Source organism: Zingiber officinale, chromosome 4A (genome assembly GCF_018446385.1).
Source record: "Zingiber officinale cultivar Zhangliang chromosome 4A, Zo_v1.1, whole genome shotgun sequence".
Classification (NCBI taxonomy): Eukaryota; Viridiplantae; Streptophyta; class Magnoliopsida; order Zingiberales; family Zingiberaceae; genus Zingiber; species Zingiber officinale.
Window position 1 is genome coordinate 144,581,325 of NC_055992.1, and position 72,089 is coordinate 144,653,413.

General features: G+C 36.8%; 3 protein-coding genes across 3 annotated transcripts; 2 read left to right on the forward strand and 1 right to left on the reverse strand.

Moving 5' to 3' along the window:
• Nucleotides 1-212: 212 nt before the first annotated feature.
• On the forward strand, nt 213-39,445 carry LOC121971563 (nuclear pore complex protein NUP160-like). Its single transcript, XM_042522886.1, has 27 exons — nt 213-530; nt 1,620-1,752; nt 1,828-2,089; nt 2,265-2,325; nt 7,926-8,083; nt 9,117-9,202; nt 10,503-10,607; nt 17,623-17,720; nt 18,690-18,810; nt 23,494-23,676; nt 23,762-23,954; nt 24,054-24,613; nt 25,146-25,308; nt 34,065-34,330; nt 34,441-34,625; nt 34,839-34,909; nt 34,988-35,316; nt 36,159-36,227; nt 36,318-36,636; nt 36,734-36,859; nt 37,021-37,126; nt 37,212-37,283; nt 37,416-37,551; nt 38,220-38,327; nt 38,512-38,649; nt 38,746-38,919; nt 39,000-39,445. The coding sequence occupies exons 1-27, from the start codon at nt 316-318 to the stop codon at nt 39,057-39,059; spliced, it is 4,497 nt and encodes a 1,498-aa protein (XP_042378820.1). The 5' UTR covers nt 213-315; the 3' UTR covers nt 39,060-39,445.
• A 2,821-nt stretch (nt 39,446-42,266) lies between these two features.
• Nucleotides 42,267-46,203, forward strand: LOC121971564. The gene is made up of 3 exons (XM_042522888.1): nt 42,267-42,556; nt 45,658-45,786; nt 45,905-46,203. The coding sequence occupies exons 1-3, from the start codon at nt 42,338-42,340 to the stop codon at nt 45,980-45,982; spliced, it is 426 nt and encodes a 141-aa protein (XP_042378822.1). The 5' UTR covers nt 42,267-42,337; the 3' UTR covers nt 45,983-46,203.
• Nucleotides 46,204-48,503: 2,300 nt separating this feature from the next.
• On the reverse strand, nt 48,504-48,947 carry LOC121972893 (auxin-responsive protein SAUR23-like). Its single transcript, XM_042524511.1, has one exon. It carries the CDS (start codon nt 48,945-48,947, stop codon nt 48,504-48,506), a length of 444 nt encoding a protein of 147 aa, XP_042380445.1.
• Between the last annotated feature and the right edge of the window lie 23,142 nt (nt 48,948-72,089).

Here is a 72,089-nt window from a genome sequence, read left to right on the forward strand (position 1 = left end):
CTTAACGGTAGGATTCGAGCAAAGCCGGTATGTTATGCTATTTGATGTGCGGTTTGGTTCGATTACGGTTCAGTCACAACACGGGGCTTGGTTTGCTCGGCGAGATTAGAAAAGAGCGGTCTCGGCCCGGAATTTTCGTACTGTTTGTTGGGCATTTATCGAAGCAGACCCGGTTCAATTAATCCGATCGTCAATACGAGTCGCGTTAATGAGTTGCCAGGACAGAATCAAGCCGCGTCTCCTTTTCCGCTACATTCGCGTTCTCCGAACTCCCTTTTTCAAAACCCTCTCTACTCCTGCTCCTTGGCGCCGGCCATGGCGGCTGCTGCCCGATCTCTTGCCGGTGTCGAAGTCCCGGTGCTCGGTAGTGACAAAGTGCAGTGGATCGAACTCGCGGTCCCTTCTTCTGCCTCTTCTGCGTTGGCCCCTCAAGTTCCATCTCAATCGGTCAGTGGCGCCGCCTTAACTCCCAGGGACGCCGCAGGATGCCACGCGGTAGAAGAGGGCGAAACCAAGACCTATCTTATCTGGTTACTTCATTTCCTTCCCATCACTCAACTGTGTCCGCCCTGTTATCTTTCGTGATTTAATATATTTTTTCCTCCCTAATTGATATAACTCTTATTTTGTTCCTACTAGTTATACCCTTTACCTGCCACTCCGTCAAGGGACTCGCTAGAAAATGGTAGTTTAGATTTACAAGTATAAAACCAGTTGTTATTTGCTTTTGCTTTACTCTTTAAACTGGTGTAGGTATTTTGTACATCATCAAGATTTGCTTATTTTGGTTTAAGTGTGCTCAGTGCCTATCAAAAAGAAAAATGTTATCTTGCTGACATTAGATTTTCAGGTGTTAACTAGAAAGTTGGACGTTCCATAACCTTTTTTTTAGCTGCACCATCTAGATTTTCCTATCTGCGAGTAGGTTGAGTAAAGAATTATTCTTCATAGACAGCTTGTAGTCATCACACTCACGTGTTAGATATAGCCATTCTCTTGTCACAGACATACTAGAGTCACACAGGTAACTATACAGATTGTTGTAAGCGGTTCAAGAAAACCAACAGTCAGAATAAAGGAAGGAACCTAGGTTTCAAAACACTGCCTAGTGTAACCATTTTGGACAATAATAAAATTGCAATGGTCATCATATTTCACTAGCTTTTCCTGTTAGTAATAGTATGATGATAACATGATGCAATGTTTACATGTATTTTATTTATTTATATATATAAATTTTACTTTTTTACAATTGTTTACATGAAACCAATCAGTTTGCAAATAAGAAAACATTGTGTTATGTTAATATGATTGTCTGATTTCTGCTGGATTTCACCCATTTTGTCTTTTTCCCTTTCAATGATGTTGTTACAATGATTGTTGACCTGCCTAACATAGATGGTTTTGCATACTAATTCTAGTTGACCATGGTGATTGGTTTAGTCTGTGACAGGGTGATCGAATAATTGATCACCACGTTGAAAAATGGGTTCATGGTAAATCATGGCATAACTGATGATGTCTGGCACAATGATTGTTGACCTGACTAACATAGATGGTTTTGCATACGAATATTCATTTATTTGGGGTTTGAAATATATTTTTGTATATTAATCCAGGAGGTTTCACAAGGATTCTCCCAATACCCTTGAGGTTATTGAAGTCATTTCATGCAATGGTTTTCCTCAAACTGGATTGCGTCTTGTATTTCAGGATGCACTCTGTCCATCTACTTACCTGTGCAAGAATGTGGTTAGTTCAATTTTTATCCAAATGGAACATGTCAATTGTATTTTTTATTTTATGATGCCATCTACTATGACTCAGATAAGAAGTGGCTCTGGCTCAGAGAATTCATACTCACTCTATGGACTGACAGTATCTGGTGTTGCTTATCTTCTCAATTTGAGAAAGTCATTTCCTTATATTTCTGGTTCAAACTTCCCTCAGAGTGACTATAGGGAGTTCAATGTTGTGAGTCCTGCACAAGTCACAGCAATGGCAGTAACATCAGCATGCTTAGCAACTGGGTATCAAGATGGTGTTGTTCGATGTTTCCAATTCGGGATACTGGATCCTGATGCACCAGGTTCTCTTATTTGTTCAATTTAAGTAGCTTTTGTAGACAAGTTTGATTACTTCACCAAATGTTTCAATTTATTTTTGCTTTCTTTACTGCTCTTTGGCATGTGATTTTGAAGAGTACGGTGTTGCATATTGGATCTTTTATTACTTGAAAACTGTCATTCTACTTGTGATAACAGGTTTTGTGTTTGAGCTTCGTGATGATGTGGGAATTGGTCGATTGTGGAATTTCGTGTCAAGGTACTAATCTATGTTATGTAATGAACCAATGGAAGATATAGTTGTTCATTGTGTCTTTTATGATCTATATGGTTTGCCAGTTTGGTATATTGTGCGTTGATTTTACTTGTTTCCAAGGTTTAAAATGTCTAGTTGTGCTAGTCTTTTAACCTTTGAGCAGAAGGATATTTATAACTATATATAAAAAATATAATTGTGGACACCACCTAGTGAGATAAGGCTTGGTTGTTGTTGTATATAAAAAATATAATTATATACACACACTCATACATACTGTCATAATATATATATATGTATATATATATACTCTATTTAAATAAATACTGATATATACTTATATACTGATAACCAACAATCTTCTCCTCTCCTTGTGACCTCCACAACTGATTCTGGCACAGACGACAAGTGAAAACCTTGTCCCATGTCTCAGTCTTCCACCGAATGAATATATTGGTTGTTCCAGGGACGCAACTTGATACTTTAAACCTTGCTTGTTTCTTTGGCTCCTGAACATATTGTTTTTTTTGAGTAGTTTTGTAAAGGAGTCTATTCTGGTGCTAAGTGAATTCCTTTTGGCCCTTTTCCCCAGAATACAGGACATCTTGTAAATCATGTGAACTGGCAACTTTATAACATATTCTAGCTTGCCCCAGATTATCAACAATTTTATGTGACAGATTCCTATCACTTTGATTAGGGCCATCAAATACCTGAGGTGAACAGTTAAATTTTGAAAACTAATTTTCCACTGTGTTGTGGGTGACTTTATGATGGCGAACCATCTCATGCCAGTGATTTCTACAGTGCTGATACCAGGAAGAACATCGTGCTGTGATTATCCAACTCAGCGAAATTATGGATGAGATCCATTACTGAGAAAACCATCGGAAAAAAACAGGGGTTTCAGGCAAGTGCCTGATCTTCTCACTCTCTCTAGGAGCATCATTGGTATCTCACTGATCATGCCATAGTAATTCTTGGGATAATTCAATCCTCAGTTGAAAACCACTCACTGTATACAGTGCTGTAGATCTGATTAGAAAGAATATACATATACATTTCATTGGTCTTGGGGCTGAGTCTTGTGTTGTGGTAGTGAAGGGGATGCATTTATATGATTTTCTCCAAAACTCCGAGAGACACGTTTAAGATGATACGGACATGCACTTAGACGACCAATAAATGTTCCAGTTAGGCGATGTGAAATTATGATAAACATGCATATCAAACGAGGAAGAGGAAGACCAAAAAAGACTTGGTTAGCAACAATAAAACAAGATAAAATTTATTTAAATATAGATGATGATATAATAGGAGATAGAGCTCAATGGCGTAAAATGATTCATACAGCCGACCCCACCTAGTGGGAAAAAGCTTGGTTGTTGTTGTTGTTGTGATTGTTGCCAAATTTGCCTTGTGCTAACTGGTACCTCTGTGGTAGGCCATGCCCCTATTAGCTAAATGCGAAATCACATGAGGGGATCTAGTCATTTCTTCATTCCAAGCCTAAGCATTCCTGTTGCTTTGGTGTCTCTTTTATGCTTATATTCTGTATCACATACTATCCTGTTTAAGGTTCTAAAATTTGCTATACGTCAGACCAGGGCCTAGCGCCTAGGCGGGGACTAGGCACCGCTAGGAGGATTTCACGGTATCAACATAAATTACATAATAAATCACATACTCCAACACAATAATATCAAATTTCAAATAAGTTTAAAATTACACAACCAAATATCATATATTTATTCTACTTCTTCTCCATAACTTTCAACAACTTGTTCTTCATCGGACACAAACTCAATATCATTATTATGATCATTCTCTTCTTCGGATGCAAAATCATCCTCGTGAAGTTCTCTCACTCTAGAGCTTCTTCGGGTTGTAGATTTTCATCTGCTCCACTCGCTTCATCAACCATTTGCCATGTGAGCCCGGAACCTAGTTCAACTTTCATTATCTTCCCCACCATCCATAATCCAACCTTTGCATTTGAAGCATCTTTTGTAAGAAGCACATCGACATTCCTTTCTTATTCAACAATATAGCATTAAATTGGATAAATACTAAATTATTCAATCGGTTGACATCCAACCTATTTCTCTTCTTTATATGAATCTTGACAGGAACATGAAATTAATATTTTACTTTAATTAAAGACTCAAATTTAAAGCTTATTCCTTTGAATGCACTCCAATTTCTTTCACACTCAGATGAATTTGTAGTTAATGAAAGTGTCCTCAATGTCACTTTTAGTAAGTTGGGTGTGTGAGCACCATATGTACTCCACCATGCACATGGATCAAATGTATCATCATTTTTTTCACATGCTTTTGCGGCCAATGTTTTTACAAATAACCCAGTCTTGTCTACATATTTTGCAAATTCTTTGTTGACATACAAAATTGCCATGCATTCAAAAATCCCTATTGCGACCTCCTTCTAAAGAGCAATAAAACTATCTTTATAGAAAAAATAGGGATTCAACAAAAATGCAGTGGAATGCAATCATGTATCAAGTCTATCCTTTATTTTTATTCAATAATCACTATGATAGGCTAATAATTTGATTCCACATTGTTCAAGGCCACCTTGATATCTTCTTTAGCTTGAAGAAGCTTCCCATATAGAAACCCCATGGATGACTTTCTATCTCTATCTACCAATTGAAGAACTCTTATCAAAGAACAAATATTTTCAAACAAAGTATCACATCAATCCAAAAACTCATGCTCATCACAATAGAGTAAGCCAATTTCCCTTTGTTTGTTTTTGATCATTTACATTTCTCCCACGTATCACTTGTAAACATAACCTTTAAACTAGATTTTTTTTTAATTAAACTTTGTAAGGTGAGAAAATTTGATGCAAACCTGGTAACTCTTGGCCGGACGTCTTTCTTTTTGGAACTTCTTATCAATGATAGTTTTACGGTGAGCATAAATAAAAATGGTAAAAGATTTGACTTGCTCAATAACCTTTTTTATATTGTGGAAGCTTGCCAATACTTTCAAGCATGAGATTAACAGTGAGTTGCACATAAACTCCAAAAGATTCCAGGTCACTTTTCTCCCATCAATTTAGTTGCAGCCATATTGTTGGTGACATTGTCTGTCACAATTTGAACAATATTCTAAGCTCCTACTTGTTCAACACACTTATCAATATACTAAAAAATAAGTTCAGCTGTATGTGCCTCGTCTGAAGACTTCTTAGACTCTAAAAATGTAGTATCTGTTTGCAATTAACATACAGATTTAAGATGCTTCTTTTTCTATCACTCCATGCACCTATCATGATCGAGCACCCATTCTTTGCCCATTCTTCTTTATGTTTCTTTAGCAGTTACTTTGTTCTTTCAACTTCGGATTTCAATAGTGGTTTCCTAAGCTGATATTGAGTTGGAGGTTTGAATTCTGATCCAAATTGACCCACTGCTTCCATTAATTGCTCGAAGCTATCACTATCAACATTATTGAATAGGATTTCATTTTCATAAATCCATTTCCCAACATATTGTTGAACTTGTTGAGTTCTCTCTTTGAAAAGAGCTTCATTTATATTTTTTTGGTGAAACACTTTACTCCAAACCTACATTTTCTGGAGCAATTACCGATGCATATCTATCCATGGGGCTAAGTGGAAGAGGTTTTTAATTCCATCTATCCCTTCAATTTCATGACCTTCTTTGTTTAGAGAAATAGTTATCTCTATTCTACAACTTTGTTCTTGCATTATTTTGTTCTTCTTTCTATTCCTCCCTTCTAAAATAACTTGTTTGCACTTATTTTTATCTTCTTAAGATGCTTTTCGACAACTAGATATATTTCCAAGGATAAATGCTTTTGATAACTAGATGCATTTCCAGGTATATTTCCTATGTGCTCCTTGATTTTTACACTCCCCAGACATCGTTTATTCACACAGCTTGCATTTAATTTTGTCGAGGTTCTTAGGATCAATCAACATCTCATACTCCCATCCAATGTCATTTGATTTTCTCTTAAGAATTCCGGATTCAGGTTGAGTGACGGATGTTGTCGAAGATGGATTGTTTGCCATTGTAATTGTGATAACCTAAAAGGTGATTTAAGAATAAATTTAGGATATAAATCAGTAAACAAACATTAATATAAATCAGTAAAAAAATGTATTATCAGAATATAAATGTGATTTATATAAATTAATAAAATTTATTAGAGTTTTTTTTTAAATTTTAAATATAAAATTTTGAATATAAATATGATTTATATGGATTAATAAGATTTATTAGAATTTTTTAATTTTAAATATAAAATATCAAAATATAAATTAGTTAATAATATTTATTACAACAACAATCAAGCCTTATCCCACTAGGTGGGGTTGACTATTAATAATATTTATTAGAATTTTTAAATTTTAAATATAATATTATTGGAATATAAATAAAGTAATAAAATTTATAAAAAGATTTTAATTTTAAATATATTTTTATATAGTTTATTGGAATAATTTAATTAGGGTGTATAAAAACCTATTGAAATTACCCTATTTAAGTGAGGAGTTGTTTAATTAAATAAATAATAAATAAATTAAAAAAAACATCGTTAGCTCTGAACGCTCGCGGGATGCATCCGCTCTCGCCGGACGCATTCCCAGAAGCGTCCTCCGCTGCCGAAAGCATCGAAAGCTTTCGACGACGTGTCCAACGGCGGCGGACGCATCCCGTGACGCTTTTGGCATCGTAGAAGGAAAAAAAAGGTTATTGCATAAATTGAAAAATTTACTGATCGTTGAGTAGAGTCTTTCGGAGGTGGCTAGAGGTGGAGGAGGCGAGAGCCTGAATCAGATAGGATTTAGGGCTTTAAATGAAAAAAAATCCAAATTTCCGCTACCCCCAGGGCCGTCCAACGCCACCCAGCGCCACCTAGGCTGGCTGCCTAGCACCTTTCTGGTGCAGTTGTCGGCCGCTGAGCGCCTAGGCTAGTTTTAGAACACAGGCTGTTTTCCTAATAACTCTATTTTTGAGTGGGTATCAAGTTGTCTAAGAGTTTGTCTGTCAATGCTGTTATTTGAATGAGATGACTGCAATTGCAATTGTAGACAGCATTACTTTCCGAACTATGTGCTATCCTATTACTTGGTAGGCAGCTGTTCATATCTGAGTATCCATCTATTGGTGCAAAATGATCTAGGAACTTATTATGTGATGAGATATTGCCTGTTATAACAATTTGGTTGGCAATCATTTCTATGTTCTATGAAGATTGATATGTCTTTGTCTATCGCTGGAAGGCATACATTTGGTTTAAGTTGGTACATATTTTATTTTTCTTTTCTCCATATGAAAGTTATTTTTCTTGTGCGTGCAATGTGTGAAATTATGATTTTTTTTCCAGTTACAACATGCCATTTAATAAGTGGAATCTCATAGTTAATTGTATCAGTTGATTTGTTTTTCTTGTCTTTGCGATGGGTTATTTGTTTGAAAGTTTTGTTTTATTCTTTTCTTGGTTACATGAAGGATAGCTTTTGATGTTGTTATTATGATTGGGTTTGTTAAACACAGTATTTCTCATGTGTTTGTCATTACTAATGAAAATTTACTCCATTGGTAGAGGAAAGGCTGTTGCTGCTGTGCAAGATATGGCTATATGTGAAGTGTGTGAAAGAAAGCTGTCATTTGTGCTTCATGCTGATGGTTTCTTGCGCATGTGGGATCTTGCTAGTCACACCAAGCTTGCCGGTTACAACACATTCTCACATGAGCTTGAAGGTAACCAAATACGTTTTGTTGTCATCAGTAATTGATATGTTTAGGTACTTAAAAGTTGAAGAAAAATAATTCCACTTTATAAATCTTCGCCATTATACAATATTGGCATTGCAATTTTGTATTCATAGCATTTTAATATTGACATGATCAGTTTTTTGTGTTGCTGTGTTGCTTGTGCTGAATATGCCGATGAGTATCATGTTGTACCTACCACTCAGCATGCCTTGGCATCCATCAGCACTGACAAGATGAATTCAAGTAGTGGGTATTCTAAATTCATCTCATGCTAATCCATCAGCTGGTAATGTAGTATGATAAAGTTTAGATCATTTGACTCTATAATTGATGCAGTCTTATTTTTATTAGCAAATAAATTATGAGAAAGAATATTAAAAGAGTAAAACCATTTAAAATCTCTTGGCATCTAAATTTTTCTTGACATCATTTGAGCTATGCCAACTCACCTCGAGTGTCAACATAAAACAGTGCCGAAAACCTTCCATTCCAGTAGGATACTAAAACTCTAGCATAAAATGGAACTTTAAACATTACCAGCTTGTGTTCTCGTCTTTTGCTTTTCTTCTTCTGCAACTTTTTCATCCCACCACTTTCATCTACGGGCACCATTATTGGCACTCCGGCATGGTATCAAAACCATCTTATTTCTGTCAACCTTTGAAACAATCAAGTTTTAAACCTTGTTTATAGAAAGTTTATTTCTGTGTTGCTCCTTACCCATGTAGATTATAAAGAGATTGTAAACCTTGATTTCTAAGAGAATTCATTGCTGGGTTATCTCCTTACCTATGTAGTTTACTACTGTTAATGCAATGTAAGTTTGCTTTCACATCTTATATATGTCTTATTGGTCACTCTAGACATTTCACATTTTTGACTAGTCTATTTAAGCCTTTCATCTAGTTAAGTAGCAAGTTCAACTTGATTGCTCAAGCATTGTAGTATATGTTTTTAACAACTTTTTAGGTTACAATCAGGATCATTTCTCAACAGTTCCTTTTTTGGTAATAAGCAGGAAGTAAACCAACCAGGTTATGGGTCAGCGAAGTTGATTATGATGCAAACATTATTTCTTTGGCAGTTTTGCATGGGCAATTTTTGGTATGTTATTCAACAATTTATTCAAATTGCATGTTTTCTGTTGGTGCCACTGGTTTGGCTCATGAACACTTTTCTTGATTTTGAACAATCTTACATTGTGAAGTCATCCTTCTTAATTTGTGACTGATAAAGTTCATGCATAATTAGTTTCTATCAATGTGAGCTTCAAATACTAAATCTTGATGAGCTAGGAAGTTCAGTGGCACAGAAATGAGAAATTTACCTTCACAAAAAATTGCAACCTTTTTGGAACTCTCATAACAAATCCTGATTCTATGTTAATCTCTTAAGCTGCTCCTTTTAGAAACTGGACTACATTTTGCAAAAGCATTTGAAGCTTCTACAAGTGATTTTGTCATGCTGATAGATATGCTAATAGTTCTCAATATTTAATAATTGAAATATTTTGAATTATTGAAGGCCTGAAAGTAGCCATTTCTATTTTGTACGCTATTCACAATATTTGGACATGGATGGGCTTAATAATGTGATAGTTCTGTATAATTTAGTTAAGATATACCATAATTTTGTTGCTGGTTAATGGAAAAGTATGATTTATAAATTATGAGTCTTTTCCACTTTGAATCATATTAAAAACATTATCACATTGGTACACCTATGTAATTTATTTCTGACAATTAATACATTATTCATTCTTAAGTGGATAAGAATATAATAAAATTCAATTTTTATTCATTCAATTATCTTTTTGAAAAATTGATCTCTATCATGTGATTTTCTCTCGCGGAATGATCATAAATTGGTTTAGTTGCATTGCTTGATCTACTGTTTGTTGTCTTGGAAGGTTGAAGTTTTCCACTATATATTTTTATTTTCCTGTGTTGTTTAATTTTCATCTTTAAGATTTTATACCAATGCGACTCAATTTCATATATAGACAAATGCAAATTCATTCTTGGAGCAACTGAACCATTCATCTATCGACCAAGTATGTGAAAATTTATACCAATAGTGTGTGCCAGTCATATATGATTGATTGTGTTACTAAAATTGTTATTCCTTTGTAACTGTGTTCATTTCCACTTACTAACATATGTATCACTTCCTTGTTGTTATTATCTTGACAACCTTTTCTTATGCACTCTAGATACGTGAGTTTCTGCTGAGAGGTATAACTTGCACGACTTGTTAGTTTGCACAATGTTTATTCTATTGTTACTTATCTGCATATCTTGCTATCATGTCATAACATTCATCTGTATTTTCTTCTTAGTACAACTTATTAGTTTCTTTTCAAATTTAATTCTTATTGCTACTGACATACTGTAAAATTGCGAAGGTATCGGATATTGAGGTGATTGTTGTTTACCATTTTGGTTTTGATGCTGAAGATAATGTTCAAGTCTCATCCAAACCATCTATACAGAGCATTCGTTTAGAGGAGGTATATATGCAATATAATTCTAATTATGTTGGCTGGTGTTGCTTTTGATGTCGATTTAGTTTATTATAGTTTGCACTTCTGCATTTGATGTCAATTTGATGAATATGATCTATATGTTTACTGAGTCTCATTCTCATCTCAGGTCATTCATGCCATTGTGTAATAAGTTGTTCATTATTCTATGGTGACATGTAGACTTATTTTCATTTTGCAGTTCAAATTAATGAGAAATCTACCATGTTAACTAACAATGAGAGAATACATTAGGATTTAAATCACAATTAGAGCTAGGGTCTTCAACTCCAACGTAATTGGTTTTAATATATTTTGTGATTTTCTCTAACTTGTTTCTACTTGCAATATTGTATTGAGGAAAATATTCTGAACCTTTTCAAGGCTTATGATTGGTTAATTGTTAATTAGGAGGCCTCTTAGTAGTTGGTATTATCCCTTGGGTGTTTCCAAATATTATAGTTGCATTATAATACAATGGGTTGAGTATTTTGGTTGCAGAAGACTCTTTCCTCATACAAATTCAACTTATTGCATATCCAATCTACATAACATAACACATTCTTTTAGATTATCTACAGTGTTTATTTTGTCATTCCAATGTAAATTTTGTCCTTTATATGTTTGTATTATTAAGTTTAATTTTCAGAGATCACACCTAGCAAATGAGATATGAAGCACAAAAGATTAAAAGCTACAATTAATTTAACGAGAAAAGCATATTTTAAAGTTCACTGTTTTCTCTCTAATTTTAATTGGAATAGCTATTCCACCTAATTCATCTGGCTGAATTATATTGAATTCAAGTATTTATTTTTCCTATCCCGCCAAATTCCATTGAAATCAGTCATATTTTGGAAGAGAGGATTAAGTATTCAGGAGGCAATGAATTTGGCTTTTAGTAGTGGATGGAAGCCAATTAGAGCTCGATGCCTTTGTGGTAGCTTAGCTAGATTTATGCAGTGAGGATGTGGTATTTAATTAGTTTGAACATTGATGGATATGACCAATAGTGGCGGTTATAGGACTAGATGTGTGGAAAATGATGGTGGATTGAGAAGGAAAAGGGGGGGGGGTGACATTGTGACAAACTTGGAGATTGAGTTATTGGAGGGTGTTAATATTGTAATTGACTCTTCTCTAGTTGCTTTGTGGTTGCAATGCAAGGTGTATTGTGGGGATCATTTATTGATGCGACAAAATGGATGTTAGTGGACTGGCCTTGCCGGAGGAGACACATGGTATACCTAAAACCAAGGTATTAAAGATCATTCCTTGTGAATTGACACAGCGAAACATTTTGTTAGCACACAAAATACCATCAGAATAACAAAATCCCTCGATGATGTCGTGGGATGGTGAACAACACGAGCGATGACCCTTCTGCAACGACAACAATGCACACAAGTCTTACGCAAGTTTTGGTGATATGATAGAGGCTTCCATGTGAATAAGATGCATCAAAGGCTTTGATGAAACTTTTGCAACTCTTCTAGCAATGTGAGCGATGCTTCGTGATGACGATGACGCTCTAAAGGCTTATAAGAGGCTTTCATGAGGTAGAGAAGGCTTTGGCGCGAGATCTAGTGGCATTGACGTCTCAAAATCAGGCAAGGTTCAATGGCAAGGGATTCCACCACGAGGGATTCACAACAAGGGCTTTGTGGCATAATAACAACCACATGACTTTTATGGCAAGGGCATTCGGGTTTCCCCGGATTTTGTAGATGAAACTTAGGTAGCATCTAACTTCTTCCTCCAACATCTTTGATGCTGATACTTACACCTTTGATACATTTTGAGTTGTTTGAGCACTGAAAATCTAGTTCAACTTGAAATTTCGTTCCTTGCCTGAAATAGAGAGATGAGGGAACTTCTTGAGGAGGAAATTCACTAATGCGATCTATGGCGTCAGTGTAGGGTGCTAGCAGGGTGGTTGTTGTAGTGAGGTTGTCATGCCAATGGAAATAGTATAAAAACACGTCCTGATGAACCATGGATGAAAGGGAAGAGGTGGAGGTAATAATGAAAGTTTATTTAATGATCATGACCAATACTATCTCGAACAATAGATTCAACCCTTTATATAAGTTTCTACTAAGGTTGCATTGGATAACTTGTTGCTGGAATTTGCACTATCCTTTTTTGTACAAATAGGATAATTAATATTGGTTTTTTATCACTTACTCATCATGTGGATCTATTATTCTGTGTATACCTATCCTAAATCATGAATATGAATACTCACATTTGATAAAATGGTGTTGGCACCTGCGATATTGAAACTCAACTTGATCTTTATATGCATTAGAGAATAATGAGGAAAGATGTTTTGGATAATGCATGTTGCATCTTTGATGAATTAATTTTGTGTTTCAGTTTATGTCCCCATCTCTTATCATGGGCATCTACTTTTCTACTTGTACCTATTCTCATATCTTGGATATAACTATTTACATCTAATTAAATGAGTTAGGATATGTGATATTTATTAAAATTCAATCTGATTGTATATGCATTCAAGAATAACGAGGAAAGATGATTTTAGTAATGTATTTTGTATCTGTGATGAAGTAATTGAATGTTTCAATCATTATTTAAAGTGTCACCACAGAATATAGGACGACACACTAAATATGTTGGCAGAAGGGCCACCCGTGCCACGTGCTTATTCCCTTGGTTATCACGTGTGGTCTTGGCTGATACAAATGGACTCAGTTGACATGTGTGGTCTCAGCCAACACATGGTTGCTGTTGGCATGGATGCTCGACAGAAGAAATCAAATCTAATTCCTTTGATCAATGGGGGGTGGAGTGAAAGAGGAGGGGGAGATGGTCAAATGGTATCTAGTTGGAGCAACAAGCGGCGACTACTAGATATGGTGATCAGCGATGTGGAGGATTTGAGCATTGAAGGATTAGGAAAAATCGAAGGCAGATTGTGGATCGGGTAAGAAAGACATTGAAAGTGGAAGTGTTGGTTGGAGGTAGGAGAGGCGGGGTTTGAGGGTGGGAACGATGGTCATCGACTGTTGCAGTTGTGTGGTGGAGAACAAGAATCAGAACTGGAGAATTGTATAAACTGATATATGGTGATATGCTGAAGAGGTTAGCTTAGAATAATTCTGATTGTGATTTATAAAACTCTCAACATTCTTGTCATATGGTGAATCATATTAGAATTTGGGATATATGTGTATGCTTATTTTGTTCCTGCATTAGATTTGATTCTAGTGGTACCAATTTCGGTTCTAATGGTTCCAATTCAACGCTAACTCCCGATGGTGAATCTAGACATGCTGATGGGCATGGCATCAAAAAACTATGGGATTGATATGGATGGTACAAGAACTGATGCTTTCATCAAGTACATGACATTGTTTTGGTGTTAGGAAGATGACATGTCATGTGTTTTACTAAACTTATTCTAATTATTTGTGTAACTTTTAATCAGTGTTTTCAATTTATTTTTTGAAAAGGGAAATATGTTTATTTAAAATGGAAAAAAATACTGACACCATATTGGCTCGTCATAAAATGGTACCGAAGCTCTAACATGGATTAAAATTTTAAACTTGGTTTCATTACCTTCAAGTAAAAGTCTTTAAACCTAAACTTAATTCATACTAGTCGTGTCATTTGGATGCTTGGTCTGCTTCTCCTCACTTCCTATTTTTGCTAGCCTTGTCAATTGCATCCTTCCCTTGGTCTATGTCGTCGCCAACCCTGTTGGCAGGGTCACTGCCAAATCTGTTGGTCGTGTCCTCTACATCCTGACAACACATGTGGGAGCACGACTACTTTCTGAGCTAGATCCATATTTTGTTTGTTGGTTTTTTGTAGCATGAATGAGGAAAAAAGATGAGGACATAATTGGAAATAGCATCTGTTTTAACCTCTGTAGTACTGAGTTTGGAAAAAAAGGCTCCATGGTGAGGGATTTGGATTTCTCTCCTCGGTGTTATCCTTAGTGTAAATGTGGGAGAGCTCCTCTAAATCAAATCTCTCCCTTGTGCTCCTGTGGATGCCCTCCACATAAGAGGGCCTAAGCATTTTGAGAGTACTCAAGCGGAAGTTTTTCTTGACATATAATTTTAAGACCCAAACTGATCACAGTGAATATCTAGATCCCAATGAGACAATCCTTAGGAAGGGTAAATAAGCAATAATATCCTTCACCAAGGGTGGATAATTGATTCTCATCAGGGATAGAATACAACTACCTCATCAAGCAAAGCCTTGCTAATCACAAAGGTTTTCTGAAACTCCCTTTGCCAAACATAAGAGTTACAACTACAACTTGTAGCAGACGAAGCAACGATTGAGTAAAGAAATAGAGCACTACAAAGGCTAGGAACATTGGTTTTGTGTGTTTGCAAAAGCTGAAAAGCAAGCTGAAGACTTGGTGCCACCTTGAGAAAGAAATAATTAGGAAATTAAAGTTGAAAAGTCGAATTAGAAGCTGGTGTGGGAAATAGAGGCGAACAACACAAGTAGAAAGATAAAGAATTCCAAGTATTTGCTTGTATAGTGGTTCTTAAAACCTATCTTTAAGATGATGGCAAAAAACTGAGACAAAAATGGGATTAGTATAAAATACTCAATTAAGAGAGGGAAATATCATATTTTGTATTGATTTTTGAGTGTTTTTGAGAAACATAAGGTGAAGGACACAACTGAAACAAGCACAAAATATCACATTAATATCCATCAATATCAAGATACGACATAAATTTAGAAATGTTTCCAATAAGCATTAAACTAGGGTCATTAATGCTATTGTAAGTTGTTGAGTTGCAATACAATAGCTATTGTAGGACGTGGATAATTGACATTGAGCCTCTGGCAATAGATGAGATGTTGCCAAGTTATGCTGCCTTAAATTTATAAATACTTTCCCATGAGGACGAGAAAGGAGTTGAATCTTGGACGACTGAAACCTCCATGCTTTGCTTCAAAAGATTGCAATGATAGCTTGGCAAGTTCCAAGGACTTCGACAATAACTTCCAAAGTTTCTTGATCCTCTCAACTCTTTCTTCTTGCCTTTGTTGAGCTTCCTTCGGCCTAGATCTCTTGTAAAATGCATCTAGAATCTTTGCAAATGAGTTCATCAGAATGTACTTGTAATTTGGAAAATAAATTGAACAAAGTAGACCATTTATAATCTAAAAGATAAGAAAAAAAATAATTTGCTTAATTTTACTTGAATCTAATGAATAAACTGCTGAGCTATGTGGTCAACACGGGTGAAATTTACCTTTCTACCCACTGATCGACATAGGTTCGGAGCTGCGACGTTGCGAAGGCAGTTGTGAACTCGCTGCGACCTTGGCCGCAGTGGTAGCCTTGTAGCAACCTAGGTTGAGGAGGCCAAGTATGGTTGTGGCTGCGGATGTGAATGACTGTTTTTTTTTTCTTTCTTCTTCCCCTATTTCCATTTCTTTATTTATTTTTTAGAAATTTGATTTCAATTTCTTTCCCTTTAATTTTTTTCCTCTTGCATTAGTTATTTTTTTTCTCCTTCTTCATTATTTTTTCCCTCTTTCATCCACCTATTAGGATAAACAGTGAGAAAAAAAAAAATTCTTAACCTCTTTAAAGATGGATAATTTTTTCCCTGCATGTGTTAATTTTTTTCCCATCATCTATCTACAAAAATTCTTAACCTCTTTAAAGATGGATAAGTTTTTTCCCTGCATGTGTTAATTTTTTTCCCATCATCTATCTACAAGGTTAACGGATAAAAAAACATCTTTAGGATGGAGTAAATAGATTATTAGGAAAAAAATTAAATATGATATGATTTCTAACCTTATAAAATATGCTACTACTAATAAATTAAATTATTATATATATAAAAATTTGGTTTAATTTTAAACTGATCAAAATAAGTTCAAATTAAATTTTGTTTAAACGTACTTGATCATGTTTATTTGGTGTACTTTGGTTAACCCTAAATTAACTTTTACTCAATAAGTATTAAACATTTTACAAGATAATATCAAAACTTGAATTCAACATTCAACATCTCAAATATAACTAATAGTAAGCATCTTGTGTGCCTGACCTCCTCCATGCAAAGAGCCGCTGTGCTAGGGCAAAAAGTACGAGCTGTGCTAGGCAAAATGTCTCTCGTACTGGCCACTTGGGGTGAGCGTTATCACCTTTTGCTCTAATAGTAAGAATCTAATACAATCACATATCAATACAAATATTTTTAATTAATATATTTTATATTTAAAACATACTAAAGTTGTATCAATGCGGTATGATATGGTACTGATATTGTATTGTTCCCGTCATAAATTAAAAGTTTGATACAGTTCAAAATTTTGAACCTTGCTTGAACCCATTCATTTTATTTTCCATTATTTTTTTCATAACTTGTATAATGTATTTTGAATTAGTTATATTGATTAATGATGAATCCATTATTAATCTGATGTGGCTGTTTGCTAATTTTGTTATCAAGACTTGTTTCTTGATATCTTCTGTTTCTCTTTTTACTATTGTAAATTGTTTTTAGCGGATTAATTTATAAATGCTCATCAAGTACTGCGATATCACTAGCATGTCTCCATGTAAATGATTGATGCACTTCAACTGATGAATCATATAATGAGAAGGAATGTAGCTGATGGTAGTTCTCCCTTAGTTGCAGATGGATTTGAGTTTTAATTATGGCATCTTGTTATTCTTTGGTTTTCAGTACTATTCTTCTTTAGTTGATGTGAGCTTTTGTTAATCTTGTTATGACTGTTTTACTTTCTTTGCTTCCATTTGATTCAAGCATGTCACCTTTGAATTTATGCTGGATTGCATGTATTTGGTTATTGTTAGTTTTGTGGTATTCTATGATTTTATTTATTATACTAGATACTTTCTCTTATTGGCTACTTTTTTTGTCCTGGAGATGCCTTTTTATTTTTTGCCACTTGCTTTATTAATCTGATTGACAATTTAATTTATCTGTATCCATGGCAATTTCTGCATTCTTTCCAGGGGAAACTAATTGACTTGAAGTTTTGTGGTGGTAAGCTCTGGATATTGAAAGGAGATGGGTCAATGCTATATGATCTCTCTCAGTATGATTTTGAAACGTAAGAATAATTCTTCTCTTCTATTATTGACCTTGTGATTATTGTACATTAAATGAATCTTGTATATGGCAAATTTTCAAAGTTTCTATTTTTCGTTTCACAGTATTGTTTTTTGTGGAAGGGGAGCCTTGGCGCAACGGTAAAGTTGTTGCCATATGACCAAAAGGTCACGGGTTCGAATTCTGGAAACAACCTCTTGCAAAAAGCAGGATAAGACTGCGTACAATGGATCCTTCCCCGTGACCCCGCATGGCGGGAGCTTTGTGCACCGGGCTGCCTTTTTTTTTTTAAGTAATGTTTTATGTTCATGCCTACCATTTCACTTAAGCCTAGGTCTTGAATTGCCAGTTCCTAATGCCCATGTGAGTAGTAGTTACTGATTCAACCAGAGACAGGAAGACGGATTGTGTGAATTCAGGCGCTCCGCAGTAAACATTGTTTTCAATGTGGATATAGGCAGTATGGTGTATATCCCTAGATAAAAGTAAATTAAAAAGTCTAATGAGTGTTTAATTTGTTTTTGTATTCTGAATTGTTAGTATGGTCAAACTGGCATGCAGTGTTTAGTGTTATAACATATTACTTGTCACTTGATATATACATGCACACATAGTGTATAGCAAGTTGGACTGGCAAAAAGCAATTCTTTTAGTGCTTGCTATACGGATAAAGTTCTTGTATCTGCATTGCCACATACAGCGTATGGCTTTCTTACATGTGGAATTGTACATGCCTATTATAATAGACAAATTTAAATATCTTCTGTCTCCCAGACTTGTGGTGCTGTGTCATATTTGACTGCTTCAGGAATGAGTTCGTGATGAAATTGATAATTGTTTTCTTGATGTTGGTTGCTGTTGCTTTTATCATTGGTTCTTTACTTTGGGTCCTGATTTTGTAGCAAATAATACAATCATTTGTACTTGTTACACAATATTGTGTTCTCATCAGAACTATATTTGGTTTCAGGGAAGATACATCTGTGTATGGTTTGCAAGAAGACTTTGTTGCTGAGCAGCTATTTCAGAGTTCTGAACATGCTTTAGATGATTTGCTATGGACTGATCATTCTGTTCTTTCTTCAATGAAGGTACTCAATCCTTCTACATCAAGACCTGCGATCTCGGGATTAATATGCCTCTTTCATTTAGTACTAGGTTGCAAAAATCTTTCTGATACATGCATATTCTTTCACATAGATACCGTATTAGCTTTAGTTAATGATGTAAATTGATAATCCTATTTAAAATAAAAACAGGTCTGAAAATATAAGTCCATTTTGGCCTAAAATACAATGCTATTTTATTTAAGAGGGAGTAAAATACTTTATTATTATTATTATTATTATTTATTTTTATCAATTCTAGTATACCTAGTCTATTTATTCATTCGATGATTGATACAATTTTCACTCTCCAAATATTCATTAAGCGTTTTAATTTCAAGTATATTTAATATTTGTTGATTATAGAAGAAGCATTTGTCTCTGATGCATACTTGACCTAAATCTGAGGATATAACGTAGTTATTAGGGCTCTTCTAGTGCAATTGGTTATTGTGATTATGGGTTGATGTCTAACATCTAAATACTAATCCAACTTTTACAACTTGAGAATAAAATTACTTCTATTTTCTTAGACTTGATTACATGTATTTGACACAATAAAGGTATGGATCAGCACGTTAATTTTTTTTTTTTTTCAAAAAATGTGAAAACGAGGGGGGCTTCGTCATGAAAGGGTCCAAATTCAGAACAGTATGATGACACAACACGTGCATATTAGTAATATTTTTTATTATATACTCTGCTTGATTACAAAGAATATGAGTCTCACTCATCAAACTTGTTTTTTCCTATGTCATGCTGATATGGACATGAGAGGGTGGAATGATGAATCTGAGTGACCGTGACTTTAGGCAGTAGTTTGTATTACATGCTCATGTTGTTTAGGTAAATTGTATCCATTATGTTAAATTACTCTTACGGTCCTATTCCATTAGCATCCTTGTGATTATGACATGTGCCACCACCAGTGTTACAACTTAGTTGCTATATGTACATAGTTCTCATATTTTATTGCAATTCATGCGGTGAGTCATAAACGGGTTGTGTCTCATTGGACTGCAATCCATTTAATCCAAACTCAATTCATTTAGTATATATAGTCAAAATCTATAACTCACACAACCTATTAATCTCAAATAAATTTTACATGAAAAACCATACTAATTATTTTTAATTATATAAAACCCTAATATAATGCATATGATTATATGTTATAATGTATATATTATATTATATATTTATAACATATTTATTTGATAATATTGTTTTAACTTATATAGATTACTACTAATATAAATAATCAAATATCAATGTATTTATAAAAGGGTCATAGATAGATTGACTTGTTTATGATCTGACTTGACTCAACTTGTTTCTAAGAAATGGGTCAAATCTAGACCACAAGATTGTGGGTAGGATTGTGTCGTATGAATAGGTTGTGTCAATTTTTGCTGCCCCTATTTAGATGTCATCACACAGTGGCATGCTTGTGGTGTGAGATGTGTTCTAACCATGTTACATATTACAATATGTACATAATTTTTATATTCATCCCTAGAATTTCATATCCCTACTACATAATAAAAAATTGCATTTTGATTCTATATTCCATACTTTTGGTTTTATTTGTGTCACTAACAATACAATTGCAACTTACATTTACAAATTTTCATATTCCTCCATTAAATTTTATATCCTTATAGTATAACACAATGTATTTTGATACTCTATTTAGAAGTTAACAATCTTCTCCCAACAATTCACACAAACTTGACCACTTTGGAGAATTGTTTGTCACAATGCTTGAATGTTGCAGTTGAGTCCATGGTGTTTAGTCACATTGCTTGAATCATTTGGCTTGTCATAGCATGGAAAGATGGTCTATTTTCAATTGTTTTGTAAGCAACGAAGATGTTGTACAAAGTCACAAGTAATTGTTATTTTGATAGTCATTTCTTATCAGTGACATGTTGTACGTCTTTTGTTACAATCTTGTTGCAAACATCCACAATCGCTTGAATTTATTTATTTATTTTTTCTTCCACCTTATAAGCTCATTGGACACATCCAAGATATGGTATCACAATGCATGTTGTTTGCATATGATATTGTTTTGGTAGATGAGATACGTGAATGAGTAAATGCTAAACTCGAATCTTGGCGGAAAACGCTAAGGGTGCGTTTGGTTGGGGGTTATTCTTGATAACCTTGGTTATCCATCCAAAGTTATCAACAAAAATCCTGTTTGGTTTAGGTAATCGATGATTCCTGAGTAATGTTCCATGCCCGACACGTCAGTAAAAGCGGCATGCAACCAGGAATCGAAAAACCTCAGAAAACTGAGGTTTTTCTTGATTTTGGGATTAACGAATTTTTTACCCAAAATACCCTTGAATAAGAGAAAAATGTGACAAAAAAGAAAAACGTAAAGAAAAAATAAAAAAAATAAAATTTAAAAATAAAAAAGGAAAAGAATAAAAAAACCATAAAAAAATAAAAAATTGTAAAAAAACTTAAAAAAATAAAAAAATATTTAAAAAATATAAAAAACATAAAAAATAAAAAATAGAAAAACATAAAAAAACTAAAAAATAATTAAAAATGTTAAAAACAAAAAAATAGAAAAAATGTAAAAAAACATAAAAAATTAAAAAACCCTAAAAAATAAAAAAGTAAAAAAACTTTAAAAAATAAAAAAATGGGAAAAATAAAAAAAACATCAAAAAAAATAAAATTTAAAAATATATAAAAATAAAGAAAAACGTGAAAATACAGTCAAATATAGTAGAGTTTAAATAATAATAGTAATAATAATAATATTATTATTATTATTATTATTATTATGTATAGCTGGTTTTGTAACTGAGGGTAATATAGTAAAATATTAAACTAGGTTATTCATTAAAACCTTCAAGCAAACAAGTTTTTGCTGCATTACATAAATTAAACCAAACAACATTTGGTTATGTTTTATTCCCCATAACCTTGGTAATGTGATTACCTGGTAATCACATAACCGAGATTATACATGATAACTTGAACCAAACGTACACTAAAAGTGAAAGATTTTAGGCTTAGTAGTTAGAATATATGAAATTTAGACATAATGAGACAATTGTTAAGATATGAGATGACGAGAGTTTTAAGTATTTAGGATTATTTTTGCAAAAGGAGGGAGGGATTGAGAGATCTTTTACATAGAATATAAGAGGGATGGTTGAAATGGAGGAGAGTGTTAGATGTTATTCATGATCGTAAAGTATCTCTAAGACCTAAAAGAAAGTTTTACAAAACAAAGGTTAGACTTGTTATGTTATATGGAGCTAAATGTTGGACTATGACTCGAGTACATGAGTAGAAGATGAAAGTTGTGGAGATGAGGATGTTAAGGTGGATATACGGACATACAAGGATGGACAAATAAGAAATGAAAATATTAGAGAGAAAGTCGAGTTGCTTCTATTAAGGGAAACTTCGGGAGACATGTTTAAGATGATATAAATGCTCAATTTAAGCATGTGAAACTATGACCAATTTGCATATCAAACAAGGAAGATAAAAAAAAAACTTGGTTTGCAACAATAAAACAAGATCAAATTTATTTAAATATAAATGATGATATAGTAGAAGATAGGGCCCACGTAGAAGTATTCATATATGAAGGGTCTGGTGCAAAAAAAAAATATAGGCCTTTTGTATTTATATAAAAAATAATAAAATCAATGCTATAAAAATAATTTCATTAACAGAACACATAAATTAAATTAATGTTTAGGGATTTTAGGATTAGGGAGATAGAAATAGGAAAAGACCGAAGGAAGAAAAGGCAACTGCTCCGTGCATGTTTTTTTTGGATACTTTTGCAAAAAAGAAATCCACAATGTTTTAGAATTTATAATTAGATCTTTTTTATTTTTTATTTTTTATTTTTACACGGACATTGTTGTACATTTACTTTAAAAAATATATAAAAATTACAAAAAAAAGTGGGCCTCACTTTTTTAATTTATTATTTTTTTCAATGAACACTTTTTGTTAGCATCTTAAAAGAAATTAAAAAATTAAAAAAAAAGCAGGCCCCGTCGGAGGTGGGGTCGTGTGCTGGGCCTGCTGGCCCCATCTTGACCATCCCAGGCCAGCTCTGCATATAGCCGACCCTACCTAATAGGATAATACTTTGTTGTTGTTGTTCTATCTGATATGTACTTGTTTAACAACATCACAGCTTGGTAAATTGAGATAGATGATCATGAGAGATTGGGAAACAACTGTTTTGGATTATGTAGCCGCATAGAAATTAAAATCACATGACAGGACAACACTAGTACACTTCTCCCACTTCTTCCTATTCTGCTTTCTCCACTGTTGCATCAGTTCAGCACCATTGATCTATGCTGACTCTGTCAACACTCCAACACCAAAATGGAACCAATCCAATTAAGGAAAGCGGTCCCAAACTTCAAACCTTGTCCCCAAAAAAATTCAATATGGTCTACAACAATGCCAATTGTAACTGTTTTTTTTTTTTTTTTTTGTATCTGCTTATAGTGATGATTTTGAAACATTCATAAACAATTCCATCTTATTGCTAGATACTCGAGGCAGGATTTCCTATGTTTCTTTGGCACTCATCTTGAAGTCTTCATTTCATTTATTTTCTTTCAGATTAATTCTTGTGAAATCATAAGAGCTTACTTTCATTTTCAGGATCAAGATGCTAATTTTGTTTCATCAATTTTTTTGCGAAGATTGCTGCAACCTGGCATTTATCATACTTCTGCTCTGCGTGCCACTTTACTAGAGCACAAGAAATACATATCTGAATATGAGTTCCATTCTCTTACATTGGATGGGTTGAAAAAGGAGATTTTTGCAATAATGGAAGGGGAGGTAGGGCCTAATTTTTTTGCACAAAAGGTTCTACTGCATGGCTTTCCTGACCAAGTGTGCGATCTGTTTCTTTTTTTGACATTAGGGAACTGCTAACAACACAGTTGCAACAGTTCATTTCTGGAAGTCCTTTTGCACGCAATTTTTACACCACTGGTGTCAATACAGTGCACCATATGCTGTCTTTGTTGATGCTTCAATGGATGTAGTTGGTTTGATCAGGAAAAACTCAATTTCTTTATTCCGATCTTTGGAGGGAATTGAACAGCTTATATATGGTTGGTTACATGGTGTTTGGTAATTTCTGTTTCTTGGATTGTTTGAAATTTTGTCATGGTTTACTTAATAATTAATCAGTTCTGATTATCATGTTTCAGGGTTTTCTGATGAATTTCACAATCGACGAAGTTCTTGGACACAAGACAAAGATATTGATTCTGAACTACTACTTGAAATGCTTAGATGCATGAGCTACATAAGCCATCAATTAGGCGGAGCTGCTAGTGCATTATACTATGAATCTGTTGTCAATCCCGTCACCTCATCAGAAGATATACTTTCTCAGCTATTAAAGATTATAGAATATGGATATTCTTCTTCAATGACACCTCTTATACAACAAATTGGAATTGATGCTACTTGGACAAGTCAACAAACAGCTCACAGAAGTCAGAGGAAATTTGCAGTTGATATGTTGATCTCTCTGAATTCATTATGTTCAAGAGCAACCAACTGGGCTGGGGTTTTAGATACCATAGAGAAGTTCCTGACCTATTTGGACCTGCATAGTACCATTAAGACAGTTGATTCAAAATCCATCTACAATGTCAATTCTGTCCTATTGATCCAGGCTACATCACAAGTCGCAAGAGTGATGTTTGAGACTGCCTTTGATTCACTATTACTGCTTCGCTATTTGATCAACATCAGTGCACAGGTAGTTCCTTTCCACTAATTTTTTTTCTAGTCTTGATCACAAGGCGTCCCTACACTAGACTGCATGTGAGACTATTCTTTGACTGTGAGCAACAAGGATAAACCCATTCTAACAATGCTGTTATATAGATTCAAACTCCTGCACTTTGGTGGAAGGACCTTTGGAGTTAGCTCACTTACCACCAGAGCAAACAATCATGAAGCTTTATTTTTATTGCTGATTTTTTAGTTTTTTGTACAATGCATTATTGATTGTTACTTGTTTGTGTAGCGGTGATCTAGATATTTTAATATGGCAGACTTGGTTGCCACTTGTAATTTTTATGCCTGCATAGCTGTAGGATGTATGGAAAGATATCATATAACTGCAGTCTTTCTTAGGCATTCCATTCTTTGTTTCACCAAGATGTTGGTCGAATGGCCATGGTATACTTCATATGGTGTGCTCTATAAAGGTTGAACTGAGCAGGATTATTTTAATTTACTTGTCCTACATAAGTTCCATTGATTCTATTTGCAATCTGTTTATGCAGGTAAATCTACCACAGGTGGACAAGAATAGAATAAAGGTCAAATTAATTCCAGCAATTCAGGAAGTAATTATTAAATGGCTTGTGATCCATTTTATGGGAACTGTACCAACTACACAGCAGTCTTTGGAGGATTTTGGTTCTCGTCTTTCTTTACTGAATATAGGTATGTGCCTATTTGCCTTTTTTTTCCTATTTGCCTTTGCTTGGTTGAAAGTTGCATTACGTGGAGATACATTGCAAACTGCAATTAATTCCCCATCTAGTTTTTCATAGTGCAACATGCATTCATCCATTGACTCTGTAACTGCAGTTGGGTTTCCAAGACTTGGTTTTCCAAACTCAAAATTTTAAGGTTGTTTTGTATACCTTCCCTTCTGTTGGTGATCATGCCTTTGTCGTATCTTTATTCATCCTCGCAGACCACGATGTTACTTAATGTGGTGTGTAGCAATCGTCATTCTAGATACCCTAACCAATTTGGATCCACTCAAGTGAATCCATGTAGTAACTCAGATTCACTCGTGAGGCTGGGTGAATCAGGCACATATAGATTGACAGTTCACATGAGTCCATCTAAAAAAAATCTGTTACTAAGCAATGAATCCCATCACTTTTTGGATCCATTCCAAACTAAAGTGAAAATTACGAGGAATTGCCCGATCAATGCATGGAGCTTTCAACAATGCATGAACAAGAATTGAAATTACCTTGTTTAATTTTGTTGGTTTTGTTAATTTTCTACATTAACTAGTTTTTCTTTTTCTTTAGAAAAGAAAATCATTTCCTTAGCCTCTTGTTTGTTCTGTTGTTACTCTAACCCTTTCTTCCTCCCTCCTATACTTGTATGTAAGGATTAGAATATTGTTCTATGCTAGTTGAACACCGATAAGCACGGTTGACCAACTTGTGTAATTGGCCGATACAAATGAAATAATGAATGGACCTACTACGAACTTGAGCAAACTTGCACGAAAAAGCGAACCTGTCATCAACATCTCCTTTGCCTAGGGTCGGCATTCGACCCGCATGCCAATCCTAGATTAATGGAACCTGTCAATGACTTCTCCCGCAATGTGATGAGGGACAATGAGGCGATAATGAGGGTTTCCACATTGTCTCACACCGTGTGCCGATAGAGGAGATAAAAACATTGCAGAGGAGACAAATCTTGTCATTAAGGAGATTTATCCACAATGCGAGACGATGAGGCAATGAACGAGGGCTTCCATTGACTTCTATGGTTACACAATTCATCCTCCTCCCTCCTTAGTTCTCCTTTGCCTCCTTCACTTATTGGTGTTGGCATGACCACCAACAGAGACACCCAACACTTAATATTCCAATTCAGGATCGAACCTGACTTGAGTTGAGATTTCAAATCTTGCTTGTATATGTTAGCTAATAGAATGATAAATATTTTAATGATGCATAAAAGTTATATATATATTTTAAATAATACAAACAAGCATCACTTAGAAGTGTGAGGATCAATGCGTATGTGTTTTCTAATAAAAGGACAAATATTTTAACTATGCATAATAATCATTATATTTTATATTTTATATATGTATATATATTAAATAATACAAAGAAGTATCAATTAGAAGTGTTAGGATCAATGTGGTTTGGCTTAAAGGGGTGTAGCTGATAATTTTACTTGGAACAATACAAACTTAAACTACTTGTTGAATAATAAATGCAGCTGAGATAGTAAAACAATAAAATTAACATACAACATAACAAACTTTCTTAGGTCGACCAATTTTTGTAATATGACAGATGGAGTCTCAATGTTCAAAAACTCCGAATGTTGCTTGACCAAAAAATAATGTCATGCAACGCTAAATTCCAGAACAAGAATTTAGTTGATGAAATATAGAGTTTGGTTGACCAAAGTCTGGTTGATCAAAGCTTACAGTTGACCACAATTTGAAACAACCTTTTAGACATCCTCTAAGAACAAGGATGAAACACTCTATATAACAAACTCTACCTAAAACCAAAATCTCATTACAGTTGATTCAAACAAACCCAAAGGATTACAATCAACACATGGGTGTTTGGGTCCTTCAATCTAAACGACCATCCACGAGATCAAACTTCTATCCAACTTTACACTCGATCCATGAAATCCATCATCTAAGCTTCATCACCTTAATGTTTATAATCACATAAGGAGTGCTTCACACCACACATTTAACTAAAGACGTCCTGACAAACCATTAAAACACCATCGTTAGACTTAACCATAAGGCATGAACTAGTGATCTAATAATCTCACTTTTTGGTTTTTAACAATCAGTTAAGTTAGGGGCACACAAACCAATAATAATACATAAAAGCAATGGGAAACTAAATCTTCGTAATAGTAGCTTTCCCTTAATCTGGGCATTCAATGAAACCCCATACCCTCGAATCAATGAATTGGAAAATATATCATAGAAGCATTTTAAATATGTAAGTGTGGAATTCTTCCCATAAGATTCATGCATCTACTTACTGTCCCCTTTGAAACAATCATGGAAAATATAAACTTTTTAATTTAAGCATGGGAAAATATGTAGGTCAAACATGATGATATAAATCAAGTTTGTCCCAAAACCTTTCCGTAATTGTTAAAAATATGCATTTGGGGTTTTCTGCACAATTTCTTGCAAAGTGAGTGTTGACCAACTTCCACTTGGACAAGGGCCGATTAATGTTTTAAAAAATTCTGGAATTGATTTTTAGAACCCCTAAAAGATTTTACAAAATTATAGAAGATATAAAATTTTAGAGACATGAGTATTTTGATATCCTTTACCTATGGAAAATATATAACCGTGAAAATTTTAAGTTTAAGGAACTTTGATACAAAGGCTTAAAATTCATTAAGTTTTAATTTATCAAACTAAAACCTTTCATCTTATACCATTTTATATGTAATCATCAATCAAAGATAGCTCTTCTTAATTTAGATGAGGGAGATGATCATTCTAAGATCAAATTAATTTCTAAATGTGGTGATATAATCAAAGTTGAACTTTTCTTAACTTGAATAATAAATCACTAGGTGCTAAGTGTTTATAAAGAATCATCATTTGATTCTAAAATATATCTAAATGATATCAAAGTATATTATTACAATAAAATACAAAGTAATTAAGTATAAGAAACATATAAATCATGCAAATGAAGTGTATGCCGATATGTGGCAAGCAAGCTTATGTCAAATATTATTATGAATTCACAATATGTTAGCTCAAAAATCATTGAAGCATCAGATATAGCTTGCAAATTCATACAACAAGTATGATTTGTGACAATAAAGAATGATAGCCAACCAAATAACAAAATGTTCAGCTCAAACAAAGTAAACGTATGAATCATAAATACCAACATTACTTACACATTCACAAGGTAGGAACCAATAATCTCTCCCTTATTTATTGATGCACCCGATCCTTATTAAAATGATGAAGCAATAAATTTTGATACTCAAAATATGTTGAGATTAATTAACTAAATGCTCTTAAGGGATTCATTACTTGCTAATCTTTCAAGTCTAAATTCTCTTAGTAGCATTCTGACACACGAATGGTCCATGTGTTGTTTTTAAAGTCTTGGTTTGACATTTGGTAATCAAAGATATGGTTTCCTTTTCCTTAGATTTTGATGTGTATCTCAATTCAACTTCACTATAGCTTCTTCTTTAGCTCTCTCTGATCATATCAATGTACTTAAAGCCATGAGAAAAGTCTTCTTCATCTCATTGAATTGAAATTTTAAGTTTCATTTTCTAGTCCTACTTTTTTAACCCTGGAATCATGTTTTTTCACCAATAGTAGAAAGGAAATCTGTCTAGTGTTTTCAATTCTTTTTCTAGGCTTGGCCTTATGAATTTTGTTATTGCTTAATAATTCATCTATTAACTCAAGCAATTGATCATAATGTAAATCTTTTACCTTATATTCACTTTTACTTCTACTTGATGTTTCTCCTTGAGCTTCCATTCTCTTATTGATTGTGGCTTAGGTTCTCATGCATGAATACTTTTTGAGTAGACTCCTCATCCAATGTGTCTGAGTCACTTCGCATAGCCTTGAGTGCCTTTTTTTTTTTTTTTGCTTTTTCTTCTTCCCTTTTCTTTTTTGTAATTCTAAGCAACACTCTTGATATGCCCTTTCTTATTTTTATTTGAATCACGTGGTGATTTGGTTGAATTTCTTTTTCTCTTGATCATCCTCACCATATCACATTTTCTTATACTTTTCCCCCTCATTATTTATTTACTATATATGCCATGTGGGAATCATTGTCCAATGATGATGATGATGATTGTTAGGTACAAAAGCTATTTCCTTCTTGGCTTTATGTCAATGTGGGGAGGACTTTGTGTCGTTCCATTGTAGAGAACATGCTCTCCAATTTACAAACTCCTAAATCCTTGGACATTGAAAATGCACCCACGATTTGTCTATAGAGTACTCTTCAGAAACCCATTGAGAACTTAGGAGTTCATATTTGGTCACTTCTTCTCTAATCATCGTAAGCCCATTGAGAATTTCCTTGTACCCGGAGTGCATTTGGGCTTTAATCTCTCCAATTTTGCATCTGGAATGTGTTGAATTGTGGTCTTAGGAGATCTCACTTTGCTATCTTCTCATTGTATGTGCCATGTAAATGACATTCTTGTAAGTCTTCTTTCAGAAAGCCATAAATCAAACTATATGTTGCGCTTCTTGGTCATGCGTTCTTCTATATGCTTTACTCTTATCTACTCATCTCACTGAGATCCCCATCTTTATCTCTTGGTTTTTCATCTCTCTTTTTCTAAGCTAACATCACATCAAAGTCCAATCACTATATCCCAAAGGGGCAGCTCGATGTAGGAAACTCTATTCAATGTGGGGTCCCGGGGAAGGATGTATTGTACGCAGCCTCACCCTGCATTGCAAGAGGCTGTTTCCGCAACTCAAACCCATGACCTCCTGGTCACACGATAATAGTTTTACCATTGCGGTAAGGCTCCCCTTCACTATGTCAGCTAATAAAAAAATTAATGGCTAATGATTGGTAGATAAACCTTCTTGATTGCTGATCATTTTTGGAGAATGCAAAGCCTTTAACTGAATGCGTAGCTTTGATACTAAATGTTAGCATCAATATGGTCTGGCTAGAGAGGTGAATAAAGGATAATTTTATTTGAAGGAAAACAAATTCAAACTACCTGTTAAATACATCAGTGTAGTGTGTCCATGTGATAAAATATGAAAGTGTGAAAATAAATTCAATGGAAATTATAAAACAATAAGCACAATTAACAAGATGATATAACATGGTTTGAAAATCATGCATTATAAGTTATGTCTATAATGTATAACACATCTAATGCATTACTCCAATTCACTAATCTGCTTCTTCAAATAAGAAAATAGAGTAACCTCTATAATGGGTTGTATAGACTGCTAGACCTCCTCAAATGATTGACTACAAAGTGCACCATGAAGAACTCTCAACTAGACTCTCTAGTTGAGCAAACTCTTGATCTAGATCCCGCCCTAGCTAAAGCAAATTGTCATGCTAGACTTCCTCTAACTGAGCAAACCATTGAGTCCTGCTTACTTCATGACCTACCTATTGAGTTCCTGTCATTGCTATAGATCTTCTAGAAAATTATTCAATTCAATCAGATTGCTTTTAGGTCCCTCTACAAGCAATAACACTCTCATGAAGATAAATAATGAATACAAGATGTGTAGAAATCCTTTTCCTCTATAGACGAGATCTAACCCTAAGATGATAAGAGAATTTGCCAAGAGATCTTTAAATTGAATTAAGAAACCTTGCATTTGTTTTCAAAGTCCCGTGGTGTTATTTTTGACACTAGAGTAAGATGGAAGATATTTAAAGATATTTTGTCTTCTTATGCCAAAAGATAAAAGAAATACTTTTGAATGAAACTCTAATGTTTATTTCCAAGTGCTTTGGTAGACCAACTCATTGATATTTGTAATTTATTTGTTTGAGTCCCAATGTTTAGAAGCTCAAAATGTTGGATCTGCTCAATTCCAGTATATGAATTTGATTGACCAAACATAGATTTTTTTGGTCGATTCACCTTCTCAATCAAAGGCATATTTCTGTTATCTCAGGTTGGTCGACTATCCAAAAGCATAGGGACAATCTGAAACCTTAAAACAACGTTTCAAACATCCTATAAGAACTAGAATGAAGCTCCTTAAATAATAAACTCTACTTAAAAGCTAAATTCTATCCTAATCATCTAGAGAAAACCCGAACGATTGCAATGTGCACAAATCTTGGGTCCTTCAAGCTTAGATGGCCATCCACTAGGTTGAAGCTCCATATACTCCACACTTGATCTATGAAGTCCATCTATGCTTGATTATCTCAATCTCCATAATCACATAAGGAATCCTTCACACTCAAGCAAATGATCAAAAAAAAAAAACCTAAATTAAAGCGTATTGCCAAGCCATTAAAAGTTAAAACACCATAATTAGACAATCACAAGGGAGGATCCAATGTCTTATGAAGATCTATTCTCTTTCATATTGGGGTTGAAGAGACCCATGTTCTTGGTTACATATGCAATTTCACAGAAATATCTCTTGCAAATGTTCTTGCAAATCTTCAAAGATTTTCCATTTGCACTATGTTTTCCTGGTATATTTGACATGATTTGATATAATAAAATATAATAATAAGCATAATGTTTTCTGTATTGTTAATAAATATGCTTGTTAGATATTAAGACTAGGATCTGATAGATATTTTTGGTGTTTGGGGCGAGTGGAATTAATTACTTGCACAAAACATTTAAACTAGCCAACAAAATAAATAAAACAAATTTATGAAAGACTGCACTTGTATTGGACTGAGGCAAACCGGTCTGATGTTGAAGTTTTTTCCTGTTATTTTGAATTCTGATCATTCAGTTTGAACGATCTTTCAAAGGTACTCTCCTTATAAAATTCTGCATGGCTCCTAAAATTTATACCCAATTTTTCTTTCTTAATAGTTTTGTTTTGAGCACACTTGAGCAAATCATGCTGGTGGATGATGGGCTTTGGCTTTTGAGGCTTCTAGGAAAATCGTGTTTCTGATCTTGGGGTTGCTGGGTATAATGTTGCTTGGCTGGGACTTAATCAGCACTTCCATAGAAAGGGGAGGAGCAATATGCATTTGTTGGCTAATTGTTTTGGATGGAAATAATTATCAGGATTATTAGGGGAAAAGGTAAGAAGCTATGTGGGGAAATATTAAATAAATTAAACTAGGGACATGGTGTGACATTTAATTGAGCACACAAGTTAATAATATCACAAAATAAGATTGTAGAAGGGGGGTCAGTAGCTGGATGCGGAGAATTAATTTGATCAAGACGGCATTAGGGTAAGAGAATGGATTGGATTGTATTATTTTGTGTGGAGATGGGATTAATTGTTGTTTCTAGGTGAGGGATTCATGGAGTATGAATAAAAGTAATGCACTGATATGCGGGTTGTAAGGAAAATAATGACTGGACAATGACAGAAGTGGATGAAGATGACAAGTGATTTAATCGAAATTTCATCTCTGATACCACTTGAAGTAGCATAAGCAAGATTTGTTGCCTCAAATGGCAATATCATGGGATGGTACTATGCAAGATAATTTTAGTCTCAATTCTGATCTTGTTAGGCAACATGCATTGATCAATGATCTCATGGCAGAGGGGAGAGAACCTTCAAATGGATAATTGCATCGAATTTATTTGTTTAATGAGTGAAACAATTATAGAGGGCTTCTTTTATTGGCCTTGCAATTATCTGGTCTGGTACTCTTCTCATCATCTCTCTACCATACGACAAATGCAAGACAAACGTATACAATTTGATTTGGATCTTCTTCTATGGTTACAATTCTACCAAATGTGCTCTTTCTGTTGATAATCAATTGTATAGTCAAGATACTTGTGTCCTCCATTCTTAGTGTGCAGTCCTCGCTAAAACTGAATCCTTATATACTAACCATGCATTTTTAAGTCTTGAGAATGATATGCTACTAGGAGTGAAACAATAACATGTGGATTTCAAGTAATTTTCTGCAAGGGGCCAAAGTTATAGCAATGACCAATAATTGTGGCATCTATGGTATTTTGCCCTAGTGGGTTATAAGTTTGGATTATTTAGACCATATACTGGTTTATTCTATTCAGACGATTTATTTTTTTAAAAAATTATTTATTATTTTTAATTTGTGCATCAATTTAGTGAACATTTTCTCATTGACTTTGACCTTATACAATTTTAAAATGATCGAAATAGTGTCAGAGCAGTTGTCTTGAGTTTGAATTTTTTCTACGTTAATAGTTTACACCTGTACAAAGTTGAGTGGCTTCATCTGTTAGGTTTGAGCCATTGAATCTAGCCAAAATCAAATTTAATTGCTCACGGGTGAAGGAGTTCTATCATTATAAATGCACATATTGGTCTTTTTTGAATAGCTCAAGCTTTGGAGATAAACGGTCAACCAAATCAAAATTTTGCAAAATCTTTCAGTGGTTTCTGCTGGTTTATTTATTGGTATTCCATATGGTTTGGACTTGATAAGGTTGAATGGGGATAGGCCATGGGCTAAGAAGGAAAACAGAGTTCTTGTCAAGATTCTCAGAAAAATGTAATATTAATCCTTAGTAAGGACATGTGTACATTGTCATTTTATATTCTGATTTCAAGAATCGATTTTTAATTATTTAATTTTATAATTAAATTTCTATGCTATGTAGTCTTTAGTGCATTATTTTGATGCTTATTACTTGAAATAGTTTGGTTACAATTAGACTGATGCTATGCTATGTATTTTTAGCACCTTGATTGTTGTTTCATTGTTCCCCAATGTTTGTCTAAAAAAATTTGTTTATCCTGTCAACAGGTACCAAAATGGTTAGGCCTTGGAATGGAAAACTAGGTTCAGCTGATTTTACATTGGCTTGTCTACTTGAGTTCCCAAACTCACTTGAAGGATTGGAAGTTCTTGATTCAACCTCTTTGCCTGACCTTAGCAAATTAAACCAATTAGTGCACAATTTCTGTAGTTCATTTTCATCAAGCTTCACTGTTGTTGAACACACTACCTCAAATCTCATAATTGAACTAGCTTCACTTCTGCTCCACCATGGGCAATATGTGGCTTCTGAGGTATTTTCTTTCCATTCTATTTTATTTTAAACCAATGCAAATTTATTTAATTTTCATGTTTTGGCATTAATTTACTGATCTGGTTTGTTTCATTTTAATCATAAATTTAGAACCTATTTGTAATTATGGATCACTATTCAAGAAGTAGAAAGCATTCTATCAGTACTCAAATATCAGATGGTGAATTGAGTGCATGTCATCATCTTCTGGGATATTGTCTTGTTCTTTCACAAAGTACTCTACAAGGAGTCCCAAAAGAGCAAAAGCTGCATGAATCTCTGTGCTCTTTCTTCAGGTAGGTATTCATATTGTTTTATCTTATTGTAATTGGTTCTCATTGAGCTGGCTCTGCATGAAATAGGGTGTGCCATAATTAAGTAAAAGTATGTAAAGCTATATGTGTGTGGCATTAAGTTGGTAGTAGGACTGTTCTTTATTGATTTATAATGATACACGCATTTACTAAATTTGCTTGCATCTGAAATTTATTTTACATATGTCGACCAAGAGCTGCATCTGGTGCTGAATCTCCAAAGTATTTGAAAAACCTCTCTTTTCAAACTGGATTCCAGTATCCTGGTTAGTTATTTCTGGTCAATATGTTGATGCATGATGAGCTTCATTGTTTAACTTCTTTCTACTGCCATTGGTTTTTAGAGGAATGTGAATCAGGAGCAATCTGGAAACTTCATTACTATCAATGGGCAATGCGTCTGTTTGAGCAATATGGTGCGAGTGAAGGAGCTTGTGAGTTTGCTCTAGCTGCACTTGAACAAGTTGATGAAGTCTTGAAAAACAGTAATAATGCACTTCCTGAATATGAGACAGTTCGAGGGCAATTATGGGCAAATGTCTTTAGATTCTCACTAGATCTGAAGCATTATAGGGATGCCTACTGTGCAATAATTTCAAATCCAGATGATGAGAGCAGATACATTTGCTTACGCCGTTTTGTTATTGTACTTTGTGAGAATTGTGCTACAAAGGTTCTTTCTTCTATATGTTCTGACTGCTAGATATGTTATATTTGCTGGTCTTTCATCCGAGTTCTGAATATTATAAATTTTATGAACACTGATCCACCAAAAAAATCAATTCCTGTATACAAAACATTGAGCTTTGAAAATCACATAATGTCACTATTGATTTAATATAAAATATTAAATGACCTGAGCTAAGGGTCAGTAGACAATATTTCTACTAAAAATCTATATCAGTTTCATTCAAATTTGAAAACATAATCATACATATTGGAAATGGAGATGCTATCTTGGGAGATGCATCATTGAGTCTGATTAAACAAAAAACCATCAATCTCTTTAATAATTAGATCAATCCAGGTTGACAGTATTCTCAGTTGATAGGATTTACTATCAAAAATGGTGTAAAATTATGTGAATGATTACACCAAAGAAAATCCATATAATTCTTTACGAATAATATTTCATTGTTTGCTCTAGAATGTTGCTATGCTATGCGCTTGTTCATGCTATGCTATGTGCTATGTCATTTGGTATTGATACCGAATAGTTTGTGGCCACGAATAAGAAAGTGAATGCAAAGTTGCAAGTGAATTTGGCAGCCCTTTGTTTCACATAATTGACACCTTTGAATGTGTCTGAACTCATTGATTGAAATCCTTGTTGATTATATGCTATCTGGAAGAGTTGTTGCAATTCATTAACTTTCTGCGCTTTATCATGCACTTAATTGTCTGTTTTCTATTAAATTTTTACCTTTCAACAATGCTATCCTATTTAAGATCCATATAAGCTTATGGTCGCTTTCTCTTTTGAACTTTATGATTGCAAGTGACAAATTTTTACAGGTTGCTTGTGATGGTGGGCTCCCATTTGTTGGATTGCTGGAAAAAGTAGAACAGGAGCTTGTTTGGAAGGTTTAAATGTTTAATCTTCTGGAATGGCTCTGCTTTTGTTTATCATATTCATTATATTCAAAGACTATTAATTGAAATTCATGTTTGCAGGCTGAACGTTCAGATGTGTTTGCAAAGCCAAACATATACAAACTATTATATGCTTTTGAAGCTAATCAAAATAATTGGAGAAAGGCTGCTGGCTATATGTATCGTTATTCTATTAGACTCAAGAAAGAGGCTAACTTGGACGGAAGCCACCAATATTCTTCAGTGTTGCAAGAAAGGTTAACTGCCTTGTCTTCCTCAATCAATGCTCTGCAACAGGTTGATCATGCTTATGCTTGGATGGAATCTCAGTCTGGGAATGACCATACAAATTATCAGATGTCACCAAATAAAAGACCTCGAATTGTCTTGTCAAAAATCTGTGAGTTCAGATGTTTTTGCTTTATTTCTTGTTTTTTTTGTTCTTTACTATATAAATATGATGCAAATCTTTCTCTTCTTTCTTTCACCATGTTCAGCTAGTGACTCCAATGAGGCCTCAGGCATAAACTGTGCAGTAGATATTGAAATGCTCGAGAAGGAATACATTCTAACTAAAGCTCAACATATTCTTTCACTTGTCAGTAGTAAATTTAAGTTTTCAGGTAATGAACTGTATGTCAGCAAAATTTTCAATGGTTCAATCCTTTTGGCATTTTGTGTGTTCTTTAGCTTAGATTCTGTTAATGTTCAATTGTCGGAGATTTTATTCTAGACTTGGTAGAGTCCAAATGCTCTTACTCCTAGCCCTTACTCTGTCTTATAGGAAAACAAATGCTTGTCAACCTTGTGGATATTTTGATCGAGGAAAATATGTATGACATGGCATTTACCATTATTGTCAACTTCTGGAAGGGTACAAAACTTCAGTGGTAGCTTCATAGTCTCTAACTAATTTCCAGATTAAAATTCTATGTATATTTTGACTGCCATTAACATAAGCTAGATGTTTAACAGGGAGTTGGAGCGCGCTTTTGTTGCAATCTCTCAAAAATGTTGTTCGAATAGAGTTGGACCTACGGTCATAGTGTAAGTTCGAACTGCATACTTTTCCCCGCTTTTCTCTCTGAACTTTGTATGAACACCTAAATTGCATATTTGATGGTGGTAGAAATGTGCCTTTTTTGAAGTCTTAGATTTCTTTCCTTTTTTTTTTTGCAGGAGCAATGTCGATACTAATAATCATCTGTTGGGATATTCTGAGGAGGAGACATATTCCGAAGGCAAAATTATTGCTAGCTCGAATTTTCATAAAATTCCGGGAACTGACCACTGGGAAACACTTGAGCAGTATCTTGTATGTGGCTTCAAGCAGATCTACTTTGGAATCTATTTATATTTAAAATAATGTTAAAGTAGAGTAATGACACAATCAAGTAGGAATTATTTAATTGGTAACAAATCATCCTTTGTGTGTAAAAAAGCAGAGTAGTAAATCAAGTTGGAATTTTTGTTTCAATGCTAATTTCAATATCTCCTTGAAATGGTACCATCGTTTCGTCTGTGTTGAGCTATACTTGATATGGTCATGGTCTGATAGTTATGACGTAGGTTTGGCTCTAACTAGGGATGAGGAGTAGGTGCCCATGAAATTTGTGGAGTTGCCCCTGCATTTGTCTAGATATCTATACCCATATCCATCTATACTCAACATGGATATTATTCCTCTATGCATACCCATCCTTTAATGTTAAGATGGGTACTTATTCAATCATGTAAACTCCAACCTATCCTAAATCATCATTCATGAATTTCTACTGGATTCCCAAATCGATTCCAAACCCATTTAATGGTTACCCATACCCATTTAAACGTATCAAGATATTGTTAACATGCTAAACAACAATTGATGCAATGGTTAAGTGCGCATAACCTAAAAAGAATATATGTATGATGGTATACACAGATTAATGTTCTTCTTACTTGTACTTCTGCTAATTTTACTCATCTATTATATGCTAACAGGAAAAATATAGAAAGTTGCATCGAAGATTACCAATTATTGTTGCCGAAACATTTCTGCACACTGATCCGCAGATTGAGCTTCCTCTTTGGTTAGTTCACATGTTCAAGGTAATACAATAATAATGATGCCTCAATAATTGCTTTTAATCTTCATGTTTTTTGTTTTATGAACTAACTGAAGTTGATTGATTTTCAAGTTTCTTTCATTTGCATGTGCCTTGATAATCTGTTGGACGAAGAGGGTGACATTACAAAACATACCCTTAATAACAAGTTTGTTTTCATTTATTAGGGTGGAGGAAAAGTTTCCTGGAGCATGACCGGCCAGGAACCAGATCCTGCAACATTGTTCAGACTGTATGTTGACTATGGTCGGCTTGCTGAAGCTACAAATATGTTGCTAGAGTACTTGGACCTATTCTCATCCATGGTGATTTACTATTGCTGCTCTTCCTTTTGAATGACTAATCCATCTGGGAAAATTTGTGGCATTGAACTTTCAACAATATTCTATTATATTTTACAGAGAACGACTGACTTGATTAATCGGAAAAGAATGACAGCGACATGGTTCCCATACATGACCATTGAGCGCTTGTGGTACCAATTAGAGGAGATGCGAAAGTCTTGCCATATGGTTGATGACTGTGATAGACTGAAAAAAATGTTGCAAGAAGCTTTGATGAAACACTTACAGCAGGTAAGGAGATCAAAGCAACCAGGAGCCAGGTGCACCTTTTATTACTCAACATTCTGACGATCCTTCTCTTTTTTGTATAGGTACAAATAGATTCGGAGGATGCTATAGCCGCAGCATCTGCAAGCAAAATGCAATCATAGCCGTTAAACTCTTGAAAGAATGCATATCTGGCTTGTATATGTCTATTTCTGTAGATTTGCTCCTGATGTGGATATACTTTGTTGCTTGATTGCAGTATTCCTTGAAGAATAGGTTTGCTGGTATAAGAATAGGTCTCCTATTCATTATACTAGAAATGCTAATGATCCTTTTTGGCCTTTTAATCATATTGTAAAGGACATTTGTGGTAGGGCGTTTTTGAGTAGGGAAATGGTGTAATGAAGGCAGGGATGATAAGTCGGTTGTGTTGTTGTAGGTAAACTTATAATTAGGAAAGGTGTGGGGTTTCTACTATTGGCATTGAGAAGTGTTGTACTCTTATCTAATAGCGATCGATTGAATGGAATACTTTTGTAGTTTTCTTGCATCTCTATCTATTAGATAGATACAGCAGGAAGACCAGCTATCTATTAGTTTGATAGAGTGACTGGTTACCAATTTCACAAGTCATTCTCAGCGTATTATTGATTGCCCCAGTGAATGAACAAATTTTGTTACAAGGTTTTATTTGCTTTGCAGAAAATATTCAACAGATGCTTTATACTTGGGAGTAATAATTAGTGATTCTTTTTCAAGTTGCTACCTGCATCGTGCAGCCCGTAAAGGGTCAATTTTGTCAATATCACCCTCATCACACGCAAAGTGATCAACTAAAAGGATTCCAAGTAGGAAGCCAAAGAAGAGGTGAAGTGGAAGGATAATTGAATATATGAGAATTTGGAGAAGGATTTAGGGCAAATGTGAAGGACTACAAACCTATTGCTCTAGAAAATTGCACGAGTAAATGAATACCAAAAGTTTTCGACTGGGATCGCTTTTATGAGGCATTTATCGAATACAGACCCATAACCGGCAGCCTCTCTTTCATATTAATTCTGCTATTTGAGTTCCGGATAATGATATTCTCATATGTGGAGCTGGTTACTGATGCTCCCATATCGGCAAAACCGAATATCATACAAGAAGATAATTTAACAGTGGATTACTTTAAAATATTATTCTGTCTTATATAATTTATTTGAGTATAAAAATGGATGAGCTTGAGAAAGGAATGGTGATCAAGTTGGGGGTTGTGATCTTCATGAAGTTGGGGTTTGTGATCTTCATGCATTTGGAGGAATGAAGTTTATTAAGTTTAGTAGTTTGGTGCCATAGTTCCAGCAAATCAACATTTATGTATAATTGTGGCAAAAAGGTGAATACGCTCACTCTCGGTGTTTCCGTCAATCCGTCCCAAGGTTAACACGGAGGAGGTAAATTACGGGTGGCTATTAGTTTTTGGAATAGTGACTAGCACATAAGGGAGGTATTTACCTCGGCTTTGTCGAGATTCGAACCTCAGACCTCATTGTGGCAACACCTCATGTGCTAACCATTAGACCCATCCGAGGGGACAACATTTATGTATAATGAACCATATCAAAGAATTATTAATCAAATGTATATGTTCTTTGTGCAAACCATCTCTTTGAAACTAATTCCCATTGTACTCAATTGCGGAGTCAACCCGAGTGATATACTTAGGTTGTGGGCTACGAGTGTCAATGCTGATACCGATGTCTCAGACTGCCTTCCACTATTTATCACTTTTTTCCCCTTTCTCTATAGTAAATCCAAGTTTTTTCCCCCTTTTTTACCGTTGTTGGGACCCCAAGCTACAACCCCAATAATTGTTAACTTGGTTTCGTCATTGTAGCAAAATATAGAATCTGCTACTCTAGTGGTTTCACATCGTCGACCCTATGACTATTAAGTTCTACCTCATAATAACCAACTTAACCGTACTTTAGGAGCAACCTAGCTCGACCATTGATTGTGCTAAAGGTGTTTTGTGATGTTCGATAACTTCTAGATAAAGTGATTGCCTTGAAAAGGAAGTTTCTCTCTCTTTTTTTAAAAATTAATTTATTATTATTATTATTAGTTTTTAATATTCACTCTGGTTTTTAAAGCATAACAATATTATTGTGGTGTTCTATTAAAAAAAATCAATACTGATCCTGTCTGAACGCTGAATCAATGGACGCTGGGCACGTGACGCTCTCCGAACTATTGATGTGGATCTTCGACTGGTCGTACGGACCTCCGACGAACCTGCAAGGAAGTCAGGCCGGGAAGGAGTTCTCGGCGATGACCCTCCGACGCTCAAGTCAGGCAAATGGACAACAAAGAAGTGACTCTCAATATCAGAGAATGTGTACCTCCGGTGAAGTGTGAGGCCCTTTATATAGAGCTGCGAAGAGGCTCACGCACACATACCGAGATGAATACGTGTCCTTCCCGGTCGTGTGCTCTGTGGACTGTTTGCAGTGTTGCTATTTTATGTCTTCGGTCGAGCGGGCTACCCGATCGGCCCGGCGACCTTGTTCCCCGTGAGCGTCGGAGACCTGACTCCCCGTCGGGCCGTTTTTAATTCCGCTGAGACCCCATTCGGCCGACCGACCTTCCCTTCTCCGGTCGGCCGTTTGACCCTTTGACTTCCGCATGACGATGACTTCCCCCAGAGGGGGGTCCCTGTTCTTATCGCCGGATCAAATACTATTAGGATGTTAGTTTTTAAGATATAACATCACAATAGTATTGATTTTATGATTTATTTATGAAGTACCAAAGTAATGCTAATTTTTAAATACAACATCAATATCATAGTGATGTCCATTTTTGAAATACACTATTATAATGGTGTTATTCTTTGAGTGCATTATCATAATCGTTGATGAGAGGGATAAAATGGGAAAAATTTGCTCTTTGGCAAATTTAAAATTTAAGTGCGTTTTTTTATTAGAGAATTTCATTGTCGTTCTTATATTACCCATCCATGTTGAAAATGAATTATGACTCTTCTTTGTTGGAAGATGAAGATAAATTATGCAATTTTTTTTTGATGAATTACGTGCGTACTTACATCAATGTATCTCCTTTAGATAATTAACAAACTTCTTTGTTTGATCTACACGATTCTTCTTATGTATAGTTGTTTTTTTTTCTTTTTGAGTTTTTAGTCAACTTATATTTTAATCAAGTAACTCAATTAACTATCCGATTGACTTTGTATATTGATTTTCAATTGACGGAAGATCGTCGTCCATCAGAGCCGTCGATGCGCGGGTATGGTCGGCAGGGATCGAAACTGCGCCGTTGGATTGAGGTTCGGGCGTAGAAAAATTGTAGTGGACGAACTTATGTAGTCCAAGTCGGGACCATCTCATCTGCATCTCCGTTGAGAGGGAGGGAGCGAGCGAGTAGGGAGGGAGAGGCAATGGCGGCGATCTGTATGCTTAACAGGTCGCTAAATCTCTATCGATGTTTCCGGTGCTCCTCCTCGTTGGACTTTGCTTCTGATGCGATGGCGGTGGCGGTGGTCGGGAGAAAAGGGAAGATGAATAAGCCGCGCTTGCCCCCCATCAATTGCAGCGCCCCCTTGGAACGGAGTCCTGAGGTCCAGCAACAGTTTCTGACCGAGGAGGAGGCCCAAGAGGTCAGTCGATTTCTTTAACACATTAAAGTGGAGCTGGAATTCTGTTTCTAACATTCAATTACGATCGAGAATTCAATCAAACTAGACCCGTGTGTTTGATAATTCTCAAAAACCCTGATGCCAAATGTATCCGCCACTGGCTCAGCCACCATGATGAAATCTCCCATGTCAAGTAATTGATCCCCTATGTAGATCTGAACAAATACATCCTTACTCTGATACAATACCTGCAATGGAATTGATCTCCTATCTAGATCTGAACAAATAAGAATGAATATTTATTTTGAGACTCAAATTAAAAAAAAAATTCTTAGAAGTTCTATTTATAATTGAAATTCTTGTATAATGGAAATTGGTTAAAATAAGCTGTAATTCTAATTCCTCCATCGAAACTCTAGAAACTACCCTTCAATTCTATTATTTGGAGAAACAAAATTCAAGTCAGATTATAATTTTTTTTCACATCCAAACAATGGAATTCCTAAAATAATTGATTTCAATGTCAGCTCTATTTATTTTTATTTTTCTTGGGTGTATTATTCTTCCTAATTGTTCAGATTATCTTTTTTGACTGAACAATGTACAACTTTGGAATACAACTCGAATTGTTCTTATTAGATAGAATAAAATTAGCAAGATAGGAAGAAAATTCCTTTGTCTATATTTCTGTCCATTCCTCCTTTTGGTTGTTCTCCTTCTCTTGTTTTTCTTTAATGCTTGTTTAGACATGTAGTAGGTGTAGTTTTTATACTCACTCAACAATTTGATAAGCTACTCAATATGATAACGTAAAAGAAGAAACAAAAATATGAGTTAATTTTGACTCAGTCTCCTTGCCGCTTTTGTACTCAAGAAAGAAATATATTCTGTGTACCCGTCTTTCTAGTAAGTGATGCCATTGGTCAGATTTAGTGAACATTTGAATGATATATCGATAACCATCTTAGTACTATTTGCTTCAGCCAGAGACTTCTGGTTTTGGACCTTGGTTGAGTTGAAATCTCAACCTTTCTCTCTTGCTCAACCAAATCTTAGTCAACCTCACTGGTCCTTAATGTTTTCACCTCTGAATTATATGGAGGACGACATATACTGTGAGCTTACTCTCTTTCATGTAAGATGCATCATCTTAGATTGAATATGAGTTCAACCAGGCTGGATTTGATTGGTTAAGATGGTCATTCCCTGACCATCACATTTTCATCATTTACGAATGGTTGCTCGAGTTCATAAATATATTCCCTATCTGATATTCTATTTTGAGTCAAAATTAATTTAATAATAGGCCAGCAGTTTACTTTCAAAATGCCCCTAATGTCCCGAGCTGTATCATATTCCTTCTTGGCCTCTTTCCATAATCACTGCTGGTCTTCATGACGATAAGCTTATAGATTTCAGAGACATGTGGAAGGTTGCATTTTAAAAACTAATGCAGTAAAATGATGGCAACTGTTCACACTCGTGCTTCCTTTTCCTTAGTCAGAGAGATGACCGTTAGGATGTCGGTGTTAATTGTAAAGCTTAGAATAAGGTGTTACATGAGATTGTTATGATAACTTTTGCTCTAACAAGAGCTACTAGCCTGATCGGTGGATCTCTAAGCACAAAGTTAATGAACTAGCCTTTGATAATCAACCCAGGCTCTTCCACTAGGTTCAATTTCCACTCGCAAGTCCTTGATCCATTACTCCTTGCTTTCATCCATTTCATTTGTAGAAGTGTTGGTGCAATCATGCCCCAATTGCTGGAGTTCGACTATGTGATTTTGATGTATTTGGTCAAATGTTTAAGTTAGGCTATGATTGTGTTTGTAGATAAAGTGCCATGGGTGCCAGCACAAAATGCTTGCCGAATACTGTGGGTTCAGTGAGTTGAAAAGTCAAAGTAAGTTGAGGTTAATAAACTAGATACTTGGTAGAAGAGAAGTCCAAAAGGGGCCGACAAAAAAGGAAAATCAACCAGTGTTAGCAAATATAGAAAGTCTAAGTACAAGTCTGGATACTTAGTGAATCAAAAAGTTCAATAGGTGTTGGTAGTTAAGAGGTACTGATAGGACAAAATTGATTAGATACCCTAACATACGAGAAGCTCAACGGTAAACACTCTTGACATGAGATGTGAGAGTCTACGAGTAATATGTAATTTGGCTTTGGTTAAACTTTTTAATTATGTTTAGACTTGACCAAGAAATAGGCTATTTGTGAGTCATAGTCAATGATTTAGTCGATTGGGTTATCATCAGTCAACTGATATCATGAGTTGACTGAGTAGTTGACTCTAGATGTTATGCTCGTAAATGAAAAAGTTCTATTTCGAGTTGAGTTGATTGGGTATGAATTTAGTCTGAAGGAAGTTTAGTTAATTGGATAGTTGACTGAAGGACTAAGTAGTCGACTAATGACCTACTTCTCACAAACATAAAGGATTTGTTTTGGGATGAGCTGACCGGATATGAATTCATTCAATCGATGGTGGTTGCTTTAGTCCACTAAGCATTTGGCAGAAGACCTTTAGCAAATAAAAAGTTTCTCACAAACAAAAAATTTCCATTTGGAGTAGAGTTGATTGGACAGACGACTGAAGAGAAATTCAGTGGACTGGGCAGTTCACTGTGTTGTACATACAACTCAAAGATAGGATAGGATGAGAGACTAAAGAAAGGAAAATACTTTGATGAGAATCCTAGGATTGATGCAGATGCACTGCATTAACCTCCTGCAAATATAAGAGTTGGTCACAATATTTGTTGAAAGAACAATAAATCCAAAACTAGTTGAGAATTGAGGAAGGTAAAGGACATACTTGTGATCAGTTTTTAAATACACTCGAGGTTAGCTTGCAGAAACAAGTGCACTGCATAGAATTTCAAGGTTTGGTTTTATTTTTCTAAATTAATTTTAGAAACTAACAAATGCCGATATACAGGCATATTTGTTCCAACTATTTGAGTTCAGCTTGTATCTTTTATTGTGCTCTATGCAAAGTGTATCATTGCTACTTTTGTGTGTTATTATTTTTTTGTTTCTATCGCTGTTCAACTCTATAAAAGCATCCCCATATAACTAGTGCTCTAAATTCTAGAATTATAATTCCTGCATTAGGAATTTGGAATTCTGTGTGAACCCTGCAATGGCAGAGGATGGCTGCTGTGTGACTTTTGTGAAGGCAAGAAGAACAATGTGAAGGCCGAGAATAGTCGAATTTATCGACGTTGCCTGACCTGCAAAGCTGTAAGTTCACAGAAAATATTCACTCAAAGCAACTTCATCAAGCAACAGTGAACAACAACGATGACATTATTCAGTGGATCATTTTTGAATCATAATGTGATCATTTTTTGTCTTTCAGGTAGGCTATATTCTATGTTCAGAATGCAAAGTTTTCAAGTGCATTACGTTCCCAGACTATTCTGATGGTGAGCTATGAGTATTTACAGTAGACTAGAGATTGTTCAACAACTAAACAACATAGAGCAAAAAGCAAGTCATTCTGCTTCCATCAAATCGACAAGGGTGGTAAGGAACTGCTGTCTGTATTGCTTGTTTGTGTTATTCCAACCAGTAACATGTACGTTAAGGTGAATTTTTAACATGTTAATTTAATATGCTATGTTTTGAAAATTCCCAAAGTGATTGGAAGTTTGTAAATCGCCAAGCCACCCTGCAACCTGAATAGAGGATTGTTGTCTAAAATCCTAATCCTATATCATTGGATCTTGGCGATTATGTATTGCAGGTCATGTCTGGGTCAAGACCCAAACATAGCCCGTTAGCCCATAAGCGACGATGTAGAAATGTCTTGTTAACCTTGAGTGTAAAGTTATATCAATCCATTATCACCCTAAGGATGCGTTTGGTTGGAGATTTTTTTTGATAACCTTAGTTATCCATCTAAAATTGTCAATGAAAACTTTGTTTGATTTTGATAATCGATGATTCCCGAATAATGTTCCATGTCTGACACATCAACAAAAGGATATACAACTCGGAATCGGAAAATTGAGATTTTTCTTAATTTTGAGGTTAACCATTTCTTTTACCCAAAATATCCTCTAATAAGAGAAAAATATGATAAAAAAAGGAAAAATATACGTGAAAAAATAAAAAATGGAAAATTTAAAAATAATAAAATAATAAGAAATAAAAATAATAAAAAATAATTTAAAAATAAAAAATAATAAAAAATAAAAAATAATAAAAAATAAAAAATAAAATAATAAAATAAAAATAATAAAAAATAGGAAAAACGTAAAAAAATTAAACAAAGAATTTAAAAAATGTAAAAAGATAAAAAAACATAAAAATAAAAAAATTTTAAAAAAAATAAATAAAAATAGAAAAACGTAAAAAAATTAAACAAATAATTAAAAAAATGTAAAAAAATAAAAAACATAAAAAATAGAAAACGTACAAAAATAAAAAAGTAAAAAAACATAAAAAATAGGAAAAAACGTCAAAAACATAAAAAGATATAAAAAAATAAAAACATAAAAAAAATAGGGAAAATGTAAAAATAAAAAATGTAAAAAAACAAAAAAATGTAAAAAAAATAAAAAATGTAAAAAAAAAAACATAGAGATTAAATAATAATAATAATAATAATAATAATAATATTATTATTATTATTATATATGGTGAGTTTTGTAACTGAGAATAATATAATAAAATATTAAATTAGGTTATTATTAAAACTTTCAAATAAATAAATTTTTGTTGCATTACATAGATTGAACCAAATAATATTTGATTATGTTTTATTCCATATGACCTTATGTGATTATCTGGTAATCACATAACCAACGTATACGTTGAACCAAACACACCTTAATTGTTCTAGTCTTCCCATTTCTTGTGGATTCCTCACATTCGATGCATGTTTGATTCAGCAATGTTAGCACTTTTTGTACCTTTACTCTCATTTGTTCAAGGTCAATTTCCTTACCTCTCTTTCTAGTAGTTGTGTGGTTGTTTGAGTCACACACTTTTGCTCTACAATGTTTGTTGGAGTTGTTAGTGTAATCATATTTTAAAATACTCTACTTATGGAGAAGATTGCTGGTAAAGTTATACCATTAGTCATGGCAAGCATTAAGCATTGATGGTTTTTGATAGTAATATAGTGTTGTTAACTTGTTATATATATTTTCATTTTAAACTCAAAATATGAATGTGTAAAATTATAATACATTAATATCTAAAATTAGAATATATTCTATATAAAATCACACGCACTATCATGCGTTGCAATCTATATAAAATTAGTATTACACCATGGTGACACTAGAAATGATAAAAAGAAGAAGCACGAAACATGAGATTAAAGATTGAGACAACCTCTTTAGTTAGTTTTGATAGGCCCTAAGAACCGAATTTGCTCACAGAATCTTTCACACTAATCGAAAGCAGAAGGCATTTTGCTAGTCAAAAGTCATGGCGGTGATGTCCACACACACTTGAGAATCATCCTCCATATATACTCTCTCTGTCATCATCCATCATCATCTCCATCTATCTTCCCATTTTTCAATTGTAAGCAAAAACACACAATCAAAGGCAACCTGTTTTTTTTCCTTTCCAAAAGATAATTTAAGGAAGCCCCAAAACTACATTTCTTAACCAGTCTTTTAATGAAACAGAGTACCTAAGAAATTTTTAAAAGAAGGAAAATTGTTGTATTATATTTTGCCCAAACACAGAGAAGTACGCAATTCCATTTAACACAATTTCATCTAAAACTAGAACATCAGTAGATCAGGAAGCATGCAGCTCCAGTTTCTGATTTATAACTAAAAAAAGGGGGGAAAATCCCGTTGCAGCTCCTGGATCAAGCTAAAAAAAGAGAGGAGCTGAGTTTTTGGTTGTTTTTTTTTTTTTTTTTAAAACCAGAGAAGATCCATGGGATGGACGAATAGCGAAAACTATACGGAAAGAGAAAGAGTCGGTTAGTGTCATCGAGCCTTGGTTTTGGGGAGGAGAGGCCTGTTGTACGAGGAGGAGTCGCGGCAAGGCGAGGAAGCGACGGCGGCGGCGGCAGGGCCGTGGTCGGCGAAGAGCACGAGAAAGGCGTCGAGGGTAAAGCGGCCGAAGCGGGCCTCGTCGCGGTGGAGGGCGTCGAGGACGCAGCGGAAGAAGGCCGGGTCGCTGGGGAGGGCGAGGCCCCCCGGGGCGGGCCCAGGGAAACCGTACTCCTCCTCCGCGCTCCGGAGGAAGGCGGCGAAGACCGGGAGGTTCAGGAACCGGGTGGGGATCACGAAGCGCTGTCGATCCGGCCCCACGTAGACGGCTAGGAAGCCCGGGGGCGGATCGCCGACGAGGCGGCGAAGGCTGAGCGCCCGCCACCGCCGCATGACCTGCTTCAGCTGCACTATTTGCCTGATCTTCTCCACCTTCATCGCCGTCCCCGACCCCTTCTCCGTCTCCCTCTCTCAGACACACACACACTTAGGAATTCTAGCAAACAGGTGGGCCGCTAGAGGAGGTGCAGGAAAAAGGAAAATAGGTTTTACTTTATAGGGCAAAGGACCGAGAGAGAGAGAGAGAGAGAGGGGCTACAAACCTAGTGTTGTCTAGCTACTACTTTACTATCATAATACCCTATTTCTTTTAATATCTTACTAATGTTAAATTACTTTTTAATATTTTTATTTTACTATTATGATCCAATAAAAATTTTACTTATTGAAACAGAATTAAATTTTAAAGAGTATAATGAAATTTTTTGCACTATAAAATAGGAAAATCCACTGCACTTTATTTTGTTGCTATACATTAATTTTTTTTTTTAAAATATCTTCCATCAATCTTAATGCTTCCGTATAAATAAAATGATTGACAGTTAATATGATATACCTCCTTTCATAGAAGTTTTCTATTGATAGTCAAAGTAAATCAAGAAGTATTTACTATGAGTGATCTAAAAATCTAATATTTCATTGAATCATGAATACTTGTTTATCAATTTAATATCATTCCACTATACCATAGTTTTGGGGGCTTAATGCTTCCATAGAGAGTAAATACAAAGTAAAACCTTCTCCAACTTTTTTTTTAATAATAGGTCCATATTTATTTTTTCTTATATTTATTTCTAATAAGATTTGAATCTTGATTTTTTTAATTATTTTTCTAAGTGATTTACTAATACATTAGGAGTAAGTAAAACTTTCTCCTTACTATTTATTTTAATTTTATTCTTAGGTTGCAAATATTATAGTATTTTTAGTTTCAATATTATTCCATTACTTTTGTATTGAATTTTAGTCTTTTAATTCTTTGGCTAAAGATCTCTAAGAGAATTGAAATAAGGTCGGAATAACTAACTTGAAATACAAGTTGGAATTGTGTTATTTCAAATAAATGATGGTCATAATTATTAGATTAAATGGACAATTATTGGATTGATCATTTTTTTCTCCCATCATTTATTTCAAGTTGTGGAAATAAAATAGGCTTTATTCTTTTTTGAATGAATTAAGTAAAAAAAAATATTACTTTTTTGAAAGTGTGTGAACTCAAAATAATAAGTTCTCCGGTAAGTCAAATAGCTCATTATTTTTAGCTAGGACAACGAGATGAATTGACCAGATAGTATGTGCAAGTTGGGTTGATCGAGTTAAAATAATTAATCAAGTTAAAATAATTATTCAAGTCAATTGAATCGAATTAAACATAAATTAAAACATTAAAATCATTTGATAAATCCTTTTTATTTTTATTAGTTCCTTATCTCATCTCATTCAAATTTCATTATTGGATATAAGTGATATGAAAGGAGAAGAGGTGGAAGAGGAAAGATGCTCCATTGTGAATGAGACTTTAGTCTCACATTGAGAGTTTTATTGCATGTTGGTTGGTTTATATTGATTCACATGTATTGAGAATGTGAGTAAATACATGGGGAGAGGCTCTCTTTCACGTGTGGATGCGCAGGGGTGCAAATCTAAGACTCGAATTGCACTAAACCATGTTGACTTGTGTGCGGGTACGACCTGCATGCGCTGAATGTTGGACCAGTCGGGGCAAAATTTGCATAAGCGGAACAATTAATATTTTGCTACGTAAATCTTTTTGCTGCTTATGTAACAGATGCATTAAAGAAAGATTAATACAGAATCAAAACGACCGAATGAAACGCAGGCATTTTACTGCTCGGCGAGTAATGATCATTAATGTTGCCCTTTGGTTTTGAGCTCCTATATAAGGAGGTTGCGACCACAGGCAAAAGGTTACGCACATAGAAAAACAACAGAAGCTCTCCACCTACGTTCCCTCCTCCTCAGTCGTGCAACTTTTGCTCGACGGAGTGCATGATAGTTCAGGTACCTCTCAGTTTGCTGTGACCCTCAGTGCTTGGGGAGAATCACGGTCCGCCGTTGTATCCTGGGAAACAGACGACCCGAGAAAGCCTCGAAGCACAGCCGGAGGTGGGGCGAATCTGTTTCAAGGAAACTGCATTCGTCGCATGCCTCGGTTTACTCAGTTCACTCGTCCGACCGCTTTCTAGGCTTCGCTCTACTGTTTGGCAGCAACTCGCTCGGCAGAAGCCTACAACTCGCTCGACAAAAGCCCACAACTCGCTCGGTAGAAGCCTGTAACTTGCTCGCCAAAAGCCTACAACTCGCTCTGTAGCAACTCACTCGGCGGCAACTCGCTCTACAAAAGTTTGTAACTTGCTCGACAAAAGCCTACAACTTGCTTGGCAGAAGCCTTCGATTCGCTCGGTTGGCCTTGAGTTTCGTTCGGTCGGCCTTAAGTTTCGTTCGGTCGACCTTAAGCTTCGCTCGGTCGGACTTTTCACTCGGTCAGCCTAAGCCTCTACTTTCGGTCTGCTTTAAGCTTCGCTCGGTTAGCCTAAGCCTCTACTTTCGGTCTTCTTTAAGCTTCGCTCGGTCGGCCTAAGCCTCTACTTTCGGTCCGCTTTAAGCTTCGCTCGGTCGGCCTAAGCCTATACTTTCGGGCAGCCTTAGCTTATTTCACCTAGTCGACCACTGTGAAGCCTGCGTTTAGTACTTGGCAGATACCAGCCCCTGCTGGCAGCCTGATATTATTAGCTCATATCATTTCAATAGTTAAGTTGAATTTATTTCGTATAATTTAAATTAAACTAAGTCCCCGAAAATCTCCGGCAACGAATTTTTTTTGCTAACAATCTTGAAACAGACTTGATTTTATTGAGATGATCATAGAACAGAATGTTGATGTGCAACAGACTGGACTATGCCAATCAATCACGGGGAAAAACCAGAGAAGTTCAGTGGACTGAACTTCAAGAGGTGACAGCAAAAGATGCTCTTCTACCTGACCACGTTCAATCTGGCTCGGTTCTTGACCGAGGACCCTCCCAAGCGTGTTGAGGATGCTGATGCGCAAACCATCAGTGCAGTGGAAGCATGAGCTCATTCTGAGTTCCTTTTCTAAAACTACATCCTCAACTGCCTTGCCGACTCGCTGTATATAGCATAAAGAGAATAGCTAAAGAGCTGTGGGAGTCCCTGGACAAGAAGTACAAGATGGAGGATGCAAGGGCCAAGAAGTTCATCGTGGGTCGATTCCTGGATTACAAGATGGTTGACTCTAAGACGGTGATCAACCAAGTCTAGGAGCTTCAGGTGATCTTGCATGAGATCCACTCAGAAGGGATGGTTCTGAGTAAAACCTTCCAGGTGATTGCTATCATTGAGAAGATGCCTCCCGGTTGGAAGGACTTCAAGAACTACCTGAAGCACAAGCGAAAGAAGATGAATGTGGAGGAACTCATTGTTAGACTTTGCATTGAAGAAGACAACAAGAGTTCAGAGAGAAATTATTTTCTCAGGCTAGTGTGAAAGCCAATGTGGTCGAGCACGGTCAAAGCTCGAAATGAAAGAACCCCAAATCTTTCAAGATGGGACCCAGAGGAGGCATCAACAAGAAGAAGTTCTTTGGGAAGTACTTCAACTGTGACCGAATGGGTCACAAATCTTCGGAGTGCAGGAAGCCGAAGAAGAAGCAGGAGGCCAACCTGAACGAGGGCCAAAAATGGACGACCTCTGCGTAGTGGTCTCAGAACTAAATCTGGCCGGTTTAAACCCGCGACAATGGTGGATCGATACTGGAGCCACCAGACATGTGTGCTGCAACACGGAGTCGCTCCACAACTTTGAAGAAGTCACTGGAGACAAATTGTTCATGGGGAACTCAACAACCTCGGACATCATGGGCAAAGGAAAAGTGGTGCTGAAGATGACCTCAGGCAAGGACCTTACTCTGAATAATGTGTTGTATGCTCCAGAGATTCGAAAGAATCTAGTGTCCGGATCATTATTAAGCAAGCATGACTTTCGCTTGCTTTTGAGTCGGATAGAGTTGTATTGCCCGAGAATGGAATGTTTGTAGGAAGAGACTATGTATTTGATGGACTATTTAACCTCAATGTAATGACGATTAGGCCTAAGATAAATAAAAATATAAGCTCTTCTACTTATATGCTCGAGTTTTCGTATTTGTGGCATGGTAGACTAGGACATGTTAACTATGATGTGTTGTGTAGATTAATAAATATGCAAAACATACCTACATTCCACCTTGACCTAAAACACAAGTGTGAGATTTGTGTTGAAGAAAAAATGACAAAGTTATCCTTTTAACATATTGAAAGAAGCAATGAACCACTCGGGCTAATTCACATTGACGTGTGCGACCTCATAGGTACATCAATACGTGGTGGGAATAAATTCTTCATCACTTTTGTAGATGATAACACAAAATACTGTTATGTGTATCTTCTCAAAAGTAAGGATGAAGTTATAGAGACATTTGCTCTCTATAAAAATGAGGTTGAAAACCAACTTAATAAAAAGATTAAGGTGGTTCAAAGTGACCGAGGCGGTGAATACATATCACCGTTCGCTGAGTTGTGTGTTGAACATGAGATCAGACACGAGACAACAACTCCTTATACTCCTCAGTAAAATGAAGTTGTTGAGCGAAAAAATCAAACTCTAAAGGAGATGATGAATGCTCTTCTATTGAGCTCTGGATTGCTAGAGTTCATGTGGGGGGAGGAGCTGTGTTAACAGCTAATTACCTTTTAAATAAAGTGTCCCGAAAGAAAATAGATAAAATCCCTTATGAGTTGTAGAAAGGAAGACAACCATCCTATAAATATTTACGAATGTTCGGGTGTCTTGCCAAAGTGTTGGTGCTTGATCCGAAAAGGATTAAGATAGGACCAAAGACGGTTGATTGCATATTTATAAGATATGCACAGAACATCAGTGCATTTCAGTTTGTTGTGTATGAATCACAAATACCAGAGATACACAAGAACTTGATTATAAAATCGAGAAATGCCTCATTCTTCGAGCATGCGTTTCCGTATAAAACCCGAGAGGATGCTAGCTCCTCTAAGTGAGCATATGAAACACAAGGTCAAGGTGAAGATGATGATGAGGAACCAATAGAGGTTGAACTTAGATGGAGCAAAAGAGTTCAAGTAGAAAAATCCTATGGATAAGATTTTATCACTTTCATGTTGGAAAGTGAGCCCCGAAGTTACCCAGAAGCTGTAGGCTCTTCTGATGGACCTCACTGGAGAGAGATAATTACATCTGAGATAGACTCTATCTTGCAAAATCACTTTTGGGAACTTATGGATCTTTCTTCTAGAAGTAAACCATTAGGTCACAAGTGGATTTTCAAGAAGAAAATGAAGTCAAATGATAAGTATAAGGCCATATTGGTAATCAAAGGATACCGACAACGAGAAGACCTTGATTACTTGGATACATATTCTTCGGTGTGGAGGATCACTTCCATTAGAGTATTGTTGGCTATTGTCGCTCTATGGAATTTTAAAATACATCAAATGAATGTAAAGACTGCCTTTCTAAATGGAGATTTAGAAGAGGAAATCTATATGGAGCAACCTGAGGGGTTTTCTGTACCAGGATAGAAAAACATGGTATGTAGATTGGTGAAGTCATTATATGGCTTGAAACAAGCACTAAAGTAATGACATGAGAAATTTGATAATGCCATGAAAGAATGTGGATTCAAGATTAATGAATGTGATAAATGTGTCTACATAAAAATCATAGAGAATGACTATGTCATATTGTGCCTATATGTAGATGACATACTTATCATTGGGAGTAATGATAAGATAATTAAATCTACTAAAGATACGTTGAACTCAAGATTTGACATGAAAGACACGGGCCTAACTTGCAACTCGCTCGACAGAAGCCTACAACTTGCTTGGCAGAAGCTTGCAACTCGCTCAACAACAACTCGCTTAGCAAAAGCCTGCAATTCGCTCGGCAGAAGCCTTCGATTCACTCGGTCGGCCTTAAGCTTCGCTCGATTGGCCACTTTGCTCGGTCAGACTTTTCACTCGGTCAACCTCTTCACTCGGTCGACCTAAGCCTCTACTTTCGGTCGGCTTTAAGCTTCGTTTGGTCGGCCTAAGCCTCTACTTTCAGTCGGCCCTTGCTTATTTCGCCTGGTCAGTCACTGTGAAATCTACGTTCAGCACTTGGTAGACACCAGTCCCTGCTGGCAGCTTGAGATTATCAGTTCAGGTCATTTCAACAGATAAATTGAATTTATTTTATGTAATTTAAATTCAACTAAGTCCCCAAAAATCCCTTGCAATATATTATTTTTACTAACATTGATTTCATTCCTTTCACATAGAGGAGCTTTGTGGGTTCGAGAGCTAGAGGTTTGTATAGAGAGGTGCTTGGATCAGATCGGATCGGTTATTAGAGCTCAATAAGAGCTTAGTGGATTTAAGTAGCGGAAGATTCAAAGGCATGAGAGCAAAGAGGTATTACATTGACAGTATATTCTTCCATTTTTGTCTTTGGAAATGTAACATCTTGTACCAAGCTTTTATATATATGCTCATAATAGTATCAGTCGAGTGGTAAAAAATAAAATTATCATTTTAGTGGCCCCTCTAGAGCAGTCTCATATACTCAGAATGAGGTAAATTACGGAGGTTTATTCAGTTTTAACCGAACGATTTTCCTAGAAGGGGCATGAAATAACCATGACAGTGTTAGTCGATTGAATAGGGAGTTGGCCAATTATTCTAGTTGATGAGCTTAGGTTTTGAGTATCAATCTAACACGATATCAGAAGACAAAGGCAGAATTATGATAATGATGGTTTGGGATATAAACATGTTGTGTTTAAAGGATAAGCACATATCTCCATAATAATATGATATTGTTCACTTTGGACCTAACCCTTTTTGACTTTACTCTTAAACTCTACTTAAAAGGCCTAGTGCCAATGGAGATATCCCACATTCTTTTAAACCCATGATCTTTTTCAAATTTTCAGTGTATGACTTTGATTGTATCTCAACAATCCTCCCCTCAAACGAAGGACCATAATTACTCTCATGGTCCGGGGCTCCCCGTGAGCATATGGTCATTCTGACATGCTTCGGGCCTTCCCGCGAACATTCGGTCACTCTGACTTGCTCTGGGTCTCCCCGCGAGCATCCGGTCATCCTGACCTGCTCCGGGCCTCCCCGCAAGCTTTCGTTCACCCTAACCCACTTCGGGTCTTCTCGCGAGCTTTTGGTCATCCTAACCCACTCCAGGCCTCTCGCGTGAGCATCTGGTCACCCTGACCTGCTCCGAACCTCCCGCGACTTCATTTAAGGAACCCTATATGATATCTGGTATGAACTATGATACTAATTGTTGCTCAAAGAGGAGGAGGGGGGTAACACCTCTCAACCTCTAACACGAAAGAAGAGGAAGAGAGAAAGAGATCGCGCGGAGCAACGAGACAAAGACAAACAAAAGGAGCAAACATGAGGAAGGAGAAGAAGAAGAGTTATCGTAGTTCGACAACATGTCTACTCCACAACATAATCGAAACTTTATTAGAATTTTCTCTACACAAGAGAATCACATTCAATGATTTTCATTATATAATAGGTTTATAATGATCCTTATAAATAGTACCCAAACCCCAAACCCCAAACCCCAAACCCAATCAATTCATAATATATTTATGTTATGACAAACTATAATAAAATTCTATTATGAAAAATTATAACATAATTCTATTATAAAAAATCGTAACTGAATTATGTCATGAAAAATCTTAATAGATTTTTTTATGACGCCCATCGCATTGGCCTTCATCTAAATATAAGTTATTCGTCAACAATCTCTAGCTTAGCGAATATTCACCCCTTCAAAGAACACAAGTATTTGAACAAAACTCCACTTGGATCTCTGAAGCTGGGCTTCCTTTCTCTAGAATCTAGAGATATGGATCAAGTTCAAGCAATGAACATTCTATGTGGTCATTGGCGTTGTCAACATGTCTGCAACATTGTTTACAGTGTGAACTTTCTCAAGTTGAATTTCTCTAGAAGCAATCAGCTTTATTGTAGTGTTTAGTGTTCGAAATTCGAACTTATTATTTATTGGATTAAATTACAATTTAGATTTATTTAATTAAGAGGATTTATTGGATTAATTATAATTTAATTAGATGTTGAATTTATTTTATTAAGGATATCTATTGGTTTGGTTCTAATTAATTAGAATTCATATTAAGAATTTATTAATTTAAATAAATGGATTTAGTTAAGATTTAATTATAAATTTATTTATCAATTATATTAAGGAGATAGTAGAATACGGGTATGTATAAAATTTATAAAGACTTTTGAATTTTATTATAGGTTATTCATCTCACTAATATGGGAATAATATAAAATATATAAGGTGTAATTACAAATAATAAATAAAATTAGATAGGTAGAACTATATATGGAATTAGATAAACCATGGAAATTAGTTTCTATTAAAACTTGATATTTAGTTTTATAAAAAAAGCAAAGTGAATGATAAGTCACGAATTTTTTTTATATGTAGATAAAAGGTGGGGACTTTTTCCTTGATTTATGCCCTCTAATGCCCGTTTGTTCATTTGAGTGTGCGTAGAGCTCAGGTACAACCGGTTCCAACGTCCTCATCCGTCAGCACCACTTGGGAGCTCCTTTTTGAAAGGATATACAAGAAAAATGTCTCAGTCGTTCCTCTCTCTCCAGTCAACATCCGCATCAGTTCATCATGCCTTCATCTAACTTAAATTCCGGACATGATCAAACAGCTAGCTAAATACCCACGCAAGTGGTCCTTAGCTCTGTCAATGATGTTAGATGCATGGGCCACTTTTATTGACCTCAAGCAACTAGCACTCTGAGGCACTTTCAGATCATCACTCTTCCAGCCAGCTACAATGAAATCAAAGTTGAGAAACATTCCGCGCGCTTTTCTACGTACTCACTCTGCTGCTCCCGTACAGTTAGTTAAGCAATGGCAATTGGCAAACACCAGAACAAGGGAAGGTTCATCAGTTCAGGTGTGAGTCAATATACTCTTCACAATAATTATATTGCTCCAAAGAACAAACGAACTTCGTGAACTGTTTCACGTGTCTGTCCACTGCATCTCCAGTCAATGATGAAACCAAACCTGGCATTAAACTACAGAATCATTCATAACAAACCTACCTGCTTCCAACTCCCCAGCTAAAGCACAGCGACAATAGATCGAGCAGAACAGAGCAGAGCAGTGTCGATCGAGGAGGAGAACCCTACAGCTATGGCTATGGATCCCATCAAGTTCAATTCAAACTTCAAAGGCTACGGCCGAGTCAGCGAGACTGTCGACAAGCGCTTGCGCAGCACCACACGGAGGCGTCTCATCCTCGTCACCGCCGCCCTCCTCTTGGTCTTCTTAGTCGCCGTTCCCATTGCCGTGAGCAAGCGCGGCCGCTCTCCCTCACCACCGACCCTGAGGAGCTCTTCGGCGTCTCCCTTGCCGTCGCCATGGACGCCCTGGCGGCCGCCTCAGCCGCGGCGTCCGAATTCGCCCCGCCGAGTAAGGATGAAAATGTTAACATTCTCATGCATCCCTACTAACGAGACAAAATCCGATGCAATAACAAGTTTCTGAGATCACAAAATGAAGGAAATAATATTTGTAGGTTGCTTCCTGCACCTCTTTTGCAAATGGATTAGAAGGGGCAAGATATCGGTTGCTTGCCCTGATTGTTGATGGTTGGATTAGCACTCCCGCCAATGGCATACATTTCCCAGTGTGTATAATCGTTGTTAACCACATGAAAGTAACCATGCCGGCACCTGCAGTTTCACAAAGCAATCACCAAGCAATTTAGCACCCTCACCTCCAAGCCCCACCTGTTTTTTTACCCTTAAGCCTTTTCCTTATTCTCCATCCACGTTTTTTTTCCTAGTTTTGCTTCTTTTTTCTTTTTTTTTTTTGTATTGGTTTTATTTTTTTTATTAATCAATTTTTTTATCGGTTTTATTCTTTTTGAATAATTTATTTTTTATTATATGTTTATAATCTTTTATTTATTTTTGAGTTATAGATGGTAGGAGTTATTATTTGTAAAATTTTAAAAGGTATAAAAATATAGATGAAAATAAAAATTATATATATATATATATATATAACTAACAATTAATAGTAAATATATTTATAGTTTACGAAATTTTTTTTTTTAAATGAAGAGTATATATAATAATACATAAAAAAATACATCAAAATATATAAAAATAGACATTTTAATCAATTTAAAGGGAGGAGAGGTTCTGACATATGTCAAGAGTTGGAAGAAGAGTAATTTAAAGGAAGAAGAATGTTTTGACATGTGTCAAGGGTTGGAGGGTATATAATTTAAAAGGAAAGAAGGTTTTGACATATGTCAAGGGTTGGAAGATGAGTAATTTAAAGGAGTGAAGTTTTGACATGTATCTCAATAGTTGGAGAGAGGTAATTTTAAAGGAGAGAAATTCTGACATGTGTTAAGAGTTAGATGGGATAATTTAAGTGTCGAATTATGAAAGTAATTTAAAGGAAGAAAGAGATTCTGACCTATGTTAAAAATTATATAAAATAAAAAAAATAAAAAAATTGATGAAAAAAATAATAAATAAAATTGATTAAAAAAAATAAAACTAAATAAAAATTAAATAAAATTTTTAAAAAATACAAGTATAAAATAAAAAAATTGATGAAAAAATAAATAAATAAAATTGATTAAAAAAAAATAAGTAAAGGATTAGGGGTATAAAAGTCATTTACATTGGGGGGCCGAATAAATTTGCATTTAAACTATAGCTTAGATGTGAATTTTCCCGAAATGCAAAAACTACCTGGGCATTCTCTGAATGGTTAAATGCTGTTAGGACCGATGATCTTGGCTAGAGAGGGGGGGTGTGAATAGCCACCCCAAATCCTTCGCGTTTCTTCCTACGATTAGGGTTAGCGCAGCGGAAATGAAACGTAGAAACGAAAAGGAAGAAAACAAACCTCAAACTCGATGGATATAACGAGGTTCGGAGGTGATACTCCTACTCCTCGGCGTGTCCGTAAGGTGGACGAGCCCTATTAATCCGTCGGTGGATGAGTCCCGGAGAACCGGCTAATAAGTACTCCTTGTGGGTGGAGAAACCTCGCCACAATAACTTGCAACAGCAATATGGAAATACAAAGAAGAGCAAGAACAAAATACACAATGAATGTACAAATACTCGCTTGCCTTCTCGTCGACTGAAGTCCCGGATGAAGCACCAACTTCACGGACGAATGCCAACAAGCAACTCAGTCGAAGAAGCTCACCCGAAGCTTCGGAGCTCAGCAAAGCTCAAGAGCACAGCAGTGAAGAAGCAGAAGCTTCGGACCAGAAGAAGAGTGAGAGAGTTACCGCACTGTAGAAGCCCTCAGCCCTCTTATACCTGCATCCACCTGCGAAGAAGAAGCCAGAAGACAGAAGACCGTTGGCTCACAACGGATAGTTCTGGACCGATCAGGCTGAAGCCTGATCGGTCCAGGATACCTCTGATCGGTCTTGGGGACCGATCAACATGCATTCCCTTCCTTTTCTCCCGAACTTTTTGCCTTCTGATCGTTGTTTCTGTTAGGACCGAAAAGTAGCTAGAGGGGGGGGGGTGAATAGCTCTTCGCGTGCTCGTTGCTCGGCGTTGCTTGTTTCTTCAAGGATGCGCAGCGGAAATACAAAGAAACAAATACAAACACGCTAACACTTGGATTTTACTTGGTATCCACCTCCAAGGGAGGTGACTAATCCAAGGATCCACACAACGCACGCACCCTCTACTAATGAAACTCTCCTTTATGGTAACTACCAAGGGCGGAGAAGCCCTACAAGACTCAATACAAGAAGAAGAAAGGGTAGTAAAGAAATACAAGCTTACAAGCTTACAATGAGTGCACAAACCCTAACCCTAGTTTCTTCTTCTTGCTTTGATCTGCCTCTTGACTTGGAAGAGCCTCCAAGAACCTTCAAGAACTGGCGATCTCGAGCTTGAGAAGAGTTGTGGAGGAGCTGGTGAAGATCTGAAATGAATCTGTGAAGTGATGCAGAAGGAAATGAACGCCTGCGGCTTAAATCGACGCTAACGGTCGAATCCCGATCGATTGGAATGCTCCCAATCGATCGGGGAGGCTTTGGATCGATCCACGGATCGATCCAGAGCGCCTGCTCTCAAAGCGCTGGATCGATCCACGGATCGATCCGGCGCTTATCGAGCAGCAGCGTCCCAATCGATCCACTGATCGATTGGGACCTCTGGATCGATCCACCGATCGATCCAGAGGGGTTCTGTTCGCGGGGACTCACCGGATCGATCCGTGGATCGATCCAGATCTTCTGGATCGATCCACTGAGCGATCCAGATCTGCTGGATCGATCCACGGATCAATCCAAACCTGCTGGATCAATCCACGGATCAATCCAAACCTACTGGATCAATCCACGGATCAATCCAAACCTGCTGGATCAATCCACGGATCAATCCAGATCTTGGTTTTTGTCCAAAACCAAGTCCGAAGCCCCCTAAACCAACATCTAGTCAATCATGACTTGTTGGTACATAAGACCTAGCATCTGGTCACCCTTGACCAGCTAGGACTCTCTCACCAAGTGTCTGGTCAATCCCTTTGACCCACTTGGACTTTTCTCTTCTTGCCAAGTATCCGGTCAGTCCCTCTGACCTACTTGGACTTTTCTTTCTCGTGCCAAGTATCCGGTCAATCCCTTTGATCTACTTGGACTTTTCTCTTGCCTGGCTTCACTCACCAGGACTTTCCCAATTGCCTAGCTTCACTCACTAGGTCTTTCACCTGGCTTCACTCACCAGGATTTTCCTCTTGCCTAGCTTCACTCACTAGGACTTCCCAATTGCCTAGCTTCACTCACTAGGTCTTTCACCTGGCTTCACTCACCAGGATTTTCTTCTAACCTAGCTTCACTCACTAGGACTTCCCAATTGCCTAGCTTCACTCACTAGGTGTTTCACCTGGCTTCACTCACCAAGATTTTCCTCCTGCCTAGCTTCACTCACTAGGGTTTCCCAGTCAAGTATCCGGTCATCCTTGACCTACTTGACTCTTCTTCAATCAACCTTGCATTGTCAAACATCGAAACCCAAACAAAGACTCAAGCTTGGTCAACCAGGTCAACCTTGACCTGAGGGATGTTGCACCAACAATCTCCCCCTTTTTGATGTTTGACAATACCAACACTATCACTTACAATACCACATGTAAGTTAGGCTAATCCCATAGCCTAAACCTTCTTCATGCCACTAGGTAATGAATACATAAGTTAAGCCCTTCATTCTCCCCCTAAGAGGGCAAACTCCCTCTAGGTGATAAAAGCCTAACTTACTCCCTTTCATTCTCCCCCTATTGGCACACATTAAACCATGCCCCATTTTTGGGCACACATCAACAAATTCACTTGTTGAAAACTCTCCCCCTGAAATAGCTCAAAGTTAACTCATCTTTGTATCACTTTGCTCAATGATGAATGCTATCACTAGAAAAGCTTCATCAAGGTTTTTCAAATCAATTTTGAAATGATTTTAAACCCTTTAATTTAGAACCACAATCTTAGGGCTAAATGTACATGACTTGTACACAATTTTTCCCTATGATCCCTAATTTTGAATTAGGCTCATCTAGGTACAAGAACTATGCACCTTGTTCCTAACTCATCATCCTAATATCTCACACACATCTAAGGTGTATCAAACACATCCAAGTCAATTTTGATGTGAGATATGAGTTTAGGTTATCTTAGGCTAAGGTCTCATGCATTTTCTAAACATCAATTTGATCTCCATATCAAATTGTGTTTTTAACCTTAAATCAATTTCATTGATTATAAATGCAAGAGAAGATGACATGACATAAGATGATATCATACATAATAACATGTGCCAGTGTCATGATGTCATGACATAAAGTATGAAACTTAAATAAAGCATGACATTTAAACAACCTAAGCATTATCATGACGTTTTAAATGATCATAAAATAAATATGATGTCATGACATGGCATATGGCAAACAATATATGGCAAATAGCACATAAAGGTATAGAAAATACCTAATTCTAGCCTTAGTTGCCATTTTTGATAATTTTGATCATTTTGCCATAAATTCTATATTCCTAAGTGTAATAGACCTAAAATCATATCCTCAAGACTTTTAGATCACTATGTGCCAACTAGATTGACTCTAGAAAAATTCCTCAAATGTGGTTGGCACATCCTAATTATCTTAGGAATAATTTTCACTTTCATTTTCAAGGCTTGATTAGACCTTGAAAATTCCTAAGGTGCCACCTTTTGCCATGATTAGGTTAACTACCTATTCAAGTAAGGTAGACACACCCTAAACCATCTAGTGTGATGGAATCACGCTCCTAGGAACCCAATACCTATTGGAGCTCATTGGGTTCACTAAGTATTCACTAGGGATGACTTTCCTAGCGACCCTTCTAATGACCCTCCTAGCTTTGAAGCCTTGGTCATTTGGGACTCATCAAGATCAACTCTAGGGGTGACTCCCCTTGTGACCTTGGTGATAATCTTCCTTGCCCTAGGTCTTGTTCCATAATCGAATGGAACATTGTGATAAGTGGGCTTGACCACTTGGGACTTAGGTTTGTGACCCAAACCTTTCTTGTCATTGGACATTGGTTTTTGACCCTTAAACCCTAGAGATGACTTCTCCAAGTTCTTAAGAGCCTTTTCCAAAGTATCAAGTCTTGACCTCAAGACTTGATTCTCCTTCTCTAATACCTCAATTTTTAATTTTTCATTTTTCTTTGAGGTATTCCTAAGCATGTGTCTAGTTGATTTGGGATTTCTACCTAGGTTCTCCCTAACCTTAGATGAGTTAATTCTAGGGTTGACTTTCCTAGTGTTATCCTTATCTAGGCTCACATGTTTGGCACCTAAGTATGTGTATAGATTTTTAATGTTATCATGCTTACCATTATTAACAATAGCAATAAGGCTACTAGCATGTGTCTTATTATTATTGCAATAATGTGCCTTAGAGATTACCTTAGGGTTTGCCTTAGCTCCCCCTATCGATGTGCTCGTCTTCTTGTCCTTGTGAGGTTGCTTCCCCCTCGGACATTGGCTCCGATAATGTCCCCTTCGCTTGCATTGGAAGCACACCACGTGCTCCTTGCCCTTGCGTGTTGGGACTCCGGCTTCCTTGACCTTTGGCGCCGGTGGAGTCTTTCTAACCCTCTTTGGACACTTACTCTTGTAATGCCCAAATTCCCTACACTCAAAACACATTATGTGTAATTTGCTAGAAACTAAATGGCTTGAGTTACCTACAGTTGAGGATGGATGAACACTCTCTCCTTCATCCCTTCCGGAGGTAGAAGCTTCTTCTTCTTGCTCCGAACTTGAAGAAGAACTCTCCTCCTCTTCTTCTTTAGATGTTGAGTGGCCCTCAACTTCTAAATCCATTCCTCCATGAAGTGAGCTACTTGGCTCACTTGACTCCTCTTCATGACTTGAAGTGTAGTTCTCCTCATGGAACTTTGCCAAGTTGTTCCACAACTCCTTGGCATCGTTATATCCACCTATCCTACACAAAACATCACTAGGTAAAGAAAATTCAAAAATTTTCAATACCTCATTGTTGACTAGGGATTGGTGGACTTGTTCCTTGGTCCACTCCTTCTTCTCTAGGGTTTCTCCTTTCTTGTCCATCGGAGGCTTGAAACCTAATTGAACACAACTCCAATTTTTTAGGTTAGTCATAAGAAAGTACTTCATCCTTACCTTCCAAAACGCGAAGTCGTCGCGATCGTAGAAAGGTGGAATTGTGACGTCTTCTCCGAGTTGATCCATCTCTAGCTTGTGCTCCCTCGGGTGTTAATCCGGCGAAGAGCGACCTTGCTCTGATACCACTTGTTAGGACCGATGATCTCGACTAGAGAGGGGGGTGTGAATAGCCGCCCCAAATCCTTCGCGTTTCTTCCTATGATTAGGGTTAGCGCAGCGGAAATGAAACGTAGAAACGAAAAGGAAGAAAACAAACCTCAAACTCGATGGATGTAACGAGGTTCGGAGGTGATACTCCTACTCCTCGGCGTGTCCGTAAGGTGGACGAGCCCTATCAATCCGTCGGTGGATGAGTCCCCGGAGAACCGGCTAATAAGTACTCCTTGTGGGTGGAGAAACCTCGCCACAATAACTTGCAACAGCAATATGGAAATACAAAGAAGAGCAAGAACAAAATACACAATGAATGTACAAATACTCGCTTGCCTTCTCGTCGACTGAAGTCCCGGATGAAGCACCAACTTCACGGACGAATGCCAACAAGCAACTTAGTCGAAGAAGCTCACCCGAAGCTTCAGAGCTCAGCAAAGCTCAAGAGCACAGCAGTGAAGAAGCAGAAGCTTCGGACTAGAAGAAGAGTGAGAGAGTTACCGCACTGTAGAAGCCCTCAGCCCTCTTATACCTGCATCCACCTGCGAAGAAGAAGCCAGAAGACCATTGGCTCACAACGGATAGTTCTGGACCGATACGGACCGATTAGGTGAAGCTTCGATCGGTCGAGATACCGATCGGTCACGGGGACCGATCGAGCTTCCTCTGATCCGAGGATCGATCGGCATGCATTCCTTCCTTTTCTCCCGAACTTTTGCCTTCTGATCGTTGTTTCCAGATCGCTACCGATCAGAGGCTTCGTTGTTTATTCTTGATCGGTCACCGGACCGATCCGGATTTACCCCTGGATCGATCCATCGATCGATCCGGCTTGGTTTTGCCCAAATCAAGTCTCAAACCTTCCAAACTAACATCCGGTCAACCTTGACCTATTGGTACATCATGCTTAGCATCCGGTCACTCCCTTGACTGCTAAGACTCCCCACCAGTGTCCGGTCAATCCCTTTGACCCACTTGGACTTTCTCTTCGTGTCAAGTCCTCCTTGAGCTACTTGACCTTTCACAATTCCGGATGTCGATCACCCTTGATCCATCTGGATTTTCCTGCCGGCTTCACTCACGGGACTTTCACCTAGCTTCACTCACTAGGGTTTCACCTAGCTTCACTCACGGGTTTTCCATCTGGCTTCACTCACGGGACTTTCCAACCCGGCTTCACTCACGGGACTTTCACCTGGCTTCACTCACCAGGACTTTTCCAACTGCCTGGCTTCACTCACCAGGACTTTCCCTTTCACCTAGCTTCACTCACTAGGGTTTTCATTCTGCCTAACATCCCAGTTAGGACTTCCCAGTCAAGTATCCGGTCAACCTTGACCTACTTGACTCTTCTTCATTCAACCTGATCAGACCTTGATCAGTATTTCTCCGTATGGACAACTGCACCTGCATTGTCCATGTCTACATGTATTTCTGTATTGTCAAACATCGAAACCATGACCAAGGTTTACGCTTGGTCAACTAGGTCAACCTTGACCTACTGAAAATTGCACCAACAAATGCAACTGTAACTTGCATAGATTTGTCCCTTTCATAAGAATCACTGTGGCCCAAAAGCATAACCTGAATTCACAAAAAAATGTTCTGGTAAGAAAACTTATGAACACATTTAATCTTGGAATCTGAATCAAATGAGGTCAGATAAATTATTGTTGGTGTTAACAGAAAAGCGGTTAGGCCACTCTTATCATATGCACACGCTAGAACAGACGGCGCTGACGGATGGCCATGACTGAGTCGGTGGTATCTGAGCTTTGCGCGTACTCAGACAAGCACACAGAGCATTAGAGGCTATAAACCAGGAAAAAAATTTCCGGAGCATGCCCTCCGACGCTCAAATCAAATACTTTTTCCCTAAAATAAAAGTATACAAAGGAAAAAGAACTGTAGAGGATAAGTGCAGAAATACGAGCGTACCTGCTCAAGGGAGAGGATCTTCCTTTTTATATAACCGTGTGTATCTCTGGAGCTTGATCGATGTTAGAGAATATCGGATGTCAGGACCTGTCGGGTAATGAAGGACGCGTGACACCCTTCTATGGGATGGAAGAAGGTTCCACTAGCAGATGACAGTCAACCTTTGGAATATTCCCTGAGATGCAGCAGTTATTATCTGACAGGCGGTTACGCTTCCTTGACCTCGTTGTCACCTAGCGCCTTTTGTCCTACCCGAGTTTGACTAGGTACCACTAGGGATGATCTTTCGAGTATAACACCTAGCTCGAGTCTTGATGAAAAGTCATGACGAGAGTTCCATCTTCCTATTTGGATTGCTAAAGAGCCGACCAGGAGTTGGCCCATTGAGAATCCCAGGCCTAGACATGTAGACTGAACTATGGAAACTCGATCAGTCGGATCAAGTCAGGCATTACCACGGTTGTGCATCATATCTCAGATCTGGGATATAGATCTGTAAGCACCCGACTGGGAATCATGTGGTTGATGACGTCAGGTAGTTCCACTTCTTCTTTCCCTTACCGCTGACTACCCCGTCCTCCCGACTTCTGACTGTCATGTTCCTTTGACTTTTGACTGTTATATCGTCTTGACTTCTGACTGCAACATCGCCTTGACTTCTGACTGTAACGTCGTTTTAACTTTTGACTGTCACATCCCCTTGACTTTTAACTGTCATATCGCCTTGACTTCTGACAGCCACGTCGTCTTGACTTCTAACTACCACGACGTCTTGACTTCTGACTGCCACGTCACCTTGACTTCTCACTACCACGTCGCCTTGACTTTTGACTGTCATATCACCTTAACTTTTAACTACCACGTCACCTTAACTTTTGACTGTCTGATTTTATCAGACTCTATCATTATGCATCGTATCAACATTGATAAATTCAAGCAGGCTAATTATCTGAGCAGTATAAAATTATAATGAAATTGCACATAGCTTTCTTCAAGATAACCGATAAATTCAAGCAGGCTCATTAACTACACAGTAAAAATATGGATGACATTGTTGTTGGAGCAATCTGGGTACCCTAGGTTTTGATGTTTGGGCAAAGGTTTAAGTTAGGTTTATTGTTGTATTTGATATGCATTGTGAGTGTGCAGGATACAGGTACAACAAGGAAAGTCCAAGGGTGAGTCTTGGCGGTGTAAGTCCAAGCATGTAGTCTTGGCAACGTAAGTCCAAGTGTGATCTTGGCAAAGGAGGAAAGTCCAAGGATGAGTCTTGGCGGTGTAAGTCCAAGCATGTAGTCTTGGCAACGTAAGTCCAAGTGTGACTTGGCAATGGATGAAGTCCCGGAGGCGCGACCTCTTGGCAAAGGAAGACCCGACAACAATGATAAGGCCGATGGAAGCTCCAGAAGGCAAGACGTGAAGGATGGGGAGGCATCCGAGGGACGCAAGGCTGATGGAGGAGGCTAGAAGGCTAGGTCAAGGTTGGTCGGGCAGGGACGAGTGCTGAGAGAGTTGTACTCGGAGTAAAATATAAGAATTAGGTTTACTGTAGCAGCACTGTAGAGTCACCGTAGCAGCACTGTAGAGTCACTGTAGCAGTACTGTAGCGTTACTGTAGCAGTACTGTAGCAGTCGACTGCATGTTTTAGCAGTCGACTGGTGCAGTCGACTGGGGCAGTCGACTGACAGCGAACAGAATGTGTGAAATCGAGCCGTTGGGGTGTAACGGTCGAATTTCCATAGAGGGCAGTCGACTGCATGTTTTAGCAGTCGACTGGTAGGCGGGGTTTTCAACCCGCGGGCTATAAAACCAAAGCTTGGGAGCTTGGTTTGAGTTGACGAAATTAGTGGTGGTTAACCCTAATTAGAGTCTCCAAGTGCCCAAGTGATCTAGCGTGCTTGTACGAGATTGTGGCGAGGTTTCTCCACCCACAAGGAGCTACGTGAGCTAGCCGGAAGTTCTCCGGGGAATCATCCACCGACGGATCGGGATCGTCCACCTTACGGACAGCCGTGGAGTAGGAGCTTTATCTCCGAACCACGTAAACGCCTTGTGTTAGGGTTTGTGTTTGGTGTGTTGTCTTCTTCCTTCTTGTTTTAGGTTAACTTTCATATTTGTTAGTTTGTTTTTGTATTCCGCTGCGTACTAACAAGTGTAGGAAGTGACGATTTGGGTGAGACGCTATTCACCCCCCTTTAGCGGACGTCAAGGTCCCAACAATTGTAAGTAACTTTCTTCAAAGAAACTAATCATCTTCTATACTTGTTCCTTTTTTACCTGACCTTACATCACCCTCAAGAAGCATGTAATGCATTAACCTTGTGCAATAAATCCACCGCATTGAGTTAATTTAGGGGCAACTCAAGAATGGGAATTTATACCTCATTGTGGTGGGTGAAATAACTGTTGGCGACTGTAATAGCAGTAGAGCCCATTACCGCATCAACAAGCCCATCCACATAGTTGGACAGAGAGTAATGGTCCACCCAGACATGACTAGAGCCAAAGATGGAAAATTGCATCCCCATCAGCCATGGTTCTCCAACCATAATGGGAAGGAGAACTGCAAACCATAGCATTTCCAGTGGGTTTGCAGGCATGGATGTCGAGCCCATGGATGATGAGATTGGAGATATATTGGATGGTGATACAGTGTATAAAGGTACGATCTGGTCCAGGAGATGTGACAGTCAGAAGTTAAGGGGAGGTGACAGTCAGAAGTAAAGGGGAGATGATAGTCAGAAGTCAAAGAGACTTGACAGTCAGAAATCAAGGGGAGGTGGCAGTCAGAAGTCAAGGGAGCGTGATAGTCAGAAGTCAAGGGAAAGTGGCAGTCAGAAGTCAAGGGGAAGTGACAGTCAGAAATCAAAAGGACTTGACAGTCAGAAGTAAAGGGGATGTGACAGTCAAAAGTTAAGAGGGTGTCGCAGTAAAAAACCTGGGGGCTTGTCTGAGTGTGCTCAGTCAAGGGGGTGTGGCACTCAGAAGTCAAGGGAGCATGACAGTTAGAAGTCAAGGGGGTTTGTCAAGAGCTAATTTATAATAAGGGGGCGTCCTTGGTTCTTGGTCTCTAACGATCTGGGGCTTATCTGAGTGTGCACAGGAGGCTCTCGCCTCGTCGTCCTAGTCATCGTCTTCCATCACCATCCCGCAGCAGCCCTTGGAGGAAGTACAACGCCAGTAACGCGTCTCAACAACCCCTGTCAACGCCGACTATAGCACAATCGACCTTCGTATGACTCAGCTTCCGGACAAGATCAGATGATAATGCAAGTTCCGTTGGCAATGTGGACATTTCTACCACGTCCATCAATTGTCTTGATCATGTTCATTATAAGCTCCTCCTCGAGTGTAATCACCATGTCCTGCTTAAAAGTGGTCCAGAGGGGTTCATCCTGGATGACTGCATATCTAAGTGTTCTTGGCCGTGGATTCATAGAGTTTCCATCCTGGCCACCAATGACATTTCGACCAAAGCCAATCCCATAATCTGCAAGTCTTTTCCGATTGTTGTGCTAGTCAGGATCATACCGCCAGCGATCATCAATTGGGTTACTTGTGCCAAATGACAGGTAAGCAAGAGACCTGCGAGCTGTGTTGTTTCTTATGGATAAAATAAGTTCCACATCAAATTGTTGTTAATTTATTCTCCAATAAAACATAAATGGAAACTTAGCAAATCAGCAGAATAACTAGTAAACTTAGCAAATCATCAAATAAAAGTATGTTCACACTTATAGACATGTTTATTGTTGATCTATATAGATGTTATCATACTTCTTGAATTGCACCAGTGCATCAATGGCGTGGGGAGCTCTTCATCTTCTTGCCTTCTTCCTTCTGTGTTTCATCGTCGTTGGACTCGACGTGGTGGTGCCAGTAAATCAGTCGGTGAGGGTGGCCCAAGACAACACCGACAACTTCAACACAATTGGGGAAGCGATCACTTTCGCCCTTAACGACACACTACTTCACCATCTGCATCAGCGAAGGGGTGTACCGGGAGAACGTGATCATGCCCAAGAACAAAACGAACCTAATTTTGATTGGTGCAGGAACAAACTGGACAGTGATCACATCCAACCGCAACTTCCGCATGATCTAATATTAAATTAATAATTAATGTTCAAATGCTTATAATGATAATGTGATCAGAGAGACGAACCGGTACACAGTGGAGGCATTGATCAGTGATGGGGATTGGATTCCGGCCACTGGTGTGCAGTTCCTATTAGGGCTGGAAAAAAATATCGAAATACCGAAAAATTGTACCGAAAAAATACTGTATATATCGAAACTTTCAGTATACCGAAAAATTCGGTACGGTATCATACTGTACCGAATTTGTCGGTAATGGTAACGATTTAAAATATTTCGGTATACCGAAATACCGAGTAACTATAGATTAAATGATTAATTTAGATTCTCCTAAAGCCTAAACCAAACCCTAAACCCAAACCATGTTCCCTCCTTGCACAACCAATGCACACGTCGCGACTCACGATTCTCTCCTTGCGCGGCTGACGCTCACGTCGCGATTCTTCTCCTTGGCTCCTTGTGTAACCGACGCTCACGTCACATCGTCATTCTTCTCCTTCCACAGTCAACCACCGCACGTAGTCGCCGGAGAAGATGCACAGCAACTTAGAAACTTCTTCTCCAACCCTAATATTTTTTCCCTTCATTGAATCGTGCTTGCGCAAGTTCTTGTTCGATTTATCGGTGAGTTTTAGCTTTTGTTTCTTTGGTGGATTTATGGTATTTTTAGTAGGGATTGAAGCCTATATGCTTCTCCTATTTTTCCAGCTAACATTTAGTTATTTTTGGCAAGATTTCGATGAGTCTCCGACGAGCCACCACCCTAGGACCACCAGCTACTGGTTTAATTTTCAATCTTGCATATTTGGATCCGAAATCCCAACCCTTATTCTTATATGATCACTACTCTTCATTACAAGAGAATTAATTTTTATATATTATATGTAATATATATATAACTTCAGCATGACGGTATTTTACAGATACTGTACCAACATTTCGGTATACCAAATATGATATCGGTATCATTTTTTAGAATACTGATTTTTTCGGTACGGTATACGATATTCAATTTTGGATACGATATACCGTACCGATTCAGGCCTAGTTCCAATCAAACCTGTGCTAGCGAGAAGCAATCAGTTTATTGATTTCTGATGAATTCTTTTTGGAATAATCCTCTTCTAGATTCAATCAAGTTCCTCGTTGTCAATTGAGATTCAAATTATGTATTATGCATTT

What these genes read in the sequence shown, in the direction of transcription:
- LOC121971564 (XM_042522888.1), top strand. Translation starts at nt 42,338, where the DNA reads ATGGCGGCGATCTGTATGCTTAACAGGTCGCTAAATCTCTATCGATGT. An exon ending in CCGAGGAGGAGGCCCAAGAG is followed by an intron (nt 42,557 to 45,657) that starts GTCAGTCGATTT and finishes TTCCTGCATTAG; the next exon opens with GAATTTGGAATTCTGTGTGA. An exon ending in GTTGCCTGACCTGCAAAGCT is followed by an intron (nt 45,787 to 45,904) that starts GTAAGTTCACAG and finishes TTTGTCTTTCAG; the next exon opens with GTAGGCTATATTCTATGTTC.
- LOC121972893 (XM_042524511.1), bottom strand. Translation starts at nt 48,947, where the DNA reads ATGAAGGTGGAGAAGATCAGGCAAATAGTGCAGCTGAAGCAGGTCATG.
- LOC121971563 (XM_042522886.1), top strand. Translation starts at nt 316, where the DNA reads ATGGCGGCTGCTGCCCGATCTCTTGCCGGTGTCGAAGTCCCGGTGCTC. An exon ending in ATTCTCACATGAGCTTGAAG is followed by an intron (nt 8,084 to 9,116) that starts GTAACCAAATAC and finishes GGTAATAAGCAG; the next exon opens with GAAGTAAACCAACCAGGTTA. An exon ending in TCTCAGTATGATTTTGAAAC is followed by an intron (nt 17,721 to 18,689) that starts GTAAGAATAATT and finishes ATTTGGTTTCAG; the next exon opens with GGAAGATACATCTGTGTATG.